Below are 72,089 nucleotides of genomic sequence, written 5' to 3'. Positions count from 1 at the left end.
CTTTGACAGATGGATAGATTGCAAAAATTTTCTCTCATTCTCTGGGTTGCCTATTCACTCTGATGATAATTTCTTTTGCTGTGCAGAAGCTCTTTAGTTTAATTACATCCCATTTGTCAGTTTTGGCTTTTGTTGCAATTGCTTTTGATATTTTTCTCATGAAATCTTTGTCCATGCCTATGTCCTGAATGGTATTGCCTAGGTTTTCTTCTAGGGTTTTTATGGTTTTGGGTTTCACATTTAAGTCTTTAGTCTACTTTGGATTAATTTTTGTATAATGTGTAAGGAAGGGGTCCAGTTTCAGTTTTCTGCATATGGCTAGCCAATTTTCCCAGTATCGTTTATTAAATATGGTATTCTTTCCTCATTGCTTGTTTTTATCAGGTTTGTTGAAGATCAGATGGTTATGGATGTGTGGTACAAATACTGAGGTCTCTGTTCTGTTCCATTGGTCTATATGTCTGTTTTGGTACCAGCACCATGCTGTTTTAGTTACTGTAACCTTGTAGTATAGTTTGAAGTCAGGTAGCGTGAAGCCTCCAGCTCTGTTATTTTTGCTTAGGATTGTCTTGGCTATATGGACTCTTTGTTTGGTTCCATGTCAAATTAAAGTGTTTTTTTTTTTTAATTCTGTGGGGAATGTCCATGGTATTTTGATGGGAATAGCACTGAATCTGTAAATTACTTTAGGAAGTATGGCAATTTTCATGATATTGATTCTTTCCATCTATGAGGATAGAATGTTTTTCCATTTGTTTGTGTCCTCTCTTAATTCCTCGAGCAGTGGTTTGTCATTCTCCTTGAAGAACTCCTTCACATCCCTTGTTAGCTGTATTGCTAGGTATTTTATTCTCTTTGTAGCAATTGTGAATGGGGGTTCATTCATGATTTGACTTTCTGCTTGTCAATTGTTAGTGTATAGAAATGCTTGTGATTTTTGCACATTCATTTTTTATCCTGAGACTTTGCTGAATTTGCTTATCAGCTTCAGGACTTTTGTGACTGAGATGGTGGGGTTTTCTAAATATAAAATTGAGTCACATGCAAACAATTTGACTTGCTCTCTTCCTATTTGAATACCCTTTATTTCTTTTTCTTGCCTGATTGCCCTGGCCAGAACTTCCAGTACTATTGAATAGGAGTGGTGAGAGGTGGCATCCTTGTCTTGTGCTGGTTTTCAAAGGGAATGCTTCCAGTTTTGCCCATTTGATATGATGTTGTCTGTGGGTTTGTCATAAATGGCTCCTACTATTTTGAGATATGTTCCATCAATACCTAGTTTATTGAGAGTTTTTAACATGAAGCGATGTTGAATTTTATGGAAAGCCCTTTCTGCATCTACTGAGATAACCATGTGGTTTTTGTCATTGGTTCTATTTATGTGATGGATTACATTTATTGATTTGCCTATGTTGAACCAGCCTTGCATCCCAGGGATGAAGCCAGCTTGATGGTGGTGGATAAGCTTTTTGATGTGCTGCTGGATTCAGTTTGCCAGTATTTTATTGAGGATTTTTGCATCAATGTTCATCAGGGATATTGGCCTGAAATTTTCTTTTTTTTGTTTTGTCTCTGCCAGATTTCAGTATCAGGATAATGATGGCCTCATAAAATGAGTTAGAGAGGAGTCCTTCTTTTCAATTGTTTGAATGGTTTCAGAAGGAATAGAACCAGCTCCTCCCTGCACTTTTGGTAGAATTTGGCTGTGTATCTGTCTGGTCCTGGTTTTTTATTTTTTTATATTTATTTTTTTTTTGGTTGGTAGGCTATTAATTACTGCCTCAATTTCAGAACTTGTTATTGGTCTATTCAGGGATTTAACTTCTTCCTCGTTTGGTCTTAGGAGGGTGTATTTGTACAGGAATTAACCATTTCTTCTTGATTTTCTACTGTATTTGCATAGAGGGTTTTCATGTCTCTATCTCCTTCAGTTCTGCTCTGATGTTCATTATTTCTTGTCTTCTGCTAGCTTTTGGATGTATTACACTTGCTTTTCTAGTTCTTTTAGTTGTAATGTTAGGGTGCCGATTTGAGATCTTTCTAGCTTTCTGATGTGGGCATTTAGTGCTATAAATTTTCCTCTTAGCACTCCATTAGCTGTGTCCCAGAGATTCCAGTATGTTGTCTCTTTGTTCTCATTGGTTTCAAAGAACTTCTTGATTTCTGCTTTAATTTTATTATTTACTCAGGAGTCATCCAGGAGCAGGTTGTTTAATTTCCATGTAATTGTATGGTTTTGAGTGAATTTCTTAATCCTGAGTTCTTATTTGATTGCACTGTGGTCGAAGAGACTGTTTGTTATGATTTCAGTTCTTTTGCATTTGTTGAGGAGTGTTTTACTTCCACCTATGTAGTCAATTTTAGAATAAGTGCCATGTGGCACTGAGAAGAATGTATACTCTGCCGATTTGGGGTGGATAGTTCTGTAGATGTCTGTTAGGTACACTTGATCCAGAGCTGAGTTCAAGTCCTGAATATCCTTGTTAATTTTAAGTGTCATTGATCTGTCTAATACTGACAGTGGGGTGTTCAAGTCTCCCACTATTATTATGTGGGAGTGTAAGTCTCTTTGTAGGTTTCTAATAACTTGTTTTATAAATCTGGGTGTTTCTATATTGGATTCATATATATTTAAGTTAGTTAGCTCTTCTTGTTGAATTGATCCCTTTACCATTATGTAATGCCCTTGTTTGTCTTTTTTGATCTTTGTTGGTTTTAAGTCTGTTTTGTCCAAGACTAGAATTGCAATCCCTGCTTTTTTTTGCTTTCCATTTGCTTGGTAAATTTTCTTCCATCCCTTTATTTTGAGCCTGTGCATGTCTTTGCACATGAGATGTGTCTCCTGATTACAGCACACCAATGGGTTTTGATTCTTTATCCAATTTGCCAATCTGTGTCTTTTAATTCGGGCATTTAGCCCATTTACATTTAAGGTTCGTGTTGTTATATGTGAATTTGACCCTGTCATCATGATGCTATCTGGTTATTTTACATACTAGTTGATGCAATTTCTTCATAGTGTCATTGGTCTTTATATTTTGGTGTGTTTTTGTAGTGGCTGGTGCTGTTTTTTCCTTTCCATATTTAGTGTTTCCTTCAGGAACTCTTGCAAAGCAGGTCTGGTAGTGGCAAAAATCCATCAGCATTTGCTTGTCTAAAAAGGATTTTCTTTCTCCTTTGCTTATGAAGCTTAGTTTGGCTAAATATGAAATTTTGGATTGAAAATTCTTTTATTTAAGAATGTTGAATATTGACCATTACTCTTCTGTTTGTAGGGTTCCTGATGAGGGATCTGGTATTAGTCTGATGGGCTTCCCTTTGTAAGTGACCTAGCCTTTCTTTCTGGATGCCTTTAACATTTTTTCCATCATTTCATCCTTAAAAAATCTAATAACTACGTGCCTTGGGGTTGATCTTCTCATGGGGTATTTTAGTGGTGTTCTCTGTATTTCCTGGATTTGAATGTTGGCCTGTCTTGCGAGGTTGGGGAAGTTCTCTGGGATAACACCCCGAAGTGTGTTTTCCAACTTGATTCCATTCTCCACATCTCTTTCAGGTACTCCAATCAATTGTAGGTTTGGACTTTTTACATAGTCTCATCTTTCTTGGAGGTTTTGTTCATTCATTCTTGTCTGCATTCCTTATTTCAGCAAGATGGTTTTCAAACTCCAAAATCCTTTCTTCTTCTTGATCCATTTGGCTATTGATATTTGTATATGCTTCATGAAGTTCTCGTGCAGTGTTTTTGAGCTCCATCATGTCGTTTATTTTCCTCTCTAAACTGGTTATCTAGTTAGCATCTCCTGTAACATTTTATCAAGGTTCTTAGCTTCTTTGCATTGGGTTAGAACATGCTCCTTTAGCTCAGTGGAGTTTGTTATTACCCAACTTCTGAAGGCTACTTCTGTCAATTCTTCCACCTCATCCTCCATCCAGTTCTGCACCCTTGATGGCTAGGTGCTGCTATCATTTGGAGGAGAAGAGGCACTTTGGTCTTTTGGGTTTTCAACATTTTTTCGTTGATTTTTTTCTCATCTTTACAAGTTTGCCTAGTTTTGATCCCTTGAGGATGCTGACCCTTGCATGAGGTTCATGTGGGGACCCTTTGTTGATGCTGCTGTTGTTTCTTTGTTTGTTCTTCCTTCAAGGGTCAGGTCCCTCTTCTTTAAGCCTTCTGTGGTTTTCCAGGTTGACTTCAGACCCTATTCATCTGCTTTGCTCCCACGCTTGGAGAGGTCACTTGAGGAGACTGGTGAACAGCAAAGATGGGTGCCTGTTTCTTCCTTTGGGATCTTTGACCTTGAGTGGCACCGAACTGATGCCAGTATGAACACTCCTGTATAAGGTGTCTGATGACCTCTGTTGGAGGGTCTCATCCAGTTGGGTGGTATGGGGAGCAGGATCCATTTACCAAAGCACTTTGGCTGTCCCTTGATGGAGGGGGTGTGGTTTGCTGGGGGAAACCCACTCGTCTGGGCGGCCTGGATTCCTCAGAACTAGCAGGAAGGAAGAATAAGTCTGCTGGTCCATGGAAACTGTGGCCACTCCTCCCCCTAGGGACTCAGGCCCAGGGAAATCAGAGTTCTGTTCCTGAGCCTCTGGCTGGAGTTATTGGAGTTCCTGCAGGGAGGTCCCACCCTGTGAGGAGGGATGGGTCAGGGTCAGGCCTGAAGAAGCATTCTGGCCACAGTCGGCCACAGCCGGTGTATTGGGCTGTGCGGAATACCTCTTGGGAGCAAGCTGTCCAGCCTCCCTGGCTTCAGCAGGGGAAAAGCACAGCCTGAAGCTATAGAGATGGCTGTCACCCTTCCCAGACCCTGGGAGCTTAGTGTGTTAGGCAGCTAGCAGTCCTAGTGTTGGCTGCTGCCCCTCCCCGAGGAGCTCAAAAGGCTTAGGCTTAGACAGTAGGCAGCTGCAGCTGTGGTTCTTGCCACCCCTCCCCCTGGGAACTCAGCAGGCTTAAGCAGATTCTAGCTGAATGGATTCTAGTTGAGCATCTGCACAGCTCCATGGTTAGGACCCTAGGCCCCAGGGGTGTGGGCTCATGAGTGGGATCTTCCAATCATGGGTTGTACAGTTCTGTGGAGAACACAGTCTCACAGTATGGGTGACATGCTCACTTACTGCCTCTTTTGGCTGGGAGGTGGGGGTTCTCCTGCCCCATGTGGCTCTGGGTGGGCAGCCACATCACACTGCTCTTCCATCCTCTCCATGGGTCATGCCAGCTGCCTAGTCGGTTCTGATGACAGAACCTGGATACCCCAGTTTCCGGTGCAGGGCTTGCATGTTGTTATGGTTATTTTTGATGAGAGCCTCTGATTGCCACTGCGTCTAGTTGGCCATCTTAAATCCTCACTCTTGTATGTTTATTTAATGAGATAAAAGGGTACTAAATTCTGATATAATTTTAAGTTGCTTTTTTGTTCTTTCTCCCATGAAAACATGTAACTAATAAAAATGTATTTTCCTCCTTTCTAATTTTTGTAACTCATGTTTTATCTTCTGATTCCTTTAGATAAATCTTTCAAATTTGAAACAGGAATAAATTATAGTTGTGAGATTAGACATTTTTGTTTTAAAATTCATTGTAATGGCAGTTACACTCACAACTGTTGTACATGTTTGCTAAAGTACATATATGCTTTATAATGATAGAAAATTACCCTATTTTTGTTTCTATAGTTGCTTCATAAGTGAAGCCTTAATTCAATCAAATAACTTGTTAGCACGTATAAAAGATTACTATATGGGTAATCATCTAGAATTTTGGGATAGAAGAGAAATGGAAATCTCGTCTGAAGCCAGTATCACAGACTAAAAAGGATGCTTAGAGACTCTTATAAATAACTTGAAAAAAACCTAGATAAAACATAAATTCCTGGACAAATGAAACCTACCCAGATTGAACCAGGATAAATAGAAATCCTGAACAGACCGATAATCAAGATTGAATCAGTAATAATAAACTTTTCAACAAAAGAAAAGCCCAGAACAGTATGACTATACTGCTGAATTCTACCAAACTTATGAAGAATAATGAACAAAATACTCAACATATTTCCAAAAATTAAAAAGAAGGGAATATTTTCTAACTCATTCTGTGAAGTCAGCATTACCTTGCTACCCAAACCAGAGAAGGATACAACAGAAAATAAAAACTACACGCCAATAACCCTGATCAATATAGACACAAAAATCTTCAACAAAATTCTGTAAACTAAATCCCACAACACATCAAAATGGTAATGCACCATGATCAAGTGGGATTTATCTCAGGGATGTAAGAATGTTTCGACAAATGCAAATCAATAAATTTAATACATCACATCAATAGAATAAAGCACAAAAATATGATCTCAATAGACACAGAGAAAACATTTGATAAACTTCAGCATCACTTTATAATAAAAACTATCAACAAATTAGAAATAGAACAAATATGTTCAACATAATAAAGTTTGTAATGACAAATTCACAGCTACCTCATACTTCATGAGGAAAAGCTAAAAGCCTTTGCTCTAAGAACTCTAACAAGACACAGATGCTCATTTTCACCACTCCTATTCAACATAGAACTGAATTAGCCAGAACATTTAAGCAAGAGAAAGAAAAGCATCCAAATTGGAATAGAAGAAGTCAAATTATTCCTTTTTGCATATGACATTATCTTACACACAGAAAAGGTCAAAAATCTCTTAAAACTGATGAATAATTTAGTGAAGTTGCAGGAGAGAACATCAACAGACAAAAACCATTTCTATTTCCCAGTAATAAACTAGATGACAAGTAAGTCAAAGTGGCTATGCTTTTTACAATAGTTATAAAATATATAATAAAATACCTAGTTATAAATCTAACCAAAATGATAAAATACCTCTACAATGAAAATAATAAAACACTGATGACAAATATTGGGGAGGACTCAAATAAATGAAAAGACATCCCATGCTCATGGATCAGAAAAATTAATATTGTTAAAATGGCCACACTACCCAAGACAATCTACATATTAAATGCAATCCCTATCATAATATAATGACATTCTTCAAAGAAGGAAAAAAAATCGTAAAATATTTATGAACCCACAGAAGATCCCAAATAGCAGAAGCAACACTGGGTAAGAAAGAACAAAGTTGGAGGCGTCACACTGCCTGAGTTCAAAATATGCTACAAAGCATCATAACTAACACAGCATAGTATTGGCATAAAGAAACAGACACTTAGACCAATGGAACTGAATAGAAATTTCAGAAATAAATTCACATATTTAAGCCAACTGATTTTTGACAAAGGTGCCAAAAGCGTCCATTGGGGAAAGGACAGCCTCTTTAATAAGTGGTGCTAGGTAAATTGAATATCCATATGCCAAATAATAAAAACAGACACCTATCTCTTCCCATGTACAAATTTCAACTCAAAATGGATTACATATCTAAACCTAAGACTTCAAGTTATAAACTACTAGAAGAAAAAATAGGGGTAGTTCTTCAGGACATTGATCTGGACAAAGGTTTTTTGGCTGACACTTCAAAAGCATAGGCAACAAAAACAAAAATAGACAAATGAGTCTATATTAAACTACAAAGCTCTGCATAGCAAAGGAAACAATTGTTAGAGTAACAAGATATCCTGTAAAATGAAAGAAAATATCTGCAAACTTAGTCATCTGACAAGAAAATAATATTCATAATATACCCGAGAATATTCAGAAGAAATTCAAACAACTCAACAGCAAATAATAATATTATTAAAAATGGACAAAGGATATTAATAGACATATCTTAAAAAAGCATACAAATGGACAACAAGTATATGAAAAAATGAAAACCACGATGAGATATCATGGTACCCCAGTTAGAATGGCTATTATCAAAAAAGACATCCTGTATGGAGACATGGAGAAAAGAAAACTCTTGTACACTATTGATGGAAATGTAAATCAGTATAGCTACTATTGAAAACAGCATGGAGGTTTCTCAAAACTAAAAATAGAACTACTATATGATCTAACATTCTCACTACTGGCTATTTATCCAAAGGATAGGAAATCAGTATGTCAAAAGAATAGCTACACTCCCATGTTTATCACAACACTGTTCACTATAGCCTAGATATGGAATTAATGTAACTGTCCATCGACAGATACATGCATAAGGAAAATGTGGTATATACACACAATGGAATACCATTCAGTCATAAAAAGTAAAATTATGTCATTTGCAGGAACATGGATGGAACTAGATGTCATTATGCTAAGTGCAAGAAGCCAGGCAAAGAAAATGATCCTATGTTCTCACTCATATGTGGGAGCTAAAAAATTCATCTCTTGGAGGTAGAAAGTAGAATGATGGTTACCAAATTCTGGGAAAGGTGATGGTCTTGGGGTGGTGATGAAGTCAGTTTGGTTAATGGGTACAAACATACAGTTAGACAGAATAAATACATTTTAATTTTTGATAGTGCAGTAGGGTGACTATATTTAACAATAGTTTATTGCACATTTTTAAAAAGCCAGATGATTAGAAATGTTGCCCACATATATAAATGATAAATGTATTTGGTGATGGACATCTTAAATACCCTGATTTGATCATGCTCATTGTATGCATGTATGAAAATATCACAATACTTCATAAATAGGTACACTTAGTATGTATTAATTAAGAAACTATAAGAGGACTCAGTCTCAGAAAGGCCCTCAAATTTTTGCTAGTTGTTTTCCTTCAAGAGCCCTATTAACTTCTCACAGTAAAGATACAAGAAAAACTCTGATAGTTCTGTAAACCAAATAATTATCTGAGATAAGTCTCAATCAATTTAGAGATTTATTTTGCCAAGGTTGAGGATATTGACCTAGGACACAGCCTCAAGAGGTCCCGAGATCCTATGCTCAAGGTGATTGGTTTTGTGTTTTAGGGCAACGTAAGACATCAGTCAATACATGTAAGGTTTACACTGGTTCAGTCTGGATAGGGAGGATAACTCGAAGCAGGAGCTTACATCTTTTAGGTGGATTCAAAGATTTCTGATTGTCAATTGGTTGAAAGATTTAAGTTATATAATAGTCTGGAATAAATAAAAATAAATTTCTGGGTTAAGATAAGGGGTTGTGAAGATCAAGGCTCTTAATTATGTAGATGAAGTCTGATAAGTGGCCACCCTTAGAGGCAATAGGTAGCAAATGTTTCCTTTTCAGACCTTTAAAAGGTGATAGACTCTAAGCTAATCCCTTCAATCAGAAAAAGTTCTGGAAAGGAAAGAGGATTCTTTATACAATGTAAATTTACCTCATAGGAGAGAGCTGTCCAGGCCATTTCAAAATATGTAAAATAAATATATTTGGTAGCCTGAAAGCCTAGCACTTCGGGAGGCTGAGGTGGGAGGACTGCTTGAGTTCAGGACTTCAAGACCAGCCTAGGCAACTTGTTGAAACCCCATCTCTACAAAAAAATATGAAAAAAAAATTAGTCAGGCATGGTGGTACACATCTGTAGTCCCACCTACTTGGGGGGACTGAGGCGGGAGAATTGCTGAGCCCAGGAGGTCAAGGCTTCAGTGAGCTGTGTTCACACCACTTCACTCCACCCTGGGTGACAGAGTAAGACACTGTCTCTAATAATAATAATAATAATAATTTTAATAAGAAAATGTATCAGACTAACATACTTTGATTTCCTTTAGAGACTGTTATCTGTCATATGATAACATACTAGAGTCATGTTGGAGTTTTATATCTTATATCTATAGAGAATCTGTTTTGTCAGTCCTAAGATCTCTGTTTTAATGTTAATGCTGGTCAGTTGTGTCTAAACTTCAAAAGGGTGAGTGTATAATGAGGCATGCCCACATCCTCTTTCTCATCATGGCCTGAACTAATTTTTCAGATTTTTTTGGAATCCCCTTGACCAAGAGTGGCGGTATATTCAGTCTGTTGTGGGAGCTTAGAATTTTATTTTTGGTTTATACTTCCAACATTGGGATTAGGACATAACCATGTAAAAACACATGCAGATGATTCTATTAACAATACCTGGCTTCAAGAGAAACTATTTTCCCAACATCTATCAAACATGTGTTTTACCAGAGTCTAACTGACCTGAAGGAAGGGCAATACACAGCTGTACTACACTATGTTTCATGAAGTGTGTCAGCCACATCCAGTAAGTTGAAGGCCTGACTAGAACAAATAGACAAGCCTTCCCCAGAAAGAAGAAATTCTCCAGTGGGTTACTAACGAACCAAATCTACACTATCAGCTCTCTTGGGTCTCTGCCTGCCTGCCTGCCTTAAGAATAGAACTGCACCATCAACTCTCCTAAATTTCCAGCCTACTGGAGCACACTGCAGATTTCTGACTCACTAGCATCCATAATCATGTGAACTGACTCATTATAATATATCTATATATGTACATATACACAAGTACATAGAAACATACCTGTTTCTCTAGAGAACCCTAACACAAACTTTTGTTACCAAGAATGTTTCTAGAGGGAAATAAAATTAAGGATGAATTTTCTGGATTGATTCTGAGGTTTCTGGAGTTAACTCACTAATCTGATAAGTTTTTTTGTTTTTTTGTTTTTTTGTTTTTTTTTTTGAGACGGAGTTTCACTTTTGTCGCCCAGGCTGAAGTGCAGTGGCATGACCTCGGCTCACTGCTACCTCCACCTCCCAGACACAAACGATTCTCAGGAGGCCTCAGCCTCCAGAGTAGCTGGGATTACAGGCACCTGCCACCACACCCGGCTAATGTTTTGCATTTTTAGAAGAGACCGGGTTTCGCCATGTTGAGCAGGCTGGTCTTGAACTCCTGACCTCAGGTGATCCACCCGTCTTGGCCTCCCAAAGTACTGGAATTACAGGCGCGAGCCACTACTCGTGGCCTAATCTGATAAGTTTTAAAGATACTACTAATGCTCTATTTCCATAGTAAAGAGAGCACTTTTAGTACATGGCATGGTCTGGCAATAGAGTTATGCAAAACATTGCCATTAGATCCTCCTAATCAAATACTTATGAGAAGCAACGATCTGAGTGACCATGCATATGATACTTTCTAACATTTCTGTCAAACTAATGAGTATAATAAGACTGACTGGCTGCTTCTAACATCCCTGGACAAAGTGGGGAATAAAATAATGAGCTTAAGGGTTTGAATTTCTAGCTCAGCACCATGTAAATGACCTGAAGGTGTCTATGTCTACCCTAAATGAGACCCTTATCTCCGATAGTGGCAGAGAAGAGACTGCTAAAAACCAAACCCAGAATTTCATTCTGCAGATGATTGACTTATAAAACATACTGAGTTCCCATACTGACAAGGTGTCTACTGTTAAAGTGGGTCATTGATAACGGCATCCTGAAAGATTGAATTGGGAACTATCAAAAGACCCTAATGAAGCTGGAACACTGAGCCTCAAAATTCTAATGAGTTTTCTTCACCAGTAGAAGCAGCTTCTCCACCTATATTTGAGAGGATTAATCCTGGACTGCTTGAGGAAACTGTAATGGCCTCTCCTGAGGCAATTGCATTTCAAAAAAATGCTGAGTCTTCCTAGGACCCACCGCCCACCAGCTCATTTTGCTTTTAATCCTTGTAACTGAACTCAGGTTCCAGTGGACCCTTAAAGGTGGGGTACAAATTACAATTTTGTAATTCAAAAAATTACACTCCAAAAAATTACTTGTATTTTCTTATTTATGCATATAAAAATTCAGAGAATATGTGTGGGGATGGATATTATGAGTGTGGGATAATGGTGGAGGGCAAATAAAGTTGAATCAGGCTTGATTAATTGATCTGGACCCACGAAGCACAGATTCTACATTAAATGTTGTTGGTCAGAGAGTTAAAAAAGACTCCAACAGTTTTTGTGGTTTGTTGGCTAAAACATGGACCAAAAGATGGAACACAGGATGTGAACATGAAATTCCAGACTTGCCTTGGTTTACTATAAAGGGATAGTACAAAAGTGTTGGAATGTTAGAGTGGATTTGTCATCTAAGATCTACTCACGCAACCTGGGAGGTTCCAGAAGACTCAACTTTTGCCATGACTGTGAGAAATAAATTTGGGTGGGAAGCCCCGGAATTTTTGAAGAGCTCTGTGACCAGTCTTTTACAGAGGCCAGACCTTGTAATGGAAACTGTGGTCACTAAATTGTGTAAGCTAAATTCAATTAGGTTGTAATTGGGAGTAATTAGATCCTGGGGTGGTAAGGACCAAGTGATGGGATTCAACCACCAATAGTGAGTTGGGTGTGATTACTGTAATTAATAGCAGAATCAAAGCAGAAATCAGAATAGTCTGACACATGCAGACCTACAGCATTGGCTATTTGATCATGGTATTTCTATAAGTAAAATAGGAAAACTACAAAATTCTTAGTTGATTTGTATAAGCAGAAACGTTTTAGGTAAAGTGAATGAAAGTCTAACCTGAATCATAAAAACACATAAAAAATTACAGCCTCTTAGTCAATTCCCAGATTTTAACTAGTTTATAGACCCAGAACCACTTGAATGAAGGGGAGGCTAGGTCCCCTTGAGGAAGGACCCTGACCCACTGACAAAAACTTCTACTGTTAATCTTTCTCTTAGCCTTCCCTAAAGGGACCTATAGCCTTTTACTAGAGTAACTGCTTTGAGGAAAAGGAAATAATCAAAAATGTTGGGGAATATTAGACATTGGCTCTGAACTGACACATTTCAGGGGACCTTAAACATCACTGCAGTCTACCAGTCAACATAGAAGCTTATGGGCATGACATGTTCAATGGAGTTGTAGCTCAGGTTCATCTCAGAGTGAGTAAAATGGGTCCCTGAACCTACCCTGTGGTTATTTCCCCAGTTCTGGAATGCATAATTGAAATAGATACATTCAGCAACTGGCAGAATTCCCACACTGGTTCCCTGTCCTGTAGAATGAGAACTGTTTTGGTGGAAAAGCCATAAGGAAGTTATTAGAACTGCTTCTACCTAGAAAAATAGAAGCCCCAAAGCTATACCACTTTCCTGAAGACACTGCAGAGCTTAGTGCCACCATCAAGGAATTGAAAGATGTTAAATATGCAGGGTGGTGATTCTCATCACATTCCCATTCAACTCTTCTATTTGGCCTGAGCAGAGACAGATGGATCTTAAAGAATTACGATGGATTATTGTAAGCTTAACCAGATGGCCACTTCAATTGCAGCTGTCATACTAGATGTGGTTTCATTGCTTCAGCAAATTAACACATCCCCTGATACCTGGTATGCAACTATTAATCTGGAAAATTGTTTTTTTCTCCATGCCTGTTAAAAAAGATCTCAAGAAGCATTTTTCCTACAGCTGGTAAGTCCAGCAATAGACCTTCAGTGTCCTACTTCAGAGGTATATCAACTCTCTAGCCCTATGGCACTGTTTCATTCACAGGAATCATGATCACTTTTCCCACACATGAGATATCACACTTCCATTACATTGATGACATTATGCTGATTACACCTAGTGAGCCAGTAGCAGCAACCACTCCAGTCTTATTGATGAGACATTTGTGTCAGGGGATAGGAAAAAATCTGACAAAAATTGACAGGTCTTCTTCCTCAGTGAAATTACTAGAGACTTGTGATGTGAGGCATGTCAAGATATCTCTTCTAAGGTGGAAGATAAGTTGCTGCATGTGGCCTATCCTACAACCAAAAAAGCAACACAAAGCCCAGTGGGCCTTTTTGATTTGGGAAGCAACATATTTTTTATTACCTTGTGTTATTTTGGCTTATTTACCAAATGATCTACAAAGCAAATAGTTTTGAGTGAGTCCCACAGTAAGAGAAGGCTCTGCAATAGGTCAAGGCTGCTGTGCAAGCTGCTCTGCCACTTGGGCCATATGATCCAGAAAATCCAAGGGAACTTGAGGTGTAAATTGCAGATAGACATGTTGTTTGAAGACTTTGGTGAACCCCTATAGGTGAATTACAGTGATAGTACAGGCCTTCAGGATTTTGGAGCAAAGCCTGCCATCACCTGCAGATAAGTTCTCTCCTTTTAAGAAACAGCTCTTGGCCTGCTACTGGGTCTCAGTAAAGACTGAATGTTTAACTATGGGTCACCAGGTTATTATACAACCTGAGCTACCCATCACAAACTAAAATCATCCTACCCATCAAACCATAATGTTGGACATGCACAGCAGAGAGCACATTATCTAATGCAAGTGGCATACATGAGATCAGTTGATGGAGGCTCTGAAGGCACAAATACGTTCATTGACGAAGTGGTCCAAATGCCCATGGCCTCCACTCCCACTGCACTGCCTTCTTTTTTACTAGCCTTAACCTATGGTCTCATGAGGAGGAACTCCTCACCATCAATTGACAGGGGAAAAGAAAAATTGGGCCTGGTTTACATGATTCTGCATGATATACATGCACCATCTGAAAGTGGACAGCTTTAGCACTACAGCTCCCTTATGAGATACCCCTGAGGACAGTGGTGAAGAAAAATTCTACCAGTTGGCGGAACTGTGAGCAGTGCATCTGGTCACTCATTATGCTTGGAAGGAGAAATGTTCAGATGCATGATTTTGTACTGCTTCATGGTCTGTGGCAAATGGTTTGGCTGGATGGTTAGGAAGTTGGGACAAATATAATTGAAACATTGATGAGAATAAAGTCTGGGAATTATGTGGATATATTTCTCCATATGGACAAAAATAGCAAACATATTTGTTTCCCATATGAAAGCTTATGAAAGGACAACCTCTGTCACGAATAATTTTGAAAGGTGTCTGGGATTATTGATCCTGACTGCCAGTGAGGAAATTGGACTGCTACTTCATAATGGAGGTATGAAAGAGTATGTCTGGAATACAGGAGATCTCCTGGGATATATCTAAGATTTACCATTTCCTGTGAAAACAGCTACAGCAACCCAACCCAGACAGAGCTACCAATGGCCCAGACCCTTCATGAATGAAGATTTGGGTCACTCTGCCAGGTAAGAAACCACAACCAGCTGAGGTGTTTGCTAAAGGGAGAGGTAACAAAGAATGGTTAAAGGCAGAGGTAACAAAGAGATAACATAAAAAACGTAGTTATGAATCCCAGCTATGACTAAATGACTACATGACCAGTTATAGAAATAAAGACTGTAATTGTCCTGACTATATTGTGCAAATATATTTGTCCTTTCTTATGTACTTATTATGTAACATAAGATCTATTGACTTTATATTACAGAATTTAAGTATTGTTAGCTTTACATCATAGTATTTAAATTATAGAATATCAAAAAGTATAAACACCATCTAGGGATTTTACATCTTTTTCTGGGATAGGATTAGTGTGTTTTTAGTTGTGCGTAGGCTAGCCCTGTCATATTAGTTGGATGTATGACTTTGTTACTGTCTTTATTTGGAATTAACTATGGTTTTAAGATGTGCGTAGGTGCCAATTTGATAAGAGGTAGAATTCTAATGGTTAATATTATATGTCAACTTGGAGGGTGATATTGGATGAGGTTAATATTTAAATCAATTAACTTTGAGTAAGCAGATGTCCTCCATTACTTAGATGGGCCTCATTCAATCAGAGAACAAAAGGAACAGATTCCTCAAGCAAGAGGGCATTCTCTAGCAGATTGCCTTTGTGTGTGTGGGTGTGTGTGTGTGTGTACACACACATCCTATGTGTTTGCTTTTGCTGAAGAACCTTCAGTTACTAATAGAGGAACTGAGACCTCTAATCTTGCAGAGTTTTGTAGATGGGAAGCACAAAGGACTGTAGTTGGTCACTGAAAATGATGAAAAGCGAGACCTTTTCCGTTTTGATAACTTATTTCCCATACCTATATATTCTTCCTAATGGTAGCACAGTGACATATAAAGGAACTTAGTTTAATTTGTATCCTCATCTTAAAAGATAACAATCTAATCTCTTATCACATCTAACCTAATGCTTAAACTGCACTTCGGCAGACCATTTCACCCCGCCATTCAGGACAGCGGGTTCTATATGGTGTAGTATGAAATATGACCAGTAGATTCATGGCTATGAATCTGCAGTCATACCTTGCTTGCTGTAAAGTTGTCCACTGATGGGCACTTAGGTTGATTCCATGACTTTGCTGTTGTAAATAGCGCTGCGATGAACATATGAATCCAGGTATCTATCTTAATTAATGATTTCTTTTCTTTTAGGTAGACAACCGGTAGTGGGATTGTTGGATGGAATGGCAGTTCTGTTTTTAGTTCTTTGAGAAATCTCCAGATTGTTTTCTATAGAGGTTGTGCTAATTTACATTCCCACCAACAGTGTATAGGCATTCACTTTTCTTCACATCCTTGCCAACAACTGTTGTTTTTGGTTTTTTTAACAGCAGTCATTCTGACTGATGTAAGATGATATCTCATTGTGGTTTTAATTTGCATTTCTCTGCTGATTACTGATGTTGGACACTTTTTATATGCTTTCTGGCCATTTTTGTCTTTTGAAAAATGTCTATGTCCTTTGCCCGTGTTTTCATGAGATTGTTTTTTTGAGTTGTTTGAGTTCTTTGTAAATTCTGGATATTAGTCCTCTGTGAGATAGATAGTTGGCAAATATTTTCTTCCATTCTGCAGGTTGTCTGCTCACCCTGTTGATTATTTCTTTGGCTATACAGAAGCTTTTTGGTTTAAGTCCCATTTGTCTGTATTTATTATTGCCATTTGCGCTTTTGAGGTCTCAGTCATGAATTGTTTGCCTAGATCAAGGTCTAAAGAGTTTTACCTGGGTTTTCTTCCAGTATTTTTATAGTTTTAAGTCTCACGTTTAACTCTTTAATCCATCTTGCGTTGATTTTTGTTTCTTTTGAGAGGTAGGGGTACATTTTTATTCTTCTGCATATGGCAATCCAATTTTTCTAGCTGCATTTATTGAAAAGGGTGTTATTTCCCCACTGTATGATCTTGTCAATTGTGTCAAGGATCAGTTGGCTGTACATATGTAGCTTTCTTTCTGGATTCTTTATTTCTGTGTTCTATATTCTATTCCATTGACCCAGGTGTCTATTTTCACACCAACATCATGCTGTTTTGTTTGCTATAGCCTTGCTGTGTAATTTGAAGTCAGGTAATTTGATGCCTCCAGGTTTGTCTTTTTTGCTTCAGATTGCTTTGTTAATTTAAGCCATTTTTTGGTTCCATATAAATTTTAGATTTTTTTTCTTATTCTGTGGTATCTTGATAGCAATCTATAGATTGCTTTGGGCAATATGGTCATTTTGACAACATTAATTCTTCTGATCCATTAGCATGGGATGTTTTCCCATTTGTTTGTGACATTTACTTCAATTTGCTACTTGTGGGAGCTTAAAATATTGGATCATCATCTTGTATTAGAAACTGTCTGTACTACATCTACTGCCAGTTTTTGTGATCCTCATCACCAACTAGGCAGTGTGGGATACAGCTCCAAAATCCTGATATGCCACCTGCTTTCTGGGATCAGTCTTGCTACCAAATATCAGAGGTTGGTTTCTTTAGAAGTAGACCAGCTGTGGAGGTGAAATTTTGATGTGAGGGATATTTGTTAGGAGTTGACAGCTGTAGACGAAAGAGGTGGGGAGATAAAGAATTAGGTGGAGGGAAGACTTCTCTGTCTTACAGTATTCTCAGGCTTTCTGTAACTCAAGAAATAGATAAGATCTAACAAAAAAATAAAGCAGTATAATACTTTTTATCTTCCTCTACTGTTTGTACACCAAAAACTATTTTTCTTCAATGTGTTTTAAAGTTTGGGGTCCTCTTACACAAAGACTACTCTCTTCAGTTGGAATGCAGACATGTAAGCTTCTATACTTACTTTGTTTCCTACTGTTATTATTTTTCATACATTTTTAGCTGCTTCATACTTGACCTACTCTAATCTCAAAGGTGGTTTTATATAAGGATTTCTCTGTTGCCTAATGTTATGTTTCATCTGAGCAAAGTCTATGTAAGGATTGACAAGAACTCTTTTTTTTTTTTTTTTTTGGAAAGACAGTATATGTACAAACATTCTTGGTGGGCCATGGGGTCGACCTGTAAGTATGCAGTGACCCAATCTTTTTATGCAAAGAAAGAAAAGTGGTAAGGGATAAGATAAATAACACACCTTAATTTTTAAAATAATATGGTAATCTCGGTCATGTAATACTGCATTAAAAATATTTCTTCATTTCTTTCTTTCAACACTAATTTAGGATTTATATATTGCACTTATTTTAGCCTGCCTACCTGGCTTTACAGAGTCTGAAATTAATCACTTTTTGTTCCTTCTTTGAAAAAAATACATATACCTTAGAATATGTCGATTTAACTGGGCTAAGAAATGCATGGACAGCTGGTAATTATTTCTAGTTGTGTCATTGAGGCTATTTCTGGAAGAGATTAGTATTTGAATTGGTAGACTGAGTAAAGAAGATGGCCCTCACCAATTCTGGTGGGCATCATTCATCCAATTCATTGAAGAACTATATACAATATAAAGGCAAAGGCAGGCAAATTTGCTTCTCATTTGAGCAAGGACATTATTCTTCTCTTTCTTTTAGCTATCAGAGCTCTTGTTTCTTGGGCTTTGGACTTGGATTGAATTACACCACCCTCTGGATTTCCTGGTTCTCTACCTTGCAGATGACAGATCATGGGACTTTTCAGCCTCCAAAGTCAAATGAGCCAAGTCCCATAATAAATTTTCTCATATCTATATATCTCCTTTTGGTTCTGTTTCACTGGATAACTGTGACTAATCCAATACTAGTCAATTTCCTCTCTCTCTATTCTCTTTTTTAAGTTTTTTAACTGATACATAATAATTGTACATTTTAGAGAGTACATAGTTATGTTTCAATACATATAATGTATAGTGATCAGATCAGGATAATTAGCATATCCATCATCTCAAACATTTATCATTTCTTTGTGTTGAGAACATTCAATATCTTCCTTCTAGTTAAGTGAAAGTACATAACATATTATTGTTTACTATAATCATCCTACAGCATTATAGAAAACTAGAACTTGCTCCTACTAACTAGATGTAATTTTGTGTCATTTAACATGTTTCCCTAATTTCCTCTTTCCCCTACCATTCCCAGCTTTCAGTATCTTCTCCTTTACTTTTTACTTCAGTTAAATCCACATTTTTTTAACTGCTACTTATGAGTGAGAACATGTGGTGTTTAACTTTCTGTTCCTGGCTTATTCCACTTAATATCATGTACTCTAGTTCTATCTATGCTGCTGTGAATGACAGAATTTCATTCTTTCATATGGCTTTATAATATTCAACTGTGTACATACCACATTTTCTTTATCCAATCATCTGCTGTTGGGCATCTAGGCTGATTCCATATTTTGGCTATTGTGAATAGTGCTCCAGTAAACGTAGAGGTATAGATTTCTCTTCGATACACTTTTTCCTTTCCTTTGGATAAATGCCCAGTGGAGGAATTGCTGGATCATATGATAGTTCTATTTGCAGTTTTTTGAGAAACTTTCATACTGTTTTCTGTGACTGTTCTAGTTTACATTCACACCAACAGTATACAAAAGTCCTCTTTACTCAGCATACTTAACTGCATTTCTTATTATATTTTTGTTAATATCCATAGTAACTGCGGTGAGATATTATTTCTTTGTGGTTTTGATTTGCCTTTTCCCAATGATTAGTGATGTTGAGCAATTTTTCGTGTATATGCTGGTCATTTGTATGTCTTCTTTGAGAAATATCTGTTCAGGTCATTTGCTCATTTTTTAAATCTTTCCTTTTTTTCAAAGAAGGTATTTGAGTTTCTTCCATATTCTGAACATTAATCTTCTGTAGGTTGCCTTTTTACATTGTTGATTTCTTCCTGTGCAGAAAATTTTTAGTTTGATATAAATCCACTTAATTGTTGTTGCTTTTGTTGTCAATCTTTTAAAAAAAACACTTCAACTTTTATTTTAGATACAGGGTATAGATGTGCAGATTTGTCATATGGAAATTGCAATACAGATCCCATCACCTAGGTAGTGAGCACAGTACCTGATAGGTGTTTTTTTTTATTTTAATTTTAATTTTTTCCCATCACCCCTACCTCCACTATTTTAGTCCCCAGTGTCTATTGTTTCCATATTTATGTCCGCGGGTGCTCAATATTTAGCTCTCTACCCCAGTAATTGAGAACACATAGTATTTAATTTCCTGTACCTGCATTACTTTGCTTAGGATTACAGCCTCCACCTCCATCCATATTTCTGCAAAGGCCATAATTTTATTATTTTTTATGGCTGTGTAGTATTTCATGATGTATGAACCACATTTTTTATCCAATCTACCATTGGGAACCTGGGTTGATTCCATATCTTTGCCATTATGAAGAGCATAGCAATGACCATACAAATGCGTGTGTCATTTTGGTAGAATAATTTGTTTTCTTTCGAGTATATACACAGTACTCGATCGCTTGGTCAAATGGTAGCTCTGTATTAAGTTCTTTGAGAAATCTCTGCACTGCTTTCCACAGTGGCTGGACTAATTTACATTCCCTCCAACAATGTATCGAGCATTCCCTTTTCTCCACAGCCTCACCAGCATCTGTTATTTTTTGAATTCTTAATAATAGCCATCTGACCGGTGTGACATGGTGTCTCATTGTGGCTTTGATTTGTGTTTCTTTGATGATCAGTGATACTGAGCATTTTTTCATGTTTTTTGGCCACTTGTATGTCTTTTTTTGAGAAGTGTTTGTTCATGTTCTTTGCTAACTTTTAGTGGATTATTTGTTTTTTCCTTGTTGATTTGTTTAACATCTCTATAGGTTCTGGATATTAGGCTTTTGTCAGATACATAGCTTGTGAATATCTTCTCCCATGCTCTGGGTTGTCAGTTTACTTGTTGATAGTTTCTTTTGTTGTGTAGAAGTTCTTTAGTTTAATTAGCTCCCACTTGTCTAGTTTTGTTATTGTTGCAACTGCTTTTGGGGACTTAGCTAAAATTGTTTTTGCCAAGGCCAATGTCTAGAAGAGTATTTTCCAGATTGTCTTACAGGATTTTTGTAGTTTGAGGTCTTACATTTAAATCTTTAATCCATCTTGAGTTGGTTTTTGAATGTGGTGAAGTGTAGGGGTCCAGCTTCAATCTTCTGCATATAACTAACCAGCTATCCATCACTATTTAATAGGAACTCCTTTTTCTGTTGCTTGTTTTTGTCAGCCTTGTTGGAGATCAGATGGCTGTAGGTATGCATCTTTATTTCTGAGTTTTCGATTCCATTCCATTGGTCAATATACATGTGTTTGTACCAGTACCAAGCTCTTTTGGTGACTGTGGCTTTGTACTATAGTTTGAACTTGGGTAGTGTTATTTTTACTTAGGATTGCTTTGTTAATTTGGGCTCTTTTGTGGTTCCATATGAATTTTAGAATAGTTTTTATTTTCTCAAATTCTGTGAATAATGACATTGGTAGTTTATAAGAAAAGCACTGAATCTGTAAATGGCTTTGGGAAATATGGTCATTTATATGATATTGATTATTCCAATCCATGAGCATGGAACGATTTTCCATTTATTTGTGTCTGATTTTCTTCAGCAGTGTTTTGTACTTCTCCTTGTGGAGATAATTCACCTTCTTGGTTACCTGTATTCCCAGTTATTTCATTTTCTTTGTGGCTATTGGATCCCAGATATCTGTAGTGAGAGTGACCAGACCCCTGTCCATTCGTGCACTCCTTCTGCAAGCACCATTTGAGGCAGGGAACAAGTTGTAGCATTTAGGCAACTCCATGCAGGGTTCCCACCTTCCTCCTCCTTTTACCACAGTGAACTACATCTTTTCTCTATCCATTCCAATGTTTTCTCTCAGAAAATATGTTCAAATCATGATGTAGTCAAAATTGCAGTCCCTTTCTGAGGGAGTGGTACTTTCCAGCTCTATTTCGTGACCATCTTGGAAAAAGTCCATGTTGCCAGTATTTTTAAGGTCTTATTCATAAAATCTTTTCCCAGATCAGTGTCCTAAAGTATTTTCCTCATGTCTTATTCTAATAATTTTGTAGCTTCCATTCTTACATATAGGTCTTTAATCAATTTTGAGTTGATTTTTGTATACAGGAGAGATAGGGGTTTAGTTTTATTCTTCTGCATGCTGTTATCCACTTTTCCCAGCATCATTTGTTAGAGACTGTCTTTTCCCCAGTGAGTGTTCTTGACACCTTTGTCAAAAATCAGTGGGCTATAGATGCATAGATTGATTTCTGGATCCTCTGTTCTGTTGGTCTGTGTGTTTATTTTTATGTCAGTACCATGACGTTTGTATTATTGTAGCTTTGTAGTAAATTTTGAAGTCAGATGGTGTGATGCCTCCAGCTTTGTTTATTATCCTCAGAATTGCTTTGGCTATTCAAGGTCTTTTGTGGTTTCATTAAAAATTTAAGTTTTTTCTCTATTACTATGAAGAATGTCATCAATATTTCAATAGAGATTGCCCTTAATCTAAAGATTGCCTTAAATAGAATGGTCATTTAACTCTATTAATTCTTCCAATTACTGAGCATGGTCTTTCCATTTGTTTGTGTCCTCTTCAATTTCATGATCATGCTTTGTAGTTTTCTTTGTAGAGGCCTTTCAACTCCTCGGTTAAATTAATTCCTAGGCATTTTATTTATTTTTTGTAGCTATTTTAAATGGGGTTGCCTTTTTTATTTCTTTTTCGGTTAGTCTATCGTCTGTGCACAGAAACACTCTTGATGTTTTTCTGTCGATTTTTTTATTCTGCACCTTCCTAAATTTGTTTATCAGTTCTAAGAGTTTTTTGGTAGAGTCTTTAGATTTTTCTATTTGTATGATGATGTTGTCTGAAGCAGGAGCGATGTAACTTACTCTTTTCTAATGTAGATGCCTTTATTTATTTGTCTTGCCTAATTGCTCTGGCTAGGACTTCCGATACTATGTTGAATAAAAGAGATGAGAGTGGACATCTTTGTCTTCTTTCAGTTCTTAGGGTAAAAATAATTCAGCTTTTGCCATTTAATATGATGTTAACTGTGGATTTGCCATATGTGGTCTTTTTTACATTTTTTCTATACCTAATTTTTTGAGAGTCCTTATCATGAAGATAGATTTAATTTTATCAAATGATTTTTCTGCATTTCTTGAGAAGATCACATGATTTTTGTCCTTCATTCTGTCGATAAAGCATATTATGTTTATTGATTTTGTTTGTTGAACCATCCTTTCATTCCCAAGGTAAATCCCACTTAATCATGGCGTTTTATCCTTTTGATGTATTGTTGGATTTAGTTTTCTAGTATTTTGTTGACAAACTTTGTGTTTACATTCATCAGGAATATTGGCCTGTAGTTTTCATTTTTTGTTGTGTCATTGTCTGATTTTGATATCAGGGTTATGTTGACCTTTTAGAATAATTTAGAAAGAGTTCCCTTCACTTCCATCTTTGGGAATATTTTGAGAAGAATTATTATTAACTGTTCTTTAAATGTTTGGTAGAGTTCAGTGGTGAAGCCATCTGGTCCTGGACTTTTCTTAGGTTTTGTTTTGTTTCAGATTCAATATCCTTACTTGTTATTGGTCTTTTCAGAAATTTTATTCCTCTGTAGAGCAATCTTGGTAGGTTGTATGTATCCAGGAATTTATTCATTTCCTCTAGTTTTTCAAATTTATTGGTGTATAGTTTTTAATAATGGTTTCTAATGATCCTTTGTATTTCTGTGGCATTTGTTATTTCAGCTTCTTTGGGTAGATATACCAAGGAGCCTGATTACCCTATCACAGGGTAAGAATATGCTTAGTTTTGTAAGAAACTTTCAAACTGTATTCCCATGTGGCTCTACCATTTTGCAATTTCACCAGCAAAGAATGAGAGGTTTTGTTGCTTTATGTCTTTGCTAGAATTTGACATTGTCAGTGTTTTGGATTCTTATCACCCTAGTAGATGTGTAGTGGTACAGCATTGTTTAATTTGCAATTCTCTAATAGTATATAGTACTGATGATCATTTTATATGCATATTTATCACGAGTATATGTTCTGTGATGAGATATTAATTTTTTATCTGATTTTTAATCAGATTATTTTCTTACTTTTGAATTTTAAGAGCTCTTTATGCATTTTGAATAACAATCCTTAATCAGATACATGTTCTGTAAAGATTTTCTTAGTGTCTGTGGCTTGTCTTCTCATTTCCTTTACAGTGTCTTTCACAGAGCAGAAGTTTTTCATTTTAATGAAGTCCATCTCATCAATTGTTTCATGGATCATGCCTTTGTTGTTTTAGCTAAAATTTATCACCAATCCCAGGGTCATTTAGAATATTTGCTATGTTTTATTCTAGGAGACTTGAATGTTTTTCATTTTACATTTAAGCGTATGATTCATTTACAGTTAATTTGTGTGGAGATGTACGGTCTCTGTTTAGATTCATCGTTTTGTATGTGGATGATTAGTTGTTCCAATACCAGTAGTTAAAATGAAAATCTTTACTCCATTGCATTGGCATTTGCTCTTTTGTCAAAAATAAGTTGACTATATTTGTGTTGGTATATTTCTGGTCTCTGGATTCTGTCCCATTGCCTATTTGTGTATTCTTTGGCCAATACCACACTGTCTTGATTACTTTAGCTTTACGGAAACACCTGAACATGTTTAGTGTCAGTTTTCTGCCTTCATTTTCCTCATCCAATATTGTAAATTAGGATCTTGCCACTTATGTTAAGATTCCACCTCCTATCAGATCAGCAGTGGCGTTAGATTCTCTTAGGAACATGAACACTACTGTGAACTGTACATGCAAGGTATCTAGGTTGCATGTTCCTTAGGAGTATCAAATGCCTTATGATCTGAGATAGAGCTGAGGAGGTGATGCTAGCACTAGGGGGCAGCTGGAAGTACAGATTAACATTAGCAGAGAGGTTTTTTTTTCAACTAAAGCAAAATGCAATTTATTTATTTTTCTTTCTTTATTATTATTATTATACTTTAAGTTTTAGAGTATATGTGCACAATGTGCAGGTTTGTTACATATGTATCCATGTGCCATGTTGATGTGCTGCACCCATTAACTCGTCATTTAGCATTAGGTATATCTCCTAATGCTGTCCCTTTGTTTGAAAGAAAAACATAAACACAAAGAACAGAAGGAATTATTGAAGGTCATCATTTCATCAAATGTGTCTGCACTGAGAGCATTATTTTTAGTGGCTAACCACATTGCTAAAGCTAAGAATCCCTTTACTATTGGTGAAGAGTTGATCCTGCCTGCTCCTGAAGACATTTGTCATAAACTTTTAGGAGAGGCTGCAGTTCAAAAGGTGGCACATGTTCCTCTTTTGTCTAGCAACATGACTGGATGATTTGATGAAATAGCAGAGGATATTGAGGCACAACTGTTAGAAAGGATAAATGAGTCACCTTGGTGCACAATCCAGGCTCACGAGTCTACTGATGTTGACAACAAACAACAATGCTTGTCTTTGTGTGATATGCTGTTTCAGAAGGATGGGCATGAGAATATATTATGTGCACTTTCATTGCCAAATGACACCACAGCTGTAGAATCATTCAAGTATTTGAATGATTACATATCAGGAAAACTGATTTGGTAATTTTGTGTTGGTATATGCATGAATGGAGTGGCTGCCATGACTGAATGGCTTTTTGGTTTCAATACTTGGGTTAAAGAGGTCACTACTGAATGTGAGTCTATGCACTGTGTCATCCATATGGAATACTGCCTACCTGAAAATGCCACATGGACTCAATGCTGTTTTGCAGGATGTGATTAAAATTACCAGACACATTAAAGTACATGCCCTTAACTCACATCTGTTCATGCAGCTCTGTGAAGAAATGGACATAAAAGCACACACATCCTCTTTATAGACAGAAATAAGATGGCTTTTTAAAGGTAGATCACTGGCTAGAGCTTTTGAGTTACAAGAGCCATTTCAGATCTTTCTTTTAGAAAAACAGTCACCACTGGCAGCACATTTCAGTGACACAGAATGGGTCACAAAACTGCTTACTTGTGTGACATATTTAACCTGCTCAACAAACACAATCTGTCACTTCAGAGGAAAACAACTGTGTTCAAGTTGGCAGATAAAGTGGCTGCATTCAATTCCAAACTGGAATTATGCGGGTGACAAGTGAACATTGGGATTTTTGTCATATTTCAAACATTAGCAGAAATTTTGAAAAAGACTGAGCTAGGGCTTTCTTTCTCCCAGCTGGTGCATGATCACCTATCTCAGCTTTCAAAAGAGTTTGAGCATTACTCCCCAACCACAAAAGACCCCAGAACTAAGAAGGAATGGATCCATGCTCCATATGTGAATAAGCCAGGTGAATCGATTTTGTCTGTCCTAGAAAAGAATCAACTGTTTGAGGTATCACATGACAGTGGCCTTAAAAATATGTTCGCGACAACTTCAAGCCTCCATACATTCTGAATTAAAGTCAAGGCATAATATCCTGAGATTGCCACAAAAGCCCCAAACAGCCTACTTCTACTTCCAACATCCTATCTTTCCAAAGCAGGGTTTTCTGCAGTGACCACAACCAAAATAAGATTACAGAGTACACTGGACATAAGCAACACACTTTGGTGTCACTGTCTCTCATCACCCCCAGATGGGACTGTCTTGTTGCAGGAAAACAAGCTCAGGGCTCCCATTGTTTCTACATTATGGTGATTTGTATAATTATTTGATTATGTATTATAATTTAATAATAATAGACATAAGGTGCACAAGAAATATAATGCTCTTGAATCATCCTGAAACCATCCCCCACCAACTCCGGTCTGTGGAAACATTGTCTTCCATCAAACGGATACCTGCTATCAAAAAGGTCAGGGACCACGGTTCTTTGCAGTCATTTATCTGCTTTTATACATTCGTACATAACTTCAGGCAAAATTTGCTTTGTCCTATTTTTTTCCCTGCAGTTTTCAGAGTCACTTTCACTCTCAAATAGTGCACACCATTCAGAAATGGGGATTGAACGTGCTTGAGCAACAGTGAAGCACTCATTCCTAGGGAGTACAGACATAGCAGAAACTTTCTCAGGTTACTTCTGCTAAAAAAAAAGAAAAAGAAAAGAAAAGTAAAGGGACTTGAACAACTAACGTATTTTATGACATATTTAAACTTAAGATTTTTCACTGCATTTTAGCATGTGTGTTCAAGTCTTGGCTTAGGAGAAAATTGCAAACATCTGGTTTCAGAGTAAGAGGATTTGATAGTTGTTAAGGGTTGTTAGTAAAAAGAGAAATTCTTCAGCTAGGCATCAATATATTTTCAAAGACAGTATTGAATGTATTGTAACTTGTCTTAAAGGCTTAACTGGAAAATTTAATAGTTCTCTATTATGGATTGTGTAACTAATTATTTAATTAACTCTTTTAAGCAAATTTCAGAACAAAAGAATTTCCTAAAGGAATAGCAATGAAAGAGAAGATCAAGGTGGACAATAGACAAAGAAAAGCAAGAGATTGAGGGGTGGGACGAAACACTGGCGTCACAAGTAGACAGAAATAAATTGCAGAATCTCTACTGAATAAGCCTCTGGAGATGGCAATTTAATAATAACATGCATTTTAAAATATTTAACACATTAAAACAAATATCGAAAATATCTTTAATAATAAAAGTTGGTTTGTTTCAAGATCTATTATGGCTAATGTGTAATTCTCTAGCATAAATTCCTAATACTTATCTTTTAATTAAGTTTCATTTGTATAATGATGATAATCTACCAAAAACACAAATCAACAAGAAATCATGGTATGTAGTTCTTGCTTCTTTGGGTGGAGAATATGTATGTATTTTTTATATGGTGTGTGTGTGTAAGAGAGAGTGTGTGTGTGTGTGTGTGTTTTCTGATACAAATAGCTTCATAGACTCTAATCACATAAATGTAAGATCACAAATATAAATTCTGAGCTTTATATAATATGAAATGACATGCATTTCATCTTTTCAGCAGGTGGAAAATTTTAAAGAAAATGCATATAAATATATTTTAAACTGTCTATTGATTTGAATTGTCTGGCCTGAGAGAAAGTTAGATAGATTCAGATTAAATCAAACCACACAAAAGATACTTTAAAGTAATTCTTTTCACTTTGATATTTCTTGCAACATAAAATGTGGGGAAGAAAATTAGAAATGTAAAGTAAAATCTCATTAAAAAATTCTAAGAATTGTCAACTTGGCTTCAAAATTGAAATTCATCTTGTATATGAAAAACATACCTTCAATATCAAGAAACTAAGATGTGCATTATGACAAAAAATTCTATTCAGCAAGTATATTTATTTACAAAAAATACAAAATTATAGTTAGTGGTACGTAAATTTCATAGAGCCTGTATCTATTGTCTCTAGTTGTATAATATACAAGGTGATACTAATCTACAGGGAAACAATATCAAAGTAAGCCGAATAAAAATGAAAAACCGTGTACTACTGGTTACTAGAAATTAAAGCTGATGAGATCGCTTAGGAGCAGGGCACAACTCAGCTGTATCCTGACTTCTTCCTTAAGTCTCAATGTCTTGATATAAAAAGTATGTTCAGGCAGAGGGATCAAAATGGCTGACTAGATACAAGTAGTAGGTGCCTGCTACCTGGAGAGAAATCAGAGTAAAAGCAGATACATTTTGAACAGATCATCTAAAAGAGAATGCAAGGATTCACCAGAGAAAAGGCAGAAAGTACCAGAATTAAGTAAGGAGAGGGTTTGAGGCAGCTTGCCTGGCCACAGACTGACTGAGAGCCAAGAGAGGCTGGACATGGGAAGCTGTAAGAGAGAAACTCCCAGGGCACCACACTATGAAAGGGGCTTTTACAATCTTGGCTATAGGAGAAACCCTCTACCCACTAGGGCCTCGGGCCTTACCAATGTTGCTGCCTAAAGATTGCACAGAGATGTTGCTCCAGAAAGGAACCCATACGAAATCCCACAGGCATCTGACTCTGGATTAGCCTTAGCTGCTAGCCTTAGCTATACATTTTCAGAGTGTACCTACCAGAGATCTACAGACACAACTACTGCCACTGCACTGCTCCAAAGAAGGAGAGGGTCCTTACCACCCTGCTGTTGAGACTGAAATGTGAGCATTTCCTACAGCTTCCTGCCCAGGTTGCTTTCCTGGGAGGGGTCTAATATGGTTTGGCTCTGTAGACCCACCCACATCTCATCTTAAATTGTGATCCCCATGTGTTGAGGGAGAGACCTGGTGGGAGGTGACTGGATCATGAGAGCAGTTTCCCTCATGCTGTTCTTGTGATAGTGAGTGAGTTCTCATAAGATCTGGTTGTTTTCATAAGTGTGTGGTTCTTCCCCTTCACTATCTCTCTCTCTCTCCTGCCACCTTGGGAAGAAGAAGCCTGCTTCCCCTTCACCTTCCACCTTGATTTTAAGTTTCCTGAAGCCTCCCCAGCTGTACAGAGCTGTGAGTCAATTACACTTCTTTTGTTCATAAATTACCCAGTCTCAGATATTCTTTATAGCAGTGTCAGAACAAACTAATACAGGATCCTGCCCTCTCTGGTCCCAGGCCAAAGGTGCCATTTTGAGAGTTTAACACTGGGCTGCACCTCACCTTTGGGTTGCTGCACCTCACATTGGCTACTGCCTAGCCAGTGAAGGGCAGATTTTTTTTTTCTCTACTTATTTTACTATATTTTATTTTAATTTATTATTTTTTTCTATTCAAATTTTATTTTAGGCTTAGGAGTACATGCGTAGGTTTGCTACATGTGTAAATTGTGTGTTGCAGCCATTTAACATAGAGATAATTTTGTCACCCAGGTGATGATCATAGTATCTGATAGGTTTTCAAACCTCACCCTCCTGCCACCCTCCACCCTCAAGTAGGTCACAATGTCTATTGTTCCCTTCTTTTGTACCATGTGTACTCCATATGAAACAGACTTGAGAAAAAAATTTAAAAGAAAGTTCATTGTATAATGATAAAGTTATTAATTTAGCAAAAGGATATAACAAACCTAGGTAGATATGCAGCCAACATTGAAGAACCCAAATTCATAAAACAAAAATGCAAGAGATTAAGGACCCACAACTTGGTTCTTTCAAAGGATAAACAAAGTTAATAAATCACCTGTTAGACTAACCAACAAAAGAGAAGATTCAAATAAACAAAATCAGAAATGAAAAAGGAGACATTGCAAGTGATAACACACAAAGACAAAAGATTATTAGAGACTATTATAAACAACTATACACTCATAAACTAGAAATTAAGGAAATTGGTTAAATTCCCAGAAATGTACAACAACCCAAGATTTCACCAAGAAGAAATAGAACTCCTGAACATGCCATTAATGAGAATTGGGAATTAATTCATAATAAAACTTCTCCTTCAGAACAAAATAGATTAAGAGCCAAATCCTACTAAACATTCAAAGAAGAACTGATGCCAATTATTCTAAAACTATTCTAAAAATTAAGGTGGAAATATGTTTTCTAGATAATTATATGAGGCCAGTATTATCTGATACCAAAACCAGACAAAAAAAGACACAACAACAAAAAAAGAAAACTACAGACCAACACCTTTGATGAACATAGATGCAAGGATCCTCAACAAAATACTCACAGATGAAATCCAGCAGTGTGTCAAAAAGATGAAATATCATGATTAGGTGGGATGTACCCCAGGAATGCAAAGATGGTTTAACATGCACAAATCAATAAATGTGATACATCACAATAACAGAATTAAAAATATAAATAATATGATCCAGTCGATAGATGCAGAAAAAGCATTCAATGAAATTAAGGGTCAAAAAGTATCCAAATTGGAAAAGAGGAAGTCAAATTATCTTTGATCATGGATAATATGATCTTATATCTAGAAAACCCAAAATACACCACCAAAAAAACTCTTAGATTTGCTAAATGAATTAGTAGAGTTTCAGGATACAAAATTAACTTAAAGCAATTATTAATGTTTCTATACATTAATAACAATCTAGCCAAGGACCCAAACAAGAAAGCAACCCCATTTACAATAGCTACTTTAAAAATGCCTGGGAATATATTTAACAAAGGAGATGAAAGACATTTGTAAGGAGAACGATGAAACACTAATGAAAGAAATGGTATATGAAATACAGAAATAGAAAACCTCCCACACTCATGGGTTGGAAGAATTAATATTGTTAAAATGACTGTACTTCCCAAAGCATTCTACACATTCAATGCAATCTCTATCAAAATACTAATGCCATTTTTCACAGAATTTGGAAAAATAATCTTAACTTCATATGGAACCAGGAAAGATGCCAAATAGCCAAAGAAATCCTAAGCAAAAGTAACAAAACTGGGTCATCACATTACTTGAGTTTAAATTATATTACAAGTAACTACAAGTAAATTACTGCAAGTAATCAAAGCAGTGTGGTACTAGTATAAAAATAGACACATAGATCAATGAAACAGAATAGAGAACCCACAAATAAAGCTACATATCTACAACGAACTGATCTTTGACAAAGTTGACCAAAATATACAATGGAAAAATGACACCACATTCAGTAAGTGGTGCTGGAGAAATTGGATAGCCAAATGCAGAAGAGTGAAACTAGACCCATATCTTTCACCGTGTATAAAAATTAACTCAAACTCAATATTGATTAATTACTTAAATATAAGACATGAAACTCTAAAAATCTTAAAAAGAAAACCAAGGAAAATGTCTTCTAGACATTTTCCTAGACAAATAATTAATGACCAAGTCCTCAAAAGCACATGCAACATAACCAAAAATAGACAAATGGACTTAAACTAAAAAGCTTCTGCACAGAAAGAGACAATCAACAGAGTAGAGACAATATACAGAATGGGAAAAATGTTTGCAGGCTATGCATCTTGTATTTAGAATCTGCAAGGAAATCAAAGAACTCAACAAATAAAGAAGCCCATTAAAAAGTGGGCAAAGGGCATGAACAGACATTTTTTAAAAGAAGACATACAAGCAGTTAAGAAACCTGAAAACATGTTCAACATCACTAGTCATCAAAGTATGAATTTGATTTGAATGTGGTTCAAATATGATTTCTAGGAACATTAAGAAGGAAGGCAGGAGTCTAGAAATGAGAACTGTCTTTTCACCTTGGCTTTCACATGCTATTATCATCACTACTTAAACCTGCCAGCTCTTTCTCTTCTTTAATCTTGCCAGTGTTTCATGGAGATAAAGTATTAATATATATTTTTAAAACGCTTGAAGATTTGTGTTTTTAAAAGATATAGGGTTGAAATCTGTATCATGGTTATGAAAGCACTCTTTCCAAGGTCTCATGTTTAAAGTGTGGGTCCCTCAAAGTTCTTTGCATATTCTAATGTGGTATAAATAAAAGAAAACAACAACAAAAAACTGTTCTAGTTAGTCCCATTTCTTTTGTCATCCTATTTCTTTCTTGGGCATTGCTGTCAATCAAGTATAATTGTGAAATTGCCTAGTAGATGGATATAAATTGAGACTAGTTTGAAACTCATTTTCTTTTAGCCCAGTTGGACAATTTAGCTCCATGCCATTTTTTGGACATACAATGGATAACAACCCTTTATTTAAAGGACATCTGGTCATCAATATAATTTGATTCGCATCTACAGGAGGCTATGTGTGTGTGTGTGTGTGTGTGTGTATGTGTTCAGATTAATATTGAAGACCTAAAATATGAATGATCATAAGCAGGAAGAGTAAAAGAAGTTTAATGAGAAGATTATAATCAGAAAATGCAATAATGGGAAACTTGCTTAATGAGGACATTGGTGCCAAACTACATTATTCATAGGGCATTCTGATTAGAGACAAATGCAAAATTCCTTGGTGGAAATCTTCATTTACATTTCAAATAAATACTATTACTCTAACCTTTGAGTAAGAAAATGAGCTTTCATTCTGAATAACTAAAGACTCCCCTATAGATAATGGTGTACCAAATATATTGTTAAAGAATAAATCGAGTATTGAATTACATTTTCTTGATTTTAAGAGTCATGTTTCATTGTAGATCCAGTACAAGACACATTTTTTTTATCCCACTAATACATCTACTGAATTCAAGATCTTTGTTCATAAAATAAAATATGGCTATAAATAGATTTACACATTTTTCCCATTTCATTATATTCTAAAAGCTCCCATTCTCTTTTTAGGACTAAATCAGCTTAACTGATTAAAGCAAAGTGATAATAAAATGTGGACTACAAATTATTCCTTTCTTGATATAAAATGCATTTTATGGATTTCTTGACATAAAATGGAACATTATTCCTAATGAGTGTGTGTGTTTATGTATCGATTAGTAAGTTTATCATGATCACCTGTAGAAATTTTTTCCATTATAGAGTCTTTTGGGAATGAGGAATATGAGTTCGGGTCAGTATTATAAATTGAGAGAGACTCTGAGCAGAGAACCACTGGTAGAGAAGAAAATGTCAAAATAAAACTCCAAGCATTGATTATACTTGTATACAATTGTATACTGAATAGAATCTATAAACGAAGAACACATATTTTAAATGAAGCATAAGTTGATGGGTCAACTCTGATTGGACAGTGATTACTTTACTTTGTGTGAAGAAAAGCTAAGGCCAGGAACTCACTCTATGGATAGAACACAGAGAAACTAACAGGCAAAATACCCTTTAAACTTTAAGAACAACAAATAGACTTTGTTAGTTTAGATTTCTTGGTAACTAGTGTAAAATTTTATCTAGAAAAAACAAAAAGTCCCAGATACTCAGGAAGCTGAGGCAGTAGGATTGCTTGAGCCCAGGAGTTCCAGGCTGCAGTGGGCTATGATTGCACCACTTCATTCCAGCCTGAGTGACAAAAGCAAGACCCCGTTCCTTGAAAAAAAAAAATAATAGTAACAAAAAAACCTGTAAAGAATTTATAAATAACTACCAATTGTCAGTGACTGAGGGAAAAAAAGAATATGGACTAATAGTCTTGAGCTAGGAGACTAAGTGGTTACAAAAGACAGGCATCTGAGGGCAGTTTGAGAAGCATATTAATGCCATCCTAGCCCTTTCAATTATTGACCCATAGAGAGAGAGGTTCCAGTGCAGGTGAGGTGATACATAGATTAATATCCACACAAATGCTATATCTTACACAATATCACACAATATCACACTTCACTAAGGCTGCACACAATCAAGAGGTACACATAGGCAGCAAGATGTTTGGACCACCCTATGTGACTCTGGATTTTTCTTTCCTGTAAGAGTCTTGTACTCTCTGACTGAGTATACATTGTGTTGCTAAAGAGGTACGCAGGTTAGTTCATGCCCCAGTTAGGATGAATTTAGGTTATGAAAATCTCCATTTCATATCTCAGAGCTTACATAACATTCTCTAGAGAACCATGCTTCATAAATCAATAGATCATATATTTGTTTATTGTAAGCAATTCTCAACCAAGATCATCTCGCAAAAAGCATTCCATGTATTAGGACTCTCATAGCAAATATCATTAGTCTGTACACCTGGAGGTCAGCTATCAGCACGGTTACAAGGATATTAGTCCTGTTATCTGCTTCTTTTCTTCCCACAGGAGCACCTCTTCAATAAAGAGAGGAGTATTTCACAGGACAATTATTTTAATTCCTTGCACTGTAGAATTCAAAGTTCTAGTGAATCAATTCTCAGTTGAATCACGAAGGAAAAGATATATTAGCATTTTCCACACTTACTGTGCCATTAAGACCGTTTTACATTCTGTCATGTTACACTTTGTATTGTTACACTTTGAAGCTCAGAAGGACTGTAATATATGTGAGATATTGCAAAGCAGTTGAGATATTCCCCAAATGGCAAGTACTTGGTGTTCTTCTGAGTTTGAAGAGGATAGAATAGTGCAAGTTATACAGTATTTTGATTTCTCATAGACGCTATAGACAGCAGACTTGTCTCTTCTGGCCATCTTTGAAGATTTCAATTCTGTGTCTTCTTTTTGGTTGTAAGACTAGGTAAATTAAATATACCTTTGGATTGTTGGGTGAATGCCAAATATGTTTATTGCAGTATACTGCTTCTTTCTGTCCCACAGTCAAAATATGATTGTTTTGTGTCTTGTGTTCTTAAAGTCAAGCTCTCCCTTAACAGCATAATTTGCTTTATTAATATGTTAATGACTGAAGCCATTTAGTGTTTACATCTCTCAGATAACAATTTTCAGGAACATAGATAATACAGTAATTTAATAAGATTTTTGTTTCAGAGTGGATAGATCTATTTTATCTAATAGTCTATTTTTCTGTGAATTGTTTAACTACTGATTCTAAGTGACTACAAATTGCATTTATCTCTCAGTAAACAAATAGTAAATTCTTTCTTGACAGAACAAGCTATAAAAATATGGCATTTGTCTTTATCGATGCAGATGTAATTTTTCTTTTAATAATTATTTATTTTCTCAATCATTCAGCAGATGAGAAAGCTGCTTTCTTGGACTCCAGCTATGTTGAAAATTATGCTTGTATTTCATGCAAATTATATTTTAATACTTCAGAGCAAGATATAAATGGAATTGAAATGAACATTTATTCTTCCAGTCATTTCCTAGAACACACAATACCCACAGCCATAACTTGATATGAATAATGGTGATATTAATTATCAGCACTGTTGTTTTAATTGAATAGAGAGTGTGATGGCATTTATTCAAATGTTCATCAACTGCACATAATAATTGTTTGGCAACATGCTATAATAAGTGACACAATTACTATTACTTTGGTACTCATTTTTAGAATATGAATCATACTGAATTGTTTTGGTATTCATGTGGATGTAAAATATTACACCACAGGAGTCCTATTGTAATTTGTCAGAGCACTAATTAACACTACTGCATAAATATGAACAGATAAGTTACATACAGAAATGAAACAAGGAAAGCCATGAATGGGTGTATATCATTTACCATCTTGATGGCTATTTGTTTTCATGTATGAGAAGATACCTGCCAAGTAGAAGTGGTGGCCCAATAAATCAATCCATACCTGTGATACTCAATGAGTTATTGGAGAATCTTAAACCTAGTGACACCAGAATTAATGATAATTTCAGGAAGTTTATCTCATCAGAAGGTTCTTGCCTCATAAACATTTAGAGGTCTCTGTTTTGTATACCTCAAGGAAATAGCTATCTTGCAATCTTCCATGTATGGGGAAGAGACATCCTCATGACAGAAGTCACTGTCCTCAAGTGACTACAATCATTTAGGCAAATATTGTCAAGTCACATCACTTATAATGAGATATGCCGTTATAACCACATGAAGAAGACATTTTCTAGTTTAGGATATAGGCATTATTGAGCTCAGCATCATGTGGCAGGGATGCAAAAGATGACTGTGAATTTGACTTCTCCATTTGCTGACTATATAAACTTCGGCAATTTGGTTAACCTCTCTATCATCATGGATATACTCTGTAAAATACATACACACACACACACACACACTACACAAAACACACATGGGCACACAATATGCTACTTCTCCCCACACACGTACTCTTCTTTTACAGCTATATTTTCTTGGCTTCTAACACCACTGTTTACTCTTACCTCTATTTTCTTCCTAATGAGCATTCAATCAGTTTCCATTTTTGACCGTGCATAATTCTACACTGTATTTACCGATATAATGAATGATTTATTTATTTTTATTTCTTAATACAGGACAGATTGCCATGGGAGTGGAATCACCGAGGGAATGATATATGTACAGGTATTATTGTAATAGATGTACTATATGTAACAACCTACATTTTTACCAGCAAGGTATGAGGATACTGTTTTCTAAATTCCTACTAACATAAGATATTATCACATTTTTCCTTTGCCTGCCTAATGGTTATAAAATAATATCTCGTTATTTTAATTTTTATGACCCTGTCTAATTAGTGAGTTTGAACAGCTCTTTATGTAGTTGTTAAATTTTGGGGTCATTAATTGCTTATTACTATCTTTGATCTCTTTTCCTGGAGTTGTCTGGCTTTCTGTTACTATGTTTTTAGGTTCTTTCATATACTATAGAGAACTATACTGATTTTTCAATTCATTCTAATCCTATTAATCCATTAGATCCTATTCTTAATTATAATGTTTATAATCATGGAAAGTATTATTTGTAATTAATAATTATTATATTATTTTTATACTCTGTAATTTTGTACAAAATGGCAGCTAATGTTTGCTTTTTGACATTTAATGATTATTTTCTACTTTAGATTTTGACATGGTGAATTATAATATTAGATGTTTTAATATTTAAACATCATGTTTCAACATTATTTAATAGTGCAGTATTATTATATTATTTATTACTCTGTATCTGGAAAATATACCAAATGGTCTTATATATCATTACTGCTGATATATTACAATATAGAATTATTGCTAATATATTAATACATATACAAATTATGTTTGTTAATATGCAAGAAAGGGGTTTAGTTTTAGCACCAGTAATCGAAATTAAGAGTGGTTTATTGTTTATTTTAGAGCTCTTTTTAGCTTGCATTAACTGAACTCTATACCCATCAAACAATCCTGACTTTTCGCTACACTCAGCCTCTGACAACCATTTTACTTTCTATCTCTATGAATTTCACTGTACTAGGTAACTCACATAAATGAAATTATACTTTATTTGTCTTTTTTAAAGTGTCTGTTTTATTTAGCATGATGTTCTCAAGGTTCATGTTACATAACATCTTAGAATGCTCCTCCATTTTAAGGATAAATAATGTCCCATTGTTTGTTATACTACATTTTGTTTATTCATTCACCTGTAGATAGACACTTGTGTTCTATCTTTTGGCTAATTTGAATAATGCTGCTCTGAACACGAGTATGCAAATATCTCTTCAAGACCATACTTTCAGTTTTTTTGCTACATATTCAGAAGTGGAATTGCTGGATAATATGATAATTCTTTTAACCATTTTGAGGTACTACTATACTGTTTTTCATAGCAGTTACATGATTTCATATTCCCACCTGTAGTGCACGATAGTTCCAGTTTCTCCACATCCTCGCCGACACTTGTTATTTTCTGTTTGTTTGTTTTCGGTAAAAGACATTCTAATGGGTTTGAATTTGTAGTATTTCATTGTGATTTTGATTTGCATCGCCCTAATGACTAGTGAGGTTAAGCTTACAGATCATTTGAGCATTTGTTCTAGAGAAATGTCTATGCAAATTCTTTGCCCAGTTTTTAAATGGGTTGTTTGTTTTATTGTTGTTGTTGGGTTGTAGGAGTTCTTTATTTATTCTGCATTTTAACCCCTTGTTAGATATATGATTTTCATTTTTTTCAGTTTTTGCTTGCTTTTTTACTCTGTTGATTGTGTCTTTTGATGCATAGAAGTATTTAATGTTGATGTAGCCTGATTTATCTAGTTTTTTTCTTTTGTTTCTTTTACCTCTGGTGTAATATGCAAAAAATCATTGCCAAATCCAGTATCATAAAGTGTTTCCCCTGTGCTTATTCTAAGTGTTTTACAGATTTAGCTCCTACGTTTAGGTCTTTGATCCATTTTGACTTAATTTTTCTATATTATGTTAGGTAAGTTCCAACTTTATTATTTTGCCTGTGGATATCCTGTTTTTCCCCCCAAAAATGTTCTTTCCTTGTGAACGATCTTGGGCACCCTTGTTGAAAATCATTTGACCATATATGTGAGAATTTATTTTCAGGCTGTCTATTCTATTCTACTGGTATATATGTCTGTCTGTATGACATTATCACACTTTTTATTACTGTAGCATTGTAATTACTTTTGAAATCAGAAAGTGAGTACACCAACTTCTTTCTTTCATTTTTTCTTTTTAAGATTGTTTTGGTTCTTCAACATCCCTTTGGATTCCAAATTAATTTTAGTATGAGTTTTTCTATTTCTGAAAAAAATAATGCCATTGAGATTTCAATAGGAATTGCATTGGATCTGTAGCATAGTTTGAATAGTATTGACATCTTAACAATATTAACTTTTCTAATCCAGGTACATGAGATGTCTTTCTATTTGTTGATGTCTCCTTTAATTTTTTAGTAAGATTTTGTAGTTTTCACTGCATAAGTCTTTCACCGCCTTGGTTAAGTTTATTCCTAGGTATTTTATTATTTTTCATGTAATTATAAATTGATATTCTTTTTGAATTGCTCATTGTTAATGTATAGAAACATAATAGGATTTTGTGTTAATATTGTATCCTGTGACTTTGCTGAATTCATTTGTTTATTCTAATATTTTTTGTGTATGTGTGTGTGGGATCTTTAGGGTTTTCTACATATAAGATCTGTCATCTGCAAACACAAATAATTTTATTTCTACCTTCCCAATTTAGATGCCTTTTATTTATTTTTCTTGTCTAATTGCTCTGATTAGGACTTCTGGTACCATGTTAAATAGAGGTAGAGAAAGTGAAAATCTTTGTCTTGTTCCTGATCTTAGAGGAAAAGCTTTAATCGTTCAACATTGAATATAATGTTTGGAGTTGGTTATAAAGTTATGTTGAATTAAGAAAAAATAATTTTAGAGCTCTCTATATTTCATCAACTTGGAATGGATTCTTTAGAAATGAGGCAGAATTCAACTGCAAAATTTTATAGCTCTAGTTAGTTTATAGTTATAGTTTTTCATTGGTAAGTACTTTATCATATTTTCTTTCGTATGGTAATTGGTTTTTTTAATGTTTTTCACTTCATTTTGGGTAAGTTTTGGTATTTATATTGAAGAGGTACTTGTCTGTACCCTCTAGGATTGTAATTATTTTCTATAGAATTGCCTACATTTTCTTATAAATAATTTGATCGTATTTTATGTATTTTTTCTCCTAATTCTTAATATTATGAATTTTAATATTTTATTTTTCCATTATGAGACTCACGATGTTTATATCTCTAGATATTTTACAATATATTTTTAAAATATTTATGTATTAATTTCAGCTTAAAACTAATACATTTCCATTTTTTATTTTTGGTTTAATTTCTTAAGATAAGTTTAATATTTTGTTCCCATTGTTGTTCCTCTTCATAGTGATATATTTCATGGATACAAATCTCTATTGAAGATTACTTATATAAACTGTACTGTCATATAGGTTTGTTTTAAAATGTTCTACTTTGCATTGTTTTTCATATAGTTGATAATATCAGTATTCATTTTTAATATGATCTAAGATGTATGTAGAAGTGTTAATTTCTTGGTAGTTAAGGCTTGGTGGAGATAAATCACCTTGTTCTTACCAATATCTAGATATACTGGTTTAAGATTAAATATTGATCAAACCACAAATGTGGAATTTGTTGAGGTTTTTCTTTGAGCCAATATATGATCAGTACATATATATTTTTAATGTTCAGGGCTTTAAAAAGGGATAGTAAAAGAGTTTAAGCCTCTGTATATCAATAAACTATGTTTGTTGATTGAATTAAATGCTCTATATTTTTACTTTTTATTCTATAGGAGCTGTTAAGTTTTGAAAGAGACATATGAAAATATTTTATAATAAATCAATTTTCTTTACAATCCTAATAGTTTAGAGAGTACATATTTATCAGCAACTTAGGTGGTACGTGTTAATGATTATAGCATTTTCTTTATACGTTGGGCCTTTTATTTTTATTTAATATTTTCTTTTCTCATGTTAAAGGCTTTTAATCTTACATTTCACTTACCTGATATTAAATAGGCCTCTATCATTTTCTTTTTGGTTGCATTTGCTTCATCTTTTCCTGCCAATGTCTTTATTTCTAACTTTCTTTGTGTTATATATTGTTTTAGTATATTTGTTATATACATCTACTTTCTATTGTCAAAATAATGTGTCATAAAGAACCACAAAACTCCAGTGTTTTGCAATAGTAATCATTTATTTATAGCAACTAATTTTGCGGCAGAATTCAGCTGTTCTGACCTATGGCTGGCTGATTTTAACTAGATTTATTTTATCTGTCTGCAGTGAACTGCATATGAATGGGAGTTCAGATTTTCATCAGGTTTCTCTCATTTACCTGAAAGTCTGCTATCTGTTAGCTGATCTAGGATGGTCTCTACAGGGACAACTTGGGCAACTTAGTTTGTGTCATGTTTCTCATTCTTAAGCTGACTATCCCAAGCATGTTGCTTTAGCCAGGACAGTGGACCAATAGCAATGCAACATGCACCACCTTTCAAGACCTAGCTTCGTACCTCGGTACACTGGTACTTCTAAATCAAATGACAGATCCAAGCAGTGAAATGACTCTGCTTTCTTTGTAAAAGGACTGTATTTATGTAACAAAAGGTATGGATTCAAGAAGAAGCAAAGAATTTGCATCATTTCTCCAATCTAAAACAAACACAAAATTTTACTTCTTCTTAACTCAATTTGACAAGCTGTTTATTTTAATTGAAGAATTAAGCTCATTTTATTTCTTCCAATGTTTTAGTTTGTAACATATTTTTTCTCTTTTATATTTTTATTATATTTTCTGATGTGAACACAGCAATATTTGTCATTTATTTTTCTCTTTATAATTTGTAAACTATGCTATATTTTACTATTGTCTTAGTTTTACTCTCCCTATAATGGTGTTCATAATCAAACACTTGTCTTCAGTTTTGTATGAAAATAAAATACTAATTTTCCCACCAAAATATTCTGTTTTTTCAAAGCTTAGCCATCCTATCCCTCTATCTTTCTACCCAAATTTTTCTCCCTTTTTTATATTAATTAATTTGGTTTGATACTTTCACTTATCTTTTTCTCATTAAATAAAAAATATTTTAAATTGTTATGGATACATAATTAAATTACTATGAATACATAATAGATATATATTTGTGTGGGTACAAGTGATGTATGTATTTTGAGGGTACATGTGATGTTTTCATACAGGCATATCATGTGTAATAAGCATATCAAGGTAAATGTATCCATCACCTCTAGGATTTATCATTTCTAGAGGTGAGAAACATGTGAGAAACATTCCAGTCTCATTTTAGTTGTTTTAAAATATACAATAAATTATTGTTGACTGTAGTCACCCTCTTGTGCTATCAGTTAGTAAGATCAAATGCTAGATCTTCTTCATTCTACTTCACTCTATTTTTGCACTCATTAACCACCCTCACTTACCACACATATTACCTACCTTACCCAGCCTCTGGTAACCATCATTCTGCGTCTATCACCGTGAGTTTAATTGTTTTAATTTTTAGTTCCCACATGTGAGTGAGAATATGTGAAATTTGTTTTTCTGTTCTCCTGTCTTAATTCGCTTAAAAAAAATCTTCCAGTTCCATCCATGTTTCTGGAAATGACAGAATTTAATTCCTTTTTATGGTTGAATAATATCGCATTGTGTTTATGTACATTCTTTTTTCTTTTTTTTTTTTTTTTTTTAGACGGAATCTCACTCTGTTGCCCAGGCTGGAGTGCAGTGGCGTGATCCCGGCTCATTGCAAGCTCTGCCTGCCGGGTTCACGCCATTCTCCTGCCTCAGCCTCCCGAGTAGCTGGGACTACAGGCGCCCGCCACCATGCCCAGCTAATTTTTTTGTATTTTTAGTACAGACGGGGTTTCACCATGTTAGCCAGGATGGTCTCAATCTCCTGACGTCCTGATCCGCCCGCCTCGGCCTCCCAAAGTGCTGTGATTACAGGAGTGAGCCACTGCACCAGGCCATATGTACTACATTTTCTTTATCCATTCACCCACTGATGGACACTTAGATTGATTCCAAATTTTGGCTATTGTTAATAATGCTTCAATAAACATGGCAGTGCAGGTATCTTTACAATATACTGATTTCTTTTCTTGTGGATATATATCTAGTAGTAGGATTGCTAGATTATATGGTAGTTCTATTTTTAGTGTTTTGAGAACCGTACATACTATTCTTAACAGTCGCCATACTAATTTATATTCCCACCAAGAGTGTACAAGGGTTCTCTTTTCTCCACATGCTCACCAATATTTGTATAGCTTGTCTTTTGGATAAAAGGCATTTTAACCTGGGTGAGATGACATCTAATTGTAGTTTTGATTTGCATTTCTCTAATGATTAATGATGTTGAGAATTTTTTATGCATCTGTTGGTCATTTATATCTGTTCTTTTGTGAATTGTCTACTCAAATATTTTGCTCATTTTAAATCAGATTATTGAATTTTTCCTATGGAGTTGTTTGAGCATATTGTATATTCCAATTGTGTACTCTTAAATTTGTTTTCCCATCCTGTGTATTGTCTCTTCACTCTGTTGATTGTTTACTTTGCTGTGCAGAAGTGTTTTTAAAAATATTTTATGTGATTTCATTTGTCCATTTTTTTTCCTTTGGTTACCTGTGATTTTGAGGTATTACTCAAGGAATCTTTTCTCAGACCAATGTTGTGGAGAGTTATCCTAATGTTTCCTTTAGTAGTGTCATAGTTTGAGGTCTTAGATATGTCTCTAATCCATTTTGATTTGATTTTTGTATACAGCGAGAGATAGGTGTCTAGTTTCGTTTTTCTCCATATGGAGATCCAGTATTTCCAGCACCATCTACTGAACAGACTGTTTTTTTCCTAATGTGTGTTCTTGGCACTTTTGTGAAAGATGAGTTCACTTTACATGTGTGGATTTTTTTTCTGGGTTCTCTATTCTGTTCCATTGGTCTACATGTTTGTTTTTATTCCAGTATCATGCTGTTTTGGTAACTATAGCTACATAGTATAATTTGAAGTCACATAGTGTGATTCCTCTAGTTTTGCTGTTTTTGTTCAGGATGACTTTGGCTATTACACAAAATACTTATCTAAAATAAGTATTTTGTGCTTCCAAATAAAATTCAGGATATTGTTATTTCTATAAAGATTGTCATTGCTATTTTAATTGGGATTGTATTAAACCTGTAGCTTGTTTTGGGTAGTAGACTACTGAGTGACTGTATGCCAATAAATTGAAACTCTATGATAAATGGATAAATTTCTACACAAGTACAACCTACCGAGATTGAACAACAAAGAAATTCTCAACCTGAATAGACCAATAACAAGTAGCCAGATCAATGCCATAATAAAATGTCTCCCTTCAAAGAAAACCTCAGGACCTGTGGCTTCACTGCTGAATTTTAGCAAACATTTGAAGAAGAACTAATATTATTTATATTTAAACTATTCCAAAAGAATAGAGGAGGAAGAAACACTTCCAAACTCATTCTACAAAGCCAGTATTACCCTAGTACCAAGTCCAGACAAAGACACAATAAAAAAGACAACTGCAGGCCAATATCTCTGAACATTGATGCAAAAATCCTCAGCCTATACTAGCAAAACCAATTTAACAACACATTAAAAAGATCATTTATCATGACCAAATGGGATATATCTCAGGGATACAAAAATGCTTTAACATACACAAATCAACCAATGCGATACCTCATACGAATACTGAAGGACAAAAACCATATGATCATTTCAATTGATGCTGAAATAGCATTCAGTAAAATTTAACATCCCTTTATGATTAAAAACTCTTTAAAAAACCAGGTATGAAGGGAACATATCTCAACACAACAAAAGCTATATACAACAGACTCACAGCCAGTATCATAATGAATGCGAAAAAAAATGCAAACCTTTCCTCTAAGTTCTAGAACACAAGGATGTTCACTTTGACTGCCTGTATTCCACACGGTACTCAAGGTGCCAACTAGAGCAGAACAAGAGAAAGAAATAAAAGACACTCACATTGGAATGGAAGCAGTAAAATTATCCTGGTTTGCAGATGAGATGATCTTATATTTGGAGGAACCTAAAGATTCCACCCAAAACTATTAGAACTGATAAACAAATTCTGTAAATTTTCAGTATACAAAATTAACGTACAAAAATCAGTAGCATTTCTATATGCCAATAGTGAACAATCTGAAAAGGAAATCAAGACAAGTAACCCCATTTACAACAGCTACAAATAAAACAAAATTATTAATAATACACTTAACCAAGGAAGCAAAAGACCTCTACAATAAAAACTATAAAACATTGATGAAAGAAATTGAAGAAGTCATTTAAAATGGAAAGAATTCCATGTTCATGGAATCAATATTGCTAAAGTGTCCATACTTTCACTTCTGACCCTTAAAATTTTCTTTGCACCTTGGCCTTTCAATTTCAAGAAGTGAATACAATAAGTGTTATCTATTTTTTACATTCTATCTTGCTTATTATTATTTTTGGTAGCTATATAGTTAGTTAGAAAAGGTTAAAAGCAAAGAATAGACAAACAACAATGCCAGAACAGCAAGAACATATCAAAGTGTTTGTTGCATTCCTATTTTCCCTCCTTTTTCTTACTTATCTTCTGATATGCTTTATTTGTTGTTGTGTAGTCTACTTTGGGGAGTATATTTTTCTTAATTTTCAATATATTATCTTATTTAATGTGTATCTCCTTATAGTTGAATGATATAATTTTTGACTTGGTGTCTTCTCTCCTAATAGTCTATAGATATTATCCCACCATCTTCAAGCCTAAAATGTTGCAGATGTAAGGCTGGGCACAGTGGCTGACACCTGTAATCCCAGCATTTTGGGAGGCTGAGGTGGGAGAATCACCTGAGGTCAGGAGTTCAAGACCAGCCTGGCCAACATGGTGAAACCCCATCTCTACTAAAAATACAAAAATTAGCCAGGCGTGGTGGCACATGCTTGTAATCCCAGCTACTTGGGAGGCTGGGGCAGGAGAATTGCTTGAACCCAGGAGGCGGAGGTTGTAGTGAACTGGGATAGCACACGAGAGCGAGACTTCATCTCAAACAAAAACAAAAACAAAACAAAACAAAAAACACACCACGTTGCAGATGTAACATCTATATTGATCTACTTTTTTTTTAATAAGTCATTTTTATTTTAATTTGAAAACTTGTGATATTTTATTTCCTTGATTTTGGAATTCAAGAATTTTAGCACTAAATACCTGAGTGTGTTTTCTCATTAATACGTATGAAACTTGCTAGGAAAATTCAGTCTGAGATTAAGTTTTTTCTTCAGTTTAGGATAATTTTTTAATTCTTTGCCTCTTTAAACTGATTAAGTGAAATCTCATTGATAATCTTCTTTTCTTTCAATTTTCTACCAAAAATGTTTACTTGAAAATCCCTTTTTTTCCAATCCATGGAATTTTTCTTTCTTTCTTTTGTGTGCTCTACATGAATCTCCTTAAATACTAGAATCATCTTTGTTATTTAAGTTTACAATTGCTCGCTCTATCAGACCAGGCCTACTTTTTGGGAAACTCTGTGTGTGTGTGTGTGTGTGTGTGTGTGTGTGTGTGTTTATATGTTTGGTTATTACTCTCTCTGCCTTCTGGGTCCCATCCTTTGTTATATCTTTCAATTAGTTCAGTGAGTCCAGATCAAGCTACTAGAGAACATTAAATAAAATGTTTATCAAGAATGGGGGAGTCAGGCTGGTAGTATAACAGCAGGTAGTCATTATTCCCCTATACAGATAGCAGAAAGAGGCTTCTCGGTTTCTCTCAGACTGAAGTGTAGATAAGACTCAGATCACATATTCTGAGCATCCTCAATTCTCTGAGAAGTAATAAGTAAAGGGAAGTCTTATTAAGGTGGTCTATATCAGCCCTTCCTTGGAGGGTCCTTTCCTGTCCATTGGCCAAAGTCTCACCATAACTTATTCCAGATCGGTCTTTGTTTTAGTGTTCTCTTGCACCGGTGTCCAGAGACTCAGGTGTTTCACAGTACAGATACCACAGTAATTGTCTTGATTGTTCCCTTTATGTCCTAGCTATTTACCTGTCCCAGTGTCTTCCTGGCTTACAAGAGGAAAGACTTGCTTGTAACTGAAATAGGGGAAGGAGAAACAAGATACTTTTTGGTACCTCCTGGGAATCTCCTTCACTTAAACCTATCTTCTGCCATAATAATTCCAAAACTGCATGTCCTACAATATAAATAGAACCTAATCAATATGACATTCAAATTCTTCCAATTCTTTATTTGCCTTTAACTTTATTTGGATGTATCTGTCTGTTCTCTCTTCTCTGAGGCTCAATTTCTATTGGACAGAACTTTGCCTTATGTTACCAAGGTATGTTCAAGCTGAGTGAAATATCTCTTTAGCTCTTAAAATACTTAATATATAACACTGGAATAAAGAGATGAATGAAGTAATACATAAATACCTAATTCTGTGCTCTTCCTTGCCTGTTTGTGATAGCAAAAAATAATGTATTGCCCTGTTGGAGAGTATAAATCTAAGGCATTCACTTTTGCTTCATTTCACCTATTAGAATAGGTGTTTATATATGTCAATCATTATGCTTTTATTCTTTTGGTAATCTTCTTCTCAACAATAAGAACATATTGGTAATTACTAAATGCTTGTCCACTGATTTATCTTATGAAATAAAGCTTAAGAGAATATTTGTGTTACCGGTTAGTAAGCAGCACTTAAGAAAAACCCTGAGAATTAACTTATCTTCTTGGCTATGCCTGCCTGCTTTCAAATTCTGGTTCTACTCATTTTGGGTTTCCTTATCTCTAAGCATAATCCAATAACAAAAGCCTCACAGGGTTGTTTTGAAAATTAATCATGCAGACAAAATTCTCACGCCAGTGCCTAATGGAAAACATTTGCTCAAAAATGTTATTATTATCATTATTCTATTAGCCAAAAACATGAGCATATTTATTACACACTAAAAAGTCATTAAATAAACACAAATATTGAACTCCATTCTTCCTATGCTTTCAAAATAAAGCATGTATATGAATAAACAAATATTATTTAAGGTGCACATATGCGTAGAGTTAGGAGAAGACTATACCCCATATCCAAGTAATTATCACAATTACATGACTTTAAAGCCATATTCATACTCAACTGAAAGAAAATGGCTATCATGTGATTTGCCTCTAGAGACTAATATACTCAAAAGTGTAATAACAGCTAAAAGCTGTAAAGAGCCATTGATTATTTGAGAGAAGACACAAGTAAGCATGGGTGAATGTCATTGTTGGATCATACATACACATGCAGAAACACATACACATGCACACGCCACCACTAACTGTAATGCATGAAGGATGGGTAGTAAAACCATTTTGTGAGTACCATGGCAGCATTAGCAGTGAAATCTTGATTTGAATTTTTTTCAGTACAGCTTTAAAATTCTATTAACTTTCATTTCTAATATCAAATTTTTAAGGAAGAAAAGAAAAGAGCAGCTAAGTATAAAAAAGGTCAAATGAAGAATTATCTTAAAATGACATTTTTATGATTATAGCCATGTTTAATAACTTCAAATGAAGAATTATCCCCCATTTGATGTTTTTAAGACCAAGACCATATAAAAACGTCATTTTAAAATGACGTTTTTACAATCAAAGCAATCTGTAAAAATGTCAAGTGAACAACTCAATGAATTAAATGTTTCTAAGGATATAAAATAGGTTAAAATGTTCAGTGGAGCATTTCATTGACATTTGATTTTTTAAAAAGAAATATTAATCATAAAAATGTGGGACTTAGTATGTTACTATCTTTAATTTTTTAGTTGTCTGATCTGTGGCAATGACTAATAAGTAAATGTTCTTCTGATCTAACATTAAGATGATAGATGAAAACGAAACAGCATCAAAATATTGAAATATATGGAGTGTCTTAAAATTAAGTTTGCAAAACAGAATTAAATGTTAAAAAGAAATTATATACAAATATGCCATTTTTACTATTTAAAGTATTTTGTAATTTGTATATGCTATTTTATACTCAAGAATAAAATATAAGGCTGATATCCTCACGTATTTCTCACAGAAAATCAAACTTCACAAATTCTCAGTATAGCTAAAATTTATATACAGAACATCCTCCTTCTTTTCTTAAATGTGGAAATTTGATGGGGATGTGCAAATGGAATAAAACTTTCTGGGTGTTGGTTCAATATTATTTCAAGTATCTGTCTATAGCAATTTTCTTTAGTAAAACTTTTGACAATGTGGAAATTTCTATATCTGCACCCTCCAGTGTGGTAATCACTAACTGTGGCTACCGAGCAGGTGAAATGTGCCTTATATGATAGAGAAATTCAAGTTTAATTAAATTTAATTCTAATTTACTTTTAAAAATTCACATGCACAGATTTCTAGGACCTAAATTTTAGTTTGTTACATGATTTGCATTGAGATATGGTTCAATTCTAAACTTTCTGTTAGGTCAGAACAAACTTTTACTATGTAAAAATAGTAAATGTTGTTTTGTAAGTCATGTATAGTTTGACTTCAATGTAGGGCCATTAAAATAAATTGAATGCCTAAGCATAGGCAGTCAGATTAAGCCTGTACAATACAATGCTTTCAAAAGTAATTCTAATAACACATTCATTCATTTTTAATAAATAAAAAAGATTATATGGATTTATTTGCAGTGTCATAAACAATAAAAACTTTAAACTTATAAATAGGCCTAACTAGCTATGTTTATAGGCAAATGTTTGTGTGCTCACTAACACACACACACACACAAACACATACACACATGTAGATATATATACTTATAACAAAAGTTACCATTTAAGCTTTCTCTGAAGCCTTAAAAGTTCTAATTTCAACTTATTAGAAATAATTTGTCACTCAAAATAGCTCTTTATTAGTCTAGTATCCATGACATATTTCCATTAAGGATCTTGAGGTAACTAACAATGCTCACTTACATAAAATGTTTTAGATTTTAGAAAACATTTCTCCATGTTTTATTTCTTTTAAAACTTATGATGATGCAAAGGGCAGGTCTTGCAACTATGTCCTTTTTCTTCACATGAAGATCTCAAGGCCCGAAGAAATTAAGGTATAGAGAGATACCACAGAGAAAAAAATCACCACGATGATGATGATAATGGTAATGCCTGACACTTACAGGGCATTCCAATCTGTAATCATATCTAATGACCATGCTGTTCCAGGAGATTGAGCTCTCTTGATTACCACTCCTGTTTCATAAGTAAGAGGCATACATACTCCCGTCCAAGTCACTGTTAGTTGAAGCTAAAATCCATGTCTCATGACTCCCTGCCTAGTGGTGCTTCTAAGAACTGGATGGACATCATGTGGAGATATACAGTGCTAGAAAATAAAAAAAAAAAAAGAGGTTTGGCTGATTGATTGCAAATGAGTTGCAAAGGATTTCTATAAATCAAATATGACTGAAAGATCAATGCTTTGATAAGTGGAAGAGATGAGAGGAGTGTCAGTGATAATGGAAAATTTAGCACAGGGGAGTACTTAGGGAGCATATAAGAATTCTGCCTATGTCATCTTGAATTGTAGTTATGTCAAGTCATCGAGTATTTTATGCCCTGTAAATGCATTGTGACCCTTATTCTGTCCACCTTGCAGAGGCTGGACAATCTTAAAGGACGTTGTTTGAGCCATCTTTTGCATGGTTTTAACATTTTCTGCTTTCTCCCCTATCCTATCTGTTCTCTCTTATATTTCTCTTTTATTATGCTCCTCTGATATTGTAGACCAGCTACACTTCTTTAAGTTTTTACCACCCACCAAGAATTGTCTGAAGCACTTTACATTCACTATTTAATTTTTTCCCTCCAACAACTCTATGAATAAGATTTTATTATATACATTATACATAAACAAACTAAGGTAAGGATTGTAAATGACCCTTCCCAGAGATAACTAACGAGTGAGTTTTCAAACCAGAATACAAACATAGATACGTCTATCTACAAAGTCCTTCCCTGCCCATAAGAATTATGCTCTAAGTAACATGGTATTAAGCTAGTAGTAGCTCCTTGATTAAACCATATTCTCCCTAGTTTTACACATCCCTAGGATAAACTCAGTAGAAATCTATCAGAATTTTAAAAATGATACTGTTTGATAACAGAGTAGGATGACTATAGCTAACAACATATTGTATTTCAACATGGCTAGAAGAGATAATTTGAAATGTTCCCAAAACAAAGAAATGATAAACACTGGAGGTAATGTACACCCCAAATATACTGACTTGATTATTAGATAGTCGATGCATGTAACGAAATATTGCATGTACCCCACATGTATGCACAGATATCATATGTCAATAAAAATAAAATAAATAATAATGAGGAGTAAATAATTAACAAAACCTCTGCCAGAGACCTGAGGATAGCAATCAAGTCAGGGTTTTTCAAAGACATTATATCCACTGCAGAACCTTTACTGAAAATTAAACAAATATTAGATGATCATAACTTACAGAGAAGAGTGTTTCCTTTCCCTCTCTGCCATTTGCGCAAGTGCCAATTAAAACTTATACTACTGCTTATGTGTTTCCCACCATGCACTGCCTAACACACATGACGGCATATCAAGGAGAAGATTTGCAGAAAAATTCTCTTTAAGTTTATATTTGATGGAAAAAAATTGTATTACCTCTTAGTTATGTTGAAGCAAGACTTCTTTTTTGATCTTTAGGATACAAGAAGCCACAATTTCATGGCTAGTTAAGTTGGAATGAACAATAAGTGCTGGATGCAAAGCAGCATTTTATAGATAATGTAAAGATTTTCAATTTGTGGAATGTTTATGGAAAAAATGAGTTTGGAGTTTGAGGTAAAAATCAGTGGTGCTACCAAATATACACATTTATTTTATAAGATGAGTAAGAATAAGCTTGGGATGTTTTCAGTTTCCAATAATTATCAAAATTGTCTAAAACAGCTGACATTTACTGAGCAATTAGTGGGCCAATCAGAGTGCTGTTAATCAACATATAATATCTAATTTACTGCTCACATTCTTATTTAGGTAATTCCTATTGTTTTTCCTCTTTAATAGATGTGAAAACTGAAGTTTAGCAACTTGAATATTTTCCTAAGTCAAAGAGTTTATATGTGATAGAGGAATAAGTAAAGCCTAGATCTACATTGCTCCAAAGCAGCGTTTTTAATGACTGGAAGTTTAGCTTTCTGAATCGGAAGCTACAGTGCTTACTCTAACTTATTTCATGGACAGAATATGTGAGTGTACTAATTTCTACAAGGATAGAAGAAACAGCATTCCGTAACAGGGATATGTTTCACTCTATTCTTAGATTTTCCCTATTTGCTTAATGAAAATTAGCATCGTCTACTCATATGTCACAAGTGTATTAGGAAATATAAAAAGAATTCCTTTTCATTTATCCACTTAACTTCATCAAAATAATTCAAACTGTCAATATATTGAGTTAAAATTGATATGTTTAGAATGACCTAAGCACAGAGACTTACGGTACCAATTTTAATTAGCCTATACAATATAAAAGAAACACAGTATCTTAAAGAAGTTAACACTTTTGGAAACTGCACTTTTGGGTCAAGACTAGAGTTCAGGATATGAAATAGGCAAGACAGATCGTGTTTCAAATTTTCTATGTCCGAATTAAAGCTGAGTATTTATAGATATCGAAAACATTATAAAAATAAAGTTTACAGCAACAAAATAAAAGTCAGAAAAAATAATATGGTTTAGGTAGTTCTTGATTTGGAAATAACTTCTCAGCAAGATAGAAGAGGATTAATAATAGAGTGTTGTGAAAAATATATTGTGGGCAAATTTTGAATGAGTATTTGGATGATATAGTGAATTATATAACTATAAATGCAAGACAAGTGTGTACTAATAGGCTCATTCTTATTATATTAATACTACTTACCCTAAACACCTATAAATCATCTAGAATTTTGAAACTGAAAAAACCCTTTAAGGTAATCGGTGCTAACATCATAATTTGAAAGATTAAATTATTGAAGCATGAGAGATTAAATAATAAAGCTGTAGCATATGCTCTCATGGTGAGATTTAAGACGAGAACCTATATATTCTAGCTCCTGGCCCATCATGCTTTCTTCATGTTATTTTTTTCAGCTAAAATATAATTATGTAAATCTAAAAAGAAAGTCAGCTATTTGCAATGTCTTAGGAAAAGATATCCTAATTAGAAAGAAAAGTAGAGATTAATCAACAAAAACCCTTATCTCTATTCTGTCCAATTTTCTTCATAATGACAGAAACACTACAATTGCAAGGATCTTCAATTGGTTTGGAAAATAAAACATTGCTTTAATTTCGAAATAGCTTGTTTGTTTTTAATCTTTTTTAAAAAAATCTTGTTGGCTGGATCCGGAATTTGTAAAAATTTACTTTGTACATTAATGGGTAAATTGAATAACATAAAAATGTTGGCAATTTTTTTACTAGTGAATCTTGAAGCTTAGGTAATTCCTAGCTGAAATCTACATGAGAAACCAAATAAATACTTGAATTTTAGCAATTGAATGGGTAAATAACATATAATGGTCCTTCTTTCATTTTCTCTTTGTTTCCTATTCTATGATAATTCCCTCCACAGTTCACTAACTGCCCCCAACCCCAAAAAGGACATTAAAAGTACACACAGTGGTTCTCTGCTTCCATCCAAGATGGAAGACAATGAACAGATTTACCCTCCCACCTAAAACAATTGTAAAGGTAGATTTTATATATATATATATATATATATACACATATATATATATTTACCTTGGCAATTGTTTGCATATATTGATTGTATATATAATATATCATTGCAATATAAATATATTTAAAATATATATTTTATATGTATTTACATTATATATATTAAATATATATATAAATATTGCCATTCCCAAGTCAGATTGGAAAAAAATAATATGTATATATATACATCCTCAAGACACTGAATAGCAGCAAGAAAGAACAGTATGCGCTAGAGACAGAAAACAAATGAAGTAAGTCCTATGATTTCCTGAGCTTATTGACTTGAGAGAATTTCCACTCTCATCACAGATGATGGTCCCAAATAGAGCCCAGCAGACACTGTGATTTGAAGAGATAGAGCTGAGTGTCAGAGGAGACCAACAAAGCTAAGGTTCACAGGACAGAATTCCTGAGATAAAAAAACTATGGAGCAAGAACCCTTCATACCAGCAGAGGATCACTTCGGAGTATTCAGCAGAATACAGACCAATACACGCTTGTGAGGAAACTATCTGAAGCAGTGGAAAGAACCATATGAAAAATCAAGAGGTAACAGTATTCAGCCCTGACACAGGGCTGAAAATATTGCCATCCCCACAAGTCAGAATGGAGAACTTTATAAGTTGGACAATTGGGTAGAGTAGTCAGAAAGGCCTTGATTTAGTAGTAGAGAATAATTATCCCTAAATGAACTGCTGCTCTGTCACACCTAATAAATCTTAAAAGTAAGACCTGAAGGATCCATGTTTCCTAATTACTTAATTGAAGTTCAGAAAAAAATATATTAAGCAAATTTATAAAATTTGCATTTATAAAAGTGCAAAAATGGCTAGCACTCAACAAAGTCAAATTCATAATGTCTAGCATCCAATCAAAATTACCAAACATTCAGAAAAACAAGATAATGCAATTATTAATCAGGAGAAAAATTAATGAATTGATCCAACTGTAAATCAAATGTTAAAGTAACAGATGATGGCACTAAAACCGTTATTAGAATTGAATTCCATAAACTAAAAAATTTCAGTAGAGAATTGAAGAAATAAAAATGATGCAAATAAAACTTCTAGAGTATAAAAACTACAATGCTTGAAATGAAATATGTACTAGAACAAATAAACAACAGATAGAGCAAAAAAGATCAGAAATTTGAAAGCACAGTAATATTGATTAACTGAAATAAAACATACAAATACAAATAAAAATAAATAAATTGAAAAAGCCTGTATAAGCTATAAGACAACTTCGAGTAATTTAATACATTTATAATTTGAGTTCCAAAACTAGAAGATGAAAAAGAGGTTAAAATTATTTTAATAACTTACAGAAGAAAAATGCCGAAATTTGTGAAATCTATAAACATTCAGTTCCGAGAAGCAAAATAAACCAGAAACACAAGAAAGCGGAAGAAAAGCATACTATGACACATTACAATCAAACTGCCTGTAGCTAGTCATAAAGAGGAAATCTTAGAAGCATCCAGGAAAAAGAAACATGATACTTTCAGAAGAACAGATATTAGGATAACAAAAGACTTCTCATTAAAAACAATACAAGCATAAAGAGCAACATCTGTCAACTGCCAAGGAAAAAAGAAAAATTGTCTTCTCGCAATCGTTAACTGTGAAAATATTTTTTAAAAATGAATATAAGAAGTATTCCAAAATGAAGGACTAAAACTTCTGACAATCGCTTTTTTACAAAGGCAGAATACACACGAAAAGAAATAGCAAAATCAACTTGTTTTGTAGCCTGGAAATTAACCTAAGGCTTGAATAATTTTAGGAATATTTGTTCAAGAAAGGTGGCTAAATCTTGATGAGAACAGCGAGTTTTCTGGTGTTTTAATTTGTCCTATTCCCACACTTTGCTCATATCTATGAGATAGCCTTGAAAATCAGCAACCTCATGTCAGGGACAGTGGCTCATGCCTGTAATCCCAGCACAATTCTCCCAGTGGGAGGATCACTTGTGGCCAGGAATTTAAGACCAGCCTGGACAATGTAGCAAGACACCCATCTCTACACATTTTTTTTTTTTTAATAAATAGCTGGGTATTATATCTCATTCCCTGTAGTTCTAGCTACTCTGGAGGCTGAGGCAGAAGGATCAGTTGAGCCCAGGAGTTTGAGGTTGCAGTGAGCTATGACCACTACACTGCATTCCTGTCTGAGTGAGGAGCAAGACCTTGTCTCATAAAAAACAACAACAACAAAAATAAAACAAACAAACAAAAAAAGCAAACAAACCTGCAGCTTCAAAAATCTCACTACAGTAGCAAGGAAAACCAGCAGCCTGGAAGCTACTGAGAAAGAGCAGAATGAGTTTTGAGGTCTCCAAAAAGACTCATTCCCAGAGAACTGTCACTATTTTACCTGTTGGCAGCTAGCTTGAAATGGCCCATTTATAGAGTTTTTCTTTATACTTGATTCAAATCTTGCTCCATGAGAAAAGAACTATGACATTTATCAGAAAATATCAACAGCAATTGCTTAACATCATAGCTGACTGAGAGAGTAACGCTAATTGAGGCCCAAAAGATGACCAGAACATGTATATAAAAAATCATCTCTGTTGTGATATTTCCATAGGAGGAATTAAGGATATACGACAGATTTCGGGATATACAGAAGATTGAGTACATATGAAAGGCTGTGGACAAACCCAAAGAAAGACCTGAGAAGGCCCTAATTGCTCACCTCTGGATGATGTTGAATAAATGCCTCCACATGTGCAAACAATCTCTTGACAAAAGGTGAAAGGATTATTGGCTAAGGAATCTGAACAAATTTCTGTCTAGATACTCAGTGACCACTAATGTAATTTTCTTCAGTGGCTACACACAACAAAGAATAAAAACTAAACAGAATTTGTCCTAGAAAGTCTAATTAATTTAGGAAGATTAAAACAAAACAAGCAAAACAAAAATAAAAGGCAGCAGCAACCATGAAAACAGAAAGAACAAACAACAAGAAACCGTTGGGGTGAGGAGTGGATTGTATTCCCAGAATGGAAACATCATATTATATTAATGCCAATTTATACAAATAATGACAACGTTTTCAAATAAATATAAAGGTATGATTCATACACATTTTTGAAAAGCAATCAATTAAAAAAAATCCTAAGGAAGCACACGTGTTAAATTACTAAAAGTCTATTTTTTGTAATTCCTGAAATTTGATGTAAAACATTAATATATACATCCAAATAGCTCAACAAATTACAGGTAGAATAAATATAGAACTTTACACTTAGGCACATCATAATCAAAATATCAAAAGGTAGAGAAAAAGGATTTATCCAGAATTAAGCTAGAAAAAAATGACACATCACATAGAAAGAATCTTTAATATAACTAACAGATGACTTCGCATTAGTACTGAAAGCCAGAAGGCATAGGATTAAATATTCAGTGTTCAAAGAAAAACAAAATTAATCGAAAATTCTACATCCAGAAAACTATTCTTCAAAAAACAAAAAAGATGTTCCTAGATTGTTAAAAATTTTGAAAAGTGGGATAATTAATTCTGATAAAGAAGTTCTTCAAAAACTACCAAAAGGAATCCTTCATATGAAAAATAAAGGACACTACACAATAACTCAAATCCACAGAAATAAATAAAAAGCTTTAGTAGCCTGTAATCCCAGCACTTTGTGACGCCAAGGCTGGTGGATCACCTGAGGTCAGGAGTTCAAGACCAGCCTGGCCAACATGGTGAAGCTCCATTTCTACTAAAAAATATAAAAATCAGCCGGGCATAGTGGCGGGTGCCTGTCATCCCAACTACTCAGGTAAATACAAAGAGAGTATAAAATATTTTTGTTGTAAAACTTTTTCTTACCTGACTTAAATTATTATAAAAAGGTATGGATAGTCTTATAATGTATAAAGATTTAATCTATTTGCCAAAAATAACAAAAAAAGAGAAGAGATAACCCAATATTACAGTATATTGCAGCAAAGTTTTTATATTCTGATTAACTGAAATTTACAGTAATTCAAATTAGAATATTTCAAGCTAAGATGTTAATTGTATTTCCCAAGTAAATTATTATAAAAACAGCTTTAAAATTAGTAAAAAACAAAAACAAACAAAAACCAAGCAAATGAAAAATGGATTTAAAATGGAAGATTATCAAAAATATTATCACACAATAAATCAATAATTAAGGTATAAGAGAAACAAAAAATGGCATAAAACATATAGAAAAATAGCAATATGGCAGATATACATCATACATTGTCCACAATACATTAAATATAAATGGACTAAACACTTCAATCAAAAAGCAGAGACAGAGAATGGATTAAAAACAGCATGATAAAATTACATTATTTCTACAGGATACATAGTTTAGATACAAAGATATAACCAGATAGAAAGTAAAATTGGGCAAAGCACATGCCATGCAAATATTAACCAAAAAAAGAAGGTATACTGATATCAGCCAAAATAGACTTTAATTGAAACACTGAAGTTACAGAAAAATAAGTACATTTTACAAGGATAAAAGGGAGAAATAATAAGACACATATAAAATTATAAATATCCATCTAACTAAAGAAATTCAAAATAAATAAAGAATAATAGACATAATTGAAGAACATAAACAACAATAATAGTTGGAGATTCTAATACTTCACCTTTAATAGTGAATAGAACAATAAGTAGGAGATCAACAGTTTAATAGAAGACTTAAACATTGTAAGTCAACCAAATGAACATCTCTGGAACACTTTACCCAAAGCACACATTTTCTCAAGTACAAATGAAAATTTCTCTGGGATAGGCCACATGCTATATATGCTAGGCCAAAAACATTAAAAGAGAGACACAAATAATTTAAGGTTAAAATCATACAAAGTATATTCCTGACTTCAATGACATTAAATTAGAAAGCAGTAATAGAGGAACGTTTGGGAAATTCATAAATACGTACGAGATAAACAACAAATTGCTTTTGACCAATAGTCTAAAGAAGAAATCATAAGTGAAATTAGAAAATACTTTTTAATGAATGAAAACAAAACATAATGTACCAAAATATATATGCAATAAAAGTAATGCTCAGCTCAAAATCTATAAATGTAAGTGCCTAAATTTAAAAGAAATAAACATCTCAATTTCTTAGTTTAACCTTCAACCTAAAGAAATTATTAAAAGAGTAGACACTAAACACAAAGAAACCAGAAGGCAATAAATAATAAATATGAATTGAAATAATAAAAAAGAGTAGAAATCATAGAGAACACATTTAAAAAACATAAAATTGATTTTAGGATGGAATCAAAATTTTTGAAACTTTCAGCTAGACTGAACCAAAATATGAGAGAATATTCAAATTATTTAAATAAAAAATGAAAGGTAAATAATCACCACTGCTTTTAAAGAAACAAGAAGATTATAAGAGAAGACTGTGAGAAACTCTATGTTAACAAATTTGATAACCTAAAAGAAATGGATGCTTCTACAGACCACGGAACTCAGCTAGAAACATGAACTGGAAACAGAATCTAAAGAGACCTGTAACAGTAGCGACATGGCATTACTAGTCAATACACTTAAAACATTGTAAAGCCCAGGACTCAATGCTTTCCACAGAACACTTAAGGAATAATTAATGTGAAATGTTAATAAACTTTTAAAAAGTTAAAGAGGATGAAACAAACTCAATTCACTCTAAAAAAGCCAGTTTAAAAACACAAACTGCAAAAGGTCATCCAAGCATACGTAGATAAGCTAAAAGACTTTATATCTTTTAAAGATACTGAATTTGTAAGAAAAAAGAAATCTACCCACAAAAATTATCCAGGCCCAGATGACTTTATTGGAGATATCTACAAATAATATCAATTCTACACAAAGTTTTTCGGAAAATAAAGACCAGGGAACACTTCCTAACTAATTCTATGAGACCACTATAACAATGATACCAAAAGCAGATGAAGACATTGAGAAAAACAAAACAAGAAAGAATTGCAGAGCAATATCCTTCATAAAAATACAACACTTTAACAAGACTTACTAAATTAAATCCAACTATATAAAAAAGGGATAATATATTATGAACAAATAGAGTTTATCCCAGGATTGCTAGGTTGGTTTAACATTCAAAATCCAATTTCTATAATTCATCATATTAATAAATAATAAAGGAAAAAAAAACTACGATAATCACTCTCAATATATGAAAAAAAGCCTGTCAAAATTCAACATTCATTTCTTATAAATACTATGAGTAGATGATACTTCCTCAACCTAATAATTGGCATGTTTCAAAAACCTGCATTTAATATTAAAGCCAGATGGAGTACACATTTTACCACTCCATTTATATTTAACTTTATAGAAAATGCAAATGAATCTATACCATCAGAAAGCAGAGCGGTGGTAGTCAGGGGTTGGAATGGAGAGTTTCAGGGATGGGCAAGAGGTAAAGGTTACAAAGAGACCCCTGGATACTTTAGGAATAAATCTATATTAATTGATGTGATTGTGATTATAGTACAGTGACATGTAAATATTTCAAAACATCAAATTGTACATTTTTTCTATGTGTAGTATATTGTATACTAATTATGCCTCAAGAAAAGCATTAACATAGCATGTGCTTTGATTTCATCAGAAATAACTCTAAAGGAATTTTTCCAAAATCTTTCAATAGACCAAATTCAATCTAATGCAATAGGATAAAAAACATTTTCTTTTGAGGAAACAAGAGCTTGAAATATGAACAGTTTTTGGAAAGGAGTAAAGTTCAGTGAGGCTTAATTACCTAAATATAAATTAAAGTTTTTAAAAAATGTAATTATAATTTTTCTATAGAAACAACAATATAGTTTCATTATGAAAACTACTGGTGAATATCTTTACGTATTTGACAAGTGAATAAATTATGTGGCATATACATTCTGTCCATAGAATAATTTTAAAAAATTTTTAAAATATTTAATTTTTTAAACATCTATTTTCCCTCATAGCCATTTAGAACCTTTTTGTCAAAATTATAATATTGAATGTATTTGCTATCTGCGGCGATGCATACAAAAGTTGCAAGTATATCTTATTTTCTTCCTGAATACTGTATCATGTCTTTGATTCCTTTCTCTTCGAAGGCCAGAAGATGTGTTGCACATTTCAAGCAGACAAATCAAGCTGTAGAAGATTGTTTCTTGGAGGACTCAACCAAATAAAAAATATCTAAAGTTGCATGCTTCGTTGCAAAGGAAGTATATTAAACATATACTCTGACAAGATTAACACAGCAAGATTGCACTTACATTGTATAATCACTACACAAAAAGCCAATAATCACTTTGTTCAAAAGAGATAATGCCACATAATATAAGTAGTAGTTTAAGCAATTATCCAGTAGAACAGTTAATCATCACCCTCAGTTCACAGCCTTTTGTTTCTCACCAATACACATGTCAGATTGTAATTAAATGCACTCACACTGTTCAGGGCAGAATGAGAGTCCTGGGTTGAAATGTGGGAACCAAACTGAAAAGCACAATAAAGACAGGTTTAGACAGCTTTTTAACTGTATCTGCCTGGCATGGGGTCTTGGTTGACAAATTGGCAACATAAGGGTTAAACCACACTGGGGCACCTTATTTATAGTAAAAAAGAATTTATGCCTATAGAAAAGTTATGTTATTCTGTTTATAAATTTTTCAAGCATTGACTTTCTGAGTGAATTATTTGCCAGATATGTATTTTTTGAAATTAGATTTATAAGAAAAGAGTTTTTGGTTGCACTGGTTTGTTCAAACTGTTTTATGATAAATATTTTAGAAATGCAAACAATGCATCTGGATCTCTGTATCTTCTCTTTCACTTCTGATAAATAATAATATAGGGTTCCATTTTGCAGTTACAGTAGCAAAGTATGCTACAGTATAATTTTGCTATTTGATTATTGTATTTCTATCCCCTGAAACACAATAATCAAATAGCAAAATTATATTCACTTTTGTTGAAATTGCCTTTTTACAACTTTATAATTTTTAGTAGAAAATAATGATTTATAAATATAGAAAATAAAAATGTTCAGAATCAAATGCAATCTAATACTATAATGAAATGGATGGTGAAGTTTTCATTCTTTCAATATAATCACAATTTCATGACTACTGTGGTTTTGTTTGATAATGTGATATTGACTTCCATGTCCTTAACTCTCACCCAAATTTCCTAGTGAGCTCTGGACCTATGTATCTAACAATCTACTAAAGCAGTACCTCTCAAACTTTAATGTGAATACAAATAACCTGGAGCTCTTTCTAAAAATGCAGATTCTGACTCAGTTGTACAGGTATGGGGGCTGCAAATTTACATTTCTAACAAGCCCATAGGTGATCCTAATACTGTTGGATCACATTTTTGTCCAAGTTCGTGGGTAAACCCCACTTAGGTTTCTGGTAGGCATTTGAAACTCAAAGGATAGAAAAAGGAATTAAGCCTTGATCCTTAAACTCCAAACTTGGTCCTCTTTAGCATTCTTCATCAAGTTTATTTGGTTCACTATATATTTGGTGGCAAGGCTGAAGCATATGAGTCAGGTCAGATTTCTTCCTATTTTTCAGACGTTGCATCCAACTTATGAACTAGGTCTCTGATATGACCTCACACACATTTTGTGGTTTCTTTTTATGTTTAATTTTTGTGAATTTATAATAGGCCATATATGTTTATGAGTTGCATGAAAGATTTTGATACAGGCATACAATGTGTAATAATCACATCAGCGTAAATGAGGTATCCATCATCTCACGTTTATTATTTCTTTGTATTTAAAAAATCTATATGCATTCTCTTAGGGTTTTAAAAATATACAATAAATTATTATTGACTGTAGTCGCCATGTTATGCTATCAAAAACCAGATCTTATTCATTTCATTTAACTATACACACACACATTACCCTTCTCAGCCTCTGGTAACCATTGTTCTACTCTCTATCTCATGAGTTTTAATTTTTAGCTCCTACAAATAAATGAAAACATGCAAAGTTTGTCTTTCTGTTCCTAGCTTATTTCATTTATAATAATGGCCTGCAGGTTCATCCATATTGTTGCAAACGACAGTATTTCATTCTTTTTTTTACTGTTGAAGAATGTTCTATTTTTTATATGTGTCACAATTTCTTTATCCATGATTCTGTTGATAGTCACTGAGGTTAATTCCAAATCTTGGCTATTGTGAATACTGCTGCAATAAATATGGAGTGCAGCCAGCATTTTGATATGCTGATTTCTTTTTCTGAGTACATTCCTGGTAGTGGCATTGCTGTATCATATGATAACTCTATTTTTAATTTTTTTATAAGGAACTTCTAAACTGTTCTACATAGTGGTTGTACTAATTTACATTCCCACTAACAGTATACGAGGGTTCCCTTTCTCCACATCCTTCCCAGCATTTGTTGTCATCTGTCTTTTGGATAAAATCCATTTTAAACTTACTATAGTTTTGATGTGCATTTTTTCTGATAATCAATGATATTGAGCACCTTTACATATACCTATATGCTGTATGTCTTCTTTTGAAAAATGTCTTTTCAGATTTTTGCCCATTTTTGAATCAGATGATTAGAGTTTTCCCTATAGAGTTGTTTTAGCTTCTTATATATTCTGGTTGTTAATCCCTTGTCAGATGTACATTTTGCAAATATTTTCTCCCATTCTTTGGGTTTTTTCACCACTTTGTTGATTGTTTCCTCTGTGTACAAAACTTTTTAACTTGATGTGATCCCATTTGTCCATTTTTGCTTTTTTTGCCTGTGCTTACGGGGTGTTACTCAAGAAAGGTTTGTTCACTCCAATACCCTGGAGAGTTTTCTTTCAGAAGTTTCATAGTTTCAAATAATAGATTTAAGTCTTTAATCGATTTTGATTGGATTTTTGTATACGGTGAGAGATTAGTGCTTAGTTTTATGCTTCTGCATATAGATATCTATATTTCCCCAGCACCATTTGTGGAAGACTTTTTCCTCAATGTATGTTCTTGTCACCTTTGTTGAAAATGAGTTCACTGTAGATTATAGCTTTGTTTCTGTTTTCTTTACTCTGTAATATTAGTGTATGTTTCTGTTTTAACTCCAGTACCATGCTGTTTGTGTTACTATAGCTCTATGGTAAAATTTGAAGTTAAATAATGTGATTCTTCAAGTTTTATTATTCTTGCTCAGGATGGCTTTGGCTACTATGGGTCTTTTGTGGTTCTATGCAAATTTTAAGATTGTTTTTCTATTTCTGTGAAGAATGTCATTGATATTTTGATAGGGATTGCATTCAACCTGTAGAATACTATAGATAATATAGACATGTTAACCATATTGATTCTTGCAATTCATAAACATCAAGTATCCATCTTTTAGTAGCCTCCTCAACTTCTTTCATCAATATTCTGTAGTACTCATTGTAGAGATCTTTCACTTTTTTGGTAAGTTATTTCCTAAGTATTTAATGTAATTTTAGCTCTTGTAAATGAAATTGCTTTCTTGATTTCTTTTTCAGATTGTTTGCTGTTGGCATATAGAAATGCTACTGATTTTCATGTGTTGAATTTGTATCCTACAACTTTAATGAACTTGTTTGTCAGTTCTAAGTTTTTCTGGAGTGTTTGTTTATTCAAATATAAAATCATGTCATCTGCAAACAAGGATAACTAGACTCCTTCCTTTCTATTTGCATTTACTTCATTGTCTTGTCTGATTGCTCTATCTAGAACTTCCAGTACTAAATTGAGGAACAGTGGTGAAAGTGGACATCTTGTCGTGTTCCAGATCTTAGAGGAAAGTTCTTAGAGGAAATATTTTTTTCCTATTTAGTATGATGCCAGATGTGGGTATACTTTATATGGCTTTTCTTATGTTGAGGTATATTCCTTCTATGCCCAGTTTTTTAAAGAGATTTATGTTTTAATCAGAAAAGAATGTTGAATTGTACTGAAAGCATTTTAAGCATCAATTGAAATGATCGTATGGTTTTTGTCCTTCGTTCTGTTGATATGATGTGTGTGATGGTTAATATTAGGTGTCTACTTGTTGGATTGAAGGATGCCTAGATGGCAGATAAAGTGCTGTTTCCAGAAGTGTCTGTGAGGGTGTTGCCAGAGGAGCTTGACCTTTGAGTCAGTGGACAGGGAGAGGAAGACCCACCCTCAGTGTGGATGGGCACCATCCAATCAGCTGCCAGCACAGCAAAAGCAAAGTGGGCAGAAGAAGGTGGAGTAACTTTGCTTGCTGGATCTTCTGGCCTCATACAATAAATTTGGAAATATTCCATCTTCCTCTATTTTTGGAATAGTTTTAGTAGGATGCGTGTTTGTTCTTCTATACATGTTTGGTAACATTCAATATTAAAACTATTGGGTCCCAGGTTTTCCTTTGCTGGGAGAGTTCTTCTTACAGCTTTGATCTCATTAGTTGTTATTGGTCTTCTGGCTTTCTGCTTTTTCTTATGCTGAATTCTTCCTCCTCCTCCTCCTGCCCTTGGACATCAGACTCAAAGTTCTTTGGCCTTTGAACCCTGGCATCCCTGTGATAAATCTCACTTGGTCATGATGAATAATCTCGTTAATGTGTTGAATTCAGTTTGCTAATATTTTGTTGAGGATTTTTGCATCAATGCTTAGCAGGGATATTGGCCTATAGTTTTCTTTTTTGTGGTGTCTTTTTCTGGTTTTGGTATGAGAGAAATACTGGCTTCATACAATACATTTGGAAGTATTCTCTCCTCTTTTATTTTTGGAAAGTTTTAATAGGATTGGTATTAGCTCTTCTTTAAATGTTTGGTGTAATCCAACAGTGAAGCTTTTGGGTGCCAGGTTTTTCTTTGCTGAGAGAGTATTTATTATGGCTTTGATATTATTACTTGTTTTTGGTCTGTTCACATTTTGGATTTCTTAATGCTTCAGTCTTGGAAAGGTAAATTTCTGCATATATTATAGGTTTCTCAATTTATTGGCATTTATTTGCTCAATAGTGGCCTCCAAGGATTCTTTAATGTCTGTGATATTGGTTTTAACGTCTCTTTTTCCACCTCTGATTTTATTTATTTGGTCTTCTCTCTTTTTTCTTTTCTTAGCCTTGCTTATAGTTTGTCAATTTTATTTATCTTTTCAAAATACCAATTTTTTTGTTTCATTGATCTTTTGTATTGATTTCTAGTTTTATTCCATTGTGGTCAGAGAAGATACTTGATATATTTCAATTATTTTTTTCAATTTTTTAAGACTTCTTTTATTGCCCAACATATGGCCTACCCTTGAGAATAATCCGTCTGCTGAGGAGAATGTGTATTCTGTAGGTACTGGATTAAATGTTCTGTAAATATCTGTTAGGTCTCTTTGTTCTATAGTTTAGATTAAGTTTGTTGTTTCTTTGTTGATCTTCTGTCTGGACTATCTTTCCAATGCTGAAAATGGATTGTTGAAGTCCTCAGCTATTATTGATTTGGGTTTATCTGTCTCTTTAGCTTTATTATTTGCTTCATATATCTGGGTGCTCCAGTGTTGGGTGCCTATATGTTTACAATTTTTAAATCCTCTGGCTAAATTGATCTCCTTATCATAATATAATGAACTTGTCTCTTTTTATAGTGTGTCTTGAAGTCTATTCTACTGATATAAGTATAGCTACTCAGTTTTTGGTTTTCATTTGTATGGAATATCTTTTTCCATACCTTTATTTTAATTAATTGTTTTTTTGTTGTTTATTTTTTGAGATGGATTCTTGCTCTGTCGCCCAGGCTGGAGTGCAGTGTTGCAATCTCAGCTCACCGCAACCTCCGCCTCCTGGGCTCAAGTGATTCTACTGCCTCAGCCTCCCGAGTAGCTGGAATTAAGGTGCCTGCCACCATGCCCAGCTAATTTTTTTGTATTTTTGGTAGCGAGGGGTTTCACCATGTTTGCCAGGCTTGTCTCAAACTCCTGGCCTCAAGTAATCTGCTCATCTTGGTCTCACAAAGTGCTGGGATTACAGGCGTGAACCTCTGCGCCTGGCCAAACCTTTACTTTAATACTATATATGTCTTTACATGTGAATTTTGTTTCTTGTACTCAACAGACCACTGGGTCTTTTTTTTTTTTTAATCCATTCAGCCACTATATGACTTTTGATTGGAGGGTTTCTTCTATTCTATTTACATTCAATATTATTATTGACAAGTAAGGACTTCCTCTTGCCATTTTGTTATTTGTTTTCTGATTGTTTTGTGTGTGTGTGTGTGTGTGTGTGTGTGTGTGTTTTGCCTTCTTTGTTCCTGGCTGCCTTTTAGTAAAAGCAATTTTCACAGGAGATATGTCTAATTTCTTTCTTTTTATTTTTATTTTTTGCATCCATTGTGTTTTCGATTTGAGATTACCATGAGGCTTTCAAATACTATCTTATCACCCATTATCTTAAATGATGACAATTTAACACATTGCATAAACAAACAAACAAGTGTTGAGAAAGCTAATAAAAGCTATACACTTTAACTCAGTTTTCCCACTTTTTAACATTTTGTTTTATTTATATATTATTGTACTGTATCTTGAAAAGTTATTGTATTTTTTATTTTTGATTGGCTCATCTTTTAATCTTTCTATGCACAATTTGAGAAGTTTACACAGCTCAGTTATAGTGGTATAATTTTTGGTGTTTGACTGTGTACATGCTATAACTAGTGAGTTTTGCACGATGGTTTCTTATTGCTCATTAACATTCTTTTATTTCAGGTTGAAAACCTTTTACCATTTTTGTATGACATGCCTGATGTTGACGAAATCCCTCAGCTTGTGTTTTATTTTATCTTATTATATTTTTTTAACTTACATTTTAGATTAGGGGTTTGTTATATAAGTGAACTTATGTCATGGGGGTTCGTTGTACAGAGTACTTCATTACCCAGGTATTAAGCACAGTACCCAGTTGTAATTTTTTATCCTCCTCTCCCTCCTCCCACCCTCCATCTTCAAGTAGACACTAGTGTATGTTGTTTTCGTCTTTGTTTTCATCAGTTCCCATTATTTAGGTCTAACTTATAAGTAACAACATGCAGTATTTGACTTTCTGTTCCCTTATTAGTGTGCTAAGAATCATAGCCTCCAGCTTCATCCATGTTTCCACAAAAGACATGATCTTGTTCTTTATTATGGCTGCATAGTATTGCATGGTATATATGTACCACATTTTCTTTATCCGATCTGTCATTGATGGACATCTAGGTGGATTCCATGTCTCTGCTATTGTGAACAGTGCTTCAATGAACATTCACACGCATGTCTGTCTATGGTAGAATAATTTATATTTCTCTGGGCATATATCTAGTAATGGGATTGCTGGATCTAGTGGTAGTTCTGTTTTTAGCTTTTTGAGAAATTGCCAAACTTCTTTCTACAATGGTTGAATTAAGTTCTACTCTCACCAACAGTGTATAAGTGTTCCCTTTTCTTTGAAAACTTCACAGCATCTGTTATTTTTTGAATTTTTAATAGCCATTCTAACTAGTGTGAAATGGTATCTCATTGTAGTTTTGATTTACATTTTTCTAATGTTCAATGATATTGATCTTTTTTCATAAGCTTGGTGTTGGCCGCATGTATGTCTTCTTTTGAAAAGTGTCTGTTCATGTCCTTTGCCCACTTTTAAATTTTTTTTGTTTTTGTTTTTCTTTTAAATTAATGTAAGCTCCTTATAAATGCTGGACCTTATAGATGTTAGACCTTTGTCAGATGCATAGTTTGCAAATATTCTCTCCCATTTTTTTGGTTGTCTTTCTATACTGTTGATAGTTTTCTTGTTTTTTGTTTTTGCTATGCAGAGCTCTTAAGTTTAATTAAATTGCATTTGTCAATTTTTGCTCTTGTTGCAATTGCTTCATGTATCTTTGTCATGAAATCTTTGCCCATTCCTATATTAAAGATGGTATTGCCTAGGTTATCCTCCAGAATTTTTATAGTTTTGGGTTTTATATTTAAGTTTTTAATCCATGTTGAGTTGATTTTTGTATATGGTGTAAGGAAGGGGTCCAGCTTCAGTCTTCTGCATATGGCTAGCCTGTTACCCTAGCACCATTTATTGAATATGGATTCTTTTCTCCATTGCCTGTTTTTGTCAGCTTTGTAAAAGATCACATAGTTGTAGGTGTGTGGCCTTATTGCTGGGCTCGGCTCTTGATTCTGTTGCATTGGTCTATGTGCCTGTTTTTGTATCAGTACCATGTTGTTTTGGTTACTGTAGCCCTGTAGTATAGTTTGAAGTCAGGTAACATGATGCCTCCACCTTTGTTCTTTTGCTTAAGATTGTGGTTTTGATTTGCATTTCTCTAATGATCAGTAATACTGAGTAATTTTTTATAAGCTTGAAGATAGAGTTGAATATAGCTATCCAGTCTCTTTCTTGGTTCCATAAGAATTTTAAAAGTTTTCTCTAGTTCTGAATAATGTTGTTTAAGAATAGCATTGAATCTGTAAAGCATTTTGGGCAGTATAGCCATTTTAATAATATTGATTCTTCCTATCCAAAAGCATGGGGTGTTTTTTCAGTTGTTTGTGTCTTTTTTGATTTTTTTGAACAGTGTCTTGTAATTCTCTTTCTAGATATCTTTCACCTCCCTGGTTGGATGTATTCCCATGTATTTTTTATTCTTTTTGTGTCAGTTGTAAATGGGATTGTGTTCCTGATTTGGCTCCTGGTTTGGCTGTTGCAGGTGTGTAAGAATGCTAGCAATTTTTGTACATTGAATTTGTATCCTGAAGCTTTACTGAAGTTGTTTGTCAGCTAAAGAAGCTTTTGGGCTGAGACTATTGGATTTTCTAGTTATGGAATCATGAGGTCTGCAATCAGGAAAGTTTGACTTTTTCTCTTCTTATTTGGATGCACTTTATTCCTTTTTCTTGTCTGATTGCTCTAGATAGGACTTTTAATACTATATTGAAAAGGAGTGGGGAGAGGGCATCCTTGTCTTGTGCTGGTTTTCAAGGGGAATAGTTCCAGATTTTGCCAATTCAGTATGTTGTTGGCTGTGGGATTATTACTGATAGCTCTTATTATTTTGAGGTATATTCCTTCAATACGTAGTTCATTGAGTTTTTAACACAAACTGTTGAATTTTACAGAAGACTTTTCTGTATCTATTGAGATAATCATGTGGTTTTTTCTTTAGTCTCATTTCTGTGATGAATCACATTTATTGATTTGCATATGTTGAACCAACCTTGCATCCTGGGGATGAAAGCTACTTGATCATAATGGTTTAGCTTTTTAATGTGCTGCTGGATTCAGTTTGAAAGTATTTTGTTGAAGATTTTTGCATCAGTGTTCATCAAGCGTATTGGCCTGAAGTTTTATTTTTTATTGTATCTCTGCCAGGTTTTGGTATCAGGATGATGAATTAGAGTGGAGTCCCTTCTCCTCAAATTTTAGAAAAGATTCAGTAGGATTGATACAAGCTCTTCTTTGTAGATCTGACAGAATTCACTGTGAATCCATCTGGTTCTGGGCTTTGTTTTGGCTGGTGGTCTCTTTATTATTGATTCAATTTCAGAGCTCATAACTGGTCTGTTCAGGTAATGAATTTCTTCCTGGTTTAGTCTTTGGAGGGTGTATGTGTCCAGGCATTTATTCACTTCTTGATTTTCTAGTTTGTGTGGATTGAAGTGTATATAGTAGATTCTGATGGTTATTTTTATTTCTGTGGGATCAGTAGTAACATCCCCTTTATCATTTCTAATTGTGTGTATTTGAAGCTTCTATCTTTTCTTCTTTACTCATTTAGCTAGCAGCCCATCTGTCTTACTATTTAAAAATAAAACCTCCTGGATTTTTTAATGTTGTGAATGGTGTTTCTTCTGTCTCAGTTTCCTTCAGTTCAGCTCTAAATTTGGTCGTGTCCTGTCATCTGCTAGCTATGGAGTTGATTTCTTCTTGACTCTCTAATTCTTTCAGTCTCGATGTTAGGTTATTAATTTGAGATCTTTATAACTTTATGATGTGGACATTGAGTGCTATGAATTTTTATCTTAACACTGCCTTAGCTTTGTCCCAGAGATTATGGTAGGTTGTAACTTTGTTCTCATTAGTTTTAAAGAACTTCTTCATTTCTACCTTAATGTTATTATTTACCCAAAATTCATTCAGGAGCATGTTGTTTAATTTCCATGTGTTGCATGGTTTTGAGGAATTTCCTTAGTCTTGAGTTCTATTGTGCTGCAATCCAACAGTATATTAAGTATGATTTCAGTTATTTGGATTTGATGAAAATCATTTTGTCTGATTATGTGGTCAGCTTTAGAGTACGTGCCATGTAGCAATGAGAAAAATGCACATTCTGTTGTATTGTGTGGAGAGTTCTTTCGAGGTTTATCAGAACCATTTGGTCCAATGTTGAGTTCAGTTCCTGAATATCTTTGTTAATTTTCTGCCTCAGTGATCTGTCTAATACTATCAGTGGAGTGTTTAAGTCTCCCACTATTCTTGTGTGGGAGAATATGTCTCTTTGTAGGTCTCTAATAAGTTGCTTTATGAAACTGGGTGCTCCTGTGTTGGGTGCATATGTATTTAGGATAGCTGTGTCTTCTTGTTGAATTCCATTATTTACCATTATGTAAAGCCCATTTTTGTCTTTTTTGATCTTTTATGGTTTAAAATCTGTTTTGTCTGACATTAGGATTGCAATGCCTGCTTTTTTCTGTTTTCCATTTGCTTTGTAGATTTTCCTGCATCCCTTTATTTTTGCCAATGAGTCACTACATGTGAGATGACTCTCTTGAAAACAGCATAGCATTTTATTTTATTTATTTATTTTTCCAGCTCACACTCTGACCCTTTTAATTGAGTCATATAGCCCATTTACATGTAAGGTTAGTATTTATATGTGTGAATTTGATTATGTCATTGTGTTTTTAGCTAGTTATTATGCTGGCTTGTTTGTGTGGTTGCTTTATAGTGCCACTGGTCTGTGTATATAAGTGTGTTTTTGTATTAGCTGGTAGCAGTCTCTTCTTTCTATACTAGTAGACTTTTCAAGATCTCTTGTAAAGCAGGTCTGGTGGTAATGAACTCCCTCAACATTTGCTTATCTGTAAAGTATCTTATTTCTCTTTTGTAGAGGAAGCTTAGTTTGGCTGGATATAAAATTCTTGGTTCAATTTTTTTTCTTTAAGAATGTTAAATATAAGCCCCCCAATCTCTTCTGGCTTTTAGGGTTTCATCTGAGAGGTCTGCTGTTAGTCTGATGTGGTTCCCTTTGTAGTTAACTTGCCATTTCTCTCTGTCCGCCAATAACATTTTTTCATTAATTTTGACTTTGGGAAATCTAATGACTATGTGTCTTGGGTGTAATCTACTTGTAAAGAAACTTGTAGGAGTTCTCCATACTTCCTGAATTTGACTATTGGCCTGTCTAGCAAGCTTGAGAAAGTTTTTATGGACAGTATCTTGAAATGTGTTTTCTAGGTTGTTTACTTTCTGCCCCCTGTTTTTCAGGGATGTCAATGATTTGCAGA

This window comes from Hylobates moloch, unplaced genomic scaffold (genome assembly GCF_009828535.3).
Source record: "Hylobates moloch isolate HMO894 unplaced genomic scaffold, HMol_V3 SCAFFOLD_9, whole genome shotgun sequence".
In the NCBI taxonomy this organism is placed as follows: Eukaryota; Metazoa; Chordata; class Mammalia; order Primates; family Hylobatidae; genus Hylobates; species Hylobates moloch.
The sequence above is the reverse complement of the archived record's forward strand: the minus strand, read 5'-3'. Positions refer to the sequence as shown.